Source organism: Aquarana catesbeiana, linkage group LG03 (genome assembly GCF_042186555.1).
Source record: "Aquarana catesbeiana isolate 2022-GZ linkage group LG03, ASM4218655v1, whole genome shotgun sequence".
NCBI classification, from domain to species: Eukaryota; Metazoa; Chordata; class Amphibia; order Anura; family Ranidae; genus Aquarana; species Aquarana catesbeiana.
Genome location: NC_133326.1, coordinates 505,665,489 through 505,737,577, shown reverse-complemented (window position 1 = coordinate 505,737,577; position 72,089 = coordinate 505,665,489). Strand labels below are relative to the sequence as shown.

At 43.4% G+C, this 72,089-nt stretch overlaps 1 long non-coding RNA gene across 1 annotated transcript; it reads left to right on the top strand.

The window, feature by feature from the left end:
- The first annotated feature begins 17,113 nt into the window (after window positions 1-17,113).
- Window positions 17,114-69,413, top strand: LOC141134610 (uncharacterized). The gene is made up of 4 exons (XR_012243234.1): window positions 17,114-17,195; window positions 19,797-19,943; window positions 34,499-34,701; window positions 69,163-69,413. It is a non-coding gene; the product is annotated as an uncharacterized lncRNA (long non-coding RNA).
- The last annotated feature ends 2,676 nt before the right edge of the window (window positions 69,414-72,089 follow it).

The window sequence follows — 72,089 nt, the reverse complement described above, 5'->3', positions numbered from 1 at the left end:
GACCTTCCATAATTGAGGGTCCATCTATTGCGGTAAGGGCACATCCATATATCAATGTTGGTGACGTCACATGGTGGAGTTTATTCTTGAATTATCTACATACAAGCACTTAAATCAAACATCAGTGTTTTGCATTTTGATTTTGTCACTTGGACTGGTCAGTACAGTTTGGATTTTTTGTTATTTTGAGATTTTCAGCGTAACACTTTCTTGTTTTTTAGTTCCACTTGTGGTACAATGTATTTATTTTATATTTTCCTGATTCTCAGCTGTATTATGGAAAGTTTATTAGAAAGTTGGCACAAAACAATTAGTCTGCTAATAATACTCTCAAATAACCTTATTTTCAATGATCTGTAAAACATTTTTGGATATCTTTTCAATACTGCAGGTCTTGCTTTCGGCTGAGTCATTTCATGACAATTATTACTTTACAAATGTTTCTCTTTTAGCAGTCAACCAAAGATGAGGTGTCCAAAATTGCTTCTTGTAAGAAAACCTGTACTTTGCCCATGTAGGGTTTATTTTAATGATGGCTCATCTAGCAACACATACTCACCTTTCTTTAACTCCCCTGGTTAACAAAGAAAAATACTCTGTTCTTCAAGCGAGTGACCGACTGCCCCTTCCTCCCATGTGTTGCAAAATATTGCATTCTGCAGTGCTGCCAGTAATACTGGAAACTTTCTGACAGTAGGAGAGAATGGATTAATGACCTCATCAGTGAGCTGCTTCCATGAAGGGGGTCCTTGATCAAGCTGACTGCTTAACTGCATCAAAGGACAGGAACCTGGCAGTGCTGACTGGCAGCATTGTCTGCATCACAGGACTAGCAAATGAAGACTGCAAATATTTTGGCGGGTAGGATTGTTCACTATATTTACTGTATATATATTCCAATAGTGTATGTACCTGACTTTTAAAGCGGAATTATACTGCATCTGAGCACCACAAACCAAAAATACTATTTAATTCATTTTTAATATTCAAAGCAAACTCACCTATCCATCCATGTCTCCATGCTTTATTTTGCTAATAAATCACTTTGAAAAGCACCCTCTAGCCATCTCGAGTAGGGGTAAATGATTGAAATGATTTATATAGCATTTACTTCTTAAAATCCATCCATTTGCCCTTAGTTCAGACATGTAGGCAGGAGGGTATGCTTAGCTGAGAAAACACCTCCTCCCCTCCTGAAGACTTCTGGGATGTATGCAGGGCTCGAGTCCTGCAGGAACACATGGCAACAAAGTTCCTGTACTTTTTACACAGTAGGAACATCGTTCCCGTTAGCAACCATGTCCTGCAGGGCTGGCCTCAAGTATGCAAGCTGTGGCAGGCAGGCAAGCAGGCAATGTGGCTGTGCGGGAGGGGGAGGACATCAGTGCCAACTGGGGGGCGATTGGGGGGGCTGGTGTCATCCTGGTGTGTCCATTCTCCCCTCCCTCGGTCCTCCTTCCCCAGCGGCCGCTATGCTATACAAGACAATACTGTCATAGGCTGCTAGAACTGCTGTTGTCCTAGCAGCCAATGACATCACCTGTGCTCCCCGCCTTCTTCAGCAAGTTCCTCCACCCAGTTCCTGCCCCCTTCAGCAAGCTCCTCCTTCAAGCTCCGCACCTGCCCCCTGCCTGCAAGGACTTATGGCACACTTTTCTACTTTGTGATGGCTCGCTGATGGGGGAACTCTGATGTTGTCACTCCCATGGGGACACTCTGATAGGGGAACTCTGATGGGGACAATCTGATGGGGGCACTCTGATGGGGACACTCTGATGGGGGCACTCTGATGGGACACTCTGATGGGGCAGTCTGATGGGGACAATCTGATGGGGGAACTTTGATGAGGACACTCTGATGGGGACACCTGCTCTCTGATGGGGCACTCTGATGGGGGAACTCTGATGGGGACTAGGGAGGAGCCCACAGTTCCAGCTGAACGGAAGTTCGAGTCGAACATCGGGTGTTCATTTGCTCGCAAACGAAACGAACATATGGGGCATTCTCGGCAAATTCGAGCACCACGGAATGCCCCATAACGCACTCCCTTTATTAGCTTTGTTGCCCTTCTCTGGACTCTCTCCAACACCAGCACATCCTTCCTGAGGACTGGTGCCCAGAATTGGACAGCATACTCCAGGTGCAGCCAGACCAGAGTCTTATAGAGTGGAAGAATTATCGTTTTATCTCTGGAGTTAATCCCCTTTTTAATGCATATCATTATTCTGTTTGCTTTGCTTGCAGCAGCTTGGCATTGCATGCCATTGCTGAGCCTATCATCTACTAGGACCCCCAGGTCCTTTTCCATCCTAGATTCCCCCAGAGGTTCTTCCCCTAGTGAGTGGATTGCATTCATATTTTTTTCACCCAAATACATTATTTTAAATTGTTCTACATTAAACCTTTTAGTGCCACCTCAATAGTGCCTATCAGTCCAGCTATTAGAGCCCATCAGGGCAGCCTCATCAGCGCATATCAGTAACGGAGAAAAAATACTTTTTTGCTAAATTTTATAACAGAAACTAAGAAAAACTTTTTTTTTTACTTGTAGTCTTTTTTCGTAAAAGATTAAAAACCCAGTGGTGATTAAATACCACCAAAAGAAAGCTATATCTGTCTCAAAAAAGTACAAAAATATCATATGAGTACAGCGTTGCATGACCATGCAATTGGCATTCAAAGTGCAACAGCACTGAAAGCTGAAAATTGGCCTGGGCAGGAAGGGGTGAAAGTACCCAATATTAAGGCGGTTAAGCAGCCATATATTTGCAAAAAACATCAGGGCCTGCAAATGTTATTTTTGTTTTGGAGTAGCCTCCTAGCGTAGGATGCTAGGCAAATTTAGTTTCTGGCTCCTTTTGTAATCAAGGGAGCGTGGTGATTGTTTGTTCTTGTTCTGGTCTGCTCTGCTCTGGGTTTCACAGGCTGGGAGTTTAATTGCTTCCCCCGGCCTCTGGTAGAAGCTTCCAGAACATAGGGAGGAAGACTCAAATGACCACCCTGAATATTTCAAAGCCTTGTGTGTGTAGGGGGGGGGGCTGCCACCCCTTTAAGGCAGACTGTGGACTGTGTACCCGCTCTTGAGTAATGACCTGCACTGATTCATGGTGACTGTGTGTGCTTTTTGGATATACGTGCCAGAGGTGGTTCGGACTAAGACGGCTCTCACAGGGTGTCAGTGTACTTGCCTTTCCCATGTCTTCAGCAGAATCCTTGAGTTGAAGCCTAGAGAAGAGTGTCCTATGTTGCTGTGCGGTGTTTTGGAGTTTCCCATGCCCTAACCCCACTTCTGTTTAAAGTTCTTTAGGCAATATATTCCAAAAAGACATCCCCTAGAGTGAATTGATGGAGCCAGAGTGTATGAACTGATGCTTGTGGTGATGAGCAGCCACTGTACTATTAGGGAAGAACCAGCTATTCCCAGCGGCCCCTGCGGGGGTAGCGCTATGTTAATAAAATTATGGTTTATTTTCTCCTTTGGCTATTTCAGTAAACTAGTACTAAATCTCATACTATATCAGCAATTACATGAACGATCCATGAGTTACATTAATCAACAAAGGTTGAGATCAGATGATTAGGGGCAATCTAAGCCCTTCTTAGCAATTTATGTGTTCGGCCTTCAGTACTGGGATGATTGTACATCATATAAGGTCATCGATAAATGTCACATCAAACCATTATTATTTACAGTGTCACACCAGTACAATTTTTTTTCTACAGCCATTAGTAAACTGTTTTCTGTACCGTAATACCATCAAACCAAAGATGCTTTACGTTTAATTAATAATTATTTAACTGAATAATTGATCCCTTTTATCCCGTAATGTGCCTAGATGTGATGTTCATACATTTTTTTACTGATGAGAAGACAATTTAAGTACAACTTTCACTTACAATCAGCAGCAGATGAAAATAAGTATTTTGGAGGAAATCTATTACCCACTTGAGCCCCGGAAGGTTTTACCGCCTTCATGGCCAGGCCATTTTTTGCGATACGGCACTGCATTGCTTTAACTGACAATTACGCCGTCATGTGCCGCTGTACCCAAATAAAATTGATATCTTTTTTTTTTCCCACAAATAGAGATTTATTTTTTTATTTTTTGCACTATAAACAAAAAAAGACCGAAAATTTGGAAAAAAAAAACGATATTTTTTACTTTCTGCTATAAAACATACCCAATAAAAAAAAATAAAAAAAATCTAATTTCTTCATCAGTTTAGGCCAATATGTATTCTGCTACATATTTTTGGTAAAAAAAAATCCCAATAAGGGTATATTGATTGGTTTGCGCAAAAGGGATATGATTTATGGAATTTTTAGTGGGACTGCGACATTGCAGTGGACAAATCTGACACTAAGTGACACTTTTTGGGACTAGCGACACTAATATAGTGATCAGTTCTAAAAAAAATGCACTGTCGTTGTATAAATGACACTGGCAGGGAAGGGGTTAACATCAGGGGAGATCAAAGGGTTAAATGTGTCCCTAGGGGGTGCTTTCTAACTGTAGGGGGTGTGCTTTGACTAGGGGAAAACAGAGATCCATGTTTCTGCTTAGCAGAAACACAAGATCTCCATTTTGCCCTCTGACAGAATGGTGGTCTGGCTTGTTTACATAGGCATTCTGCCTCTCCTGAGAACGATTGACAGTGTGTCCAATCACAGCGGGAGCGGGTTGTCGGCGGACTGTGCGCGTGCCCCAGACCCTGTGCACGAAATCGCCTACAGGTACGTGATTTCGCACAGGAGGGCTGCCCTGCTGTAGTATATCTGCATGGGGCAGTCCAGAAGTGGTTAAAGTGATTGTAAAGTTTGGGGTTTTTTTTTGTTAAAAATAACAAACATGTTATATATACCTGCTCTGTGTAGTGGTTTCGTACAGAGCAGCCTGGATCCTCCTCTTCTCAGGTCCCTCCCTCCTATTGAGTGCCCAAGCAGCTTGGTGTGGGGGCACCCAAACCGAGCCACAGCTCCCTGTGTCCATTCAGACACAAAGCCATGGCCCGGCCCCACCCCCTTCCTCTCTTCATTGGTTGACTAAGTTTGATTGACAGCAGCAGGAGCCAATGGCGCCGTGCTGCTGTCTCAGCCAATGAGGAGGGGAGTCCTGGGCAGCCAAGACACTCCTGCAACATCACTGGATCTAGATGGGCTCAGGTAAGTATTAGGGGGGCTGAGGGGGCTGCTGCACACAGAAGGCTTTTTATCTTAATGTATAGAATGCATTAAGTTAAAAAAACTTCTGCCTTTACAACCACTTTAAGATCAATGCAATCTTTCATACATTGGCAAAGTCTCATAAATAATCCTTCCACTGGACAATACATAGTAAGGCTTATTTATAAAGATCTTCACTCCAAAAATGTTTGAATATTGTCTGTATTTATTCAATCATGAGAAAAGCAAATTTATTTTTATCTACATGTGGAGTTACTGGAGTGCATAATTGATGTGAATATTCTTACATTTTTTGAGTTAAGATTCTCAACTCTTTTAGTAAATCAGCCCATATAGCTCAGAATTGGTAGTTTTCCGTACAGACAATCAATCAAGAAAGAGGTTGGGTGAAACTGGTGAAAACGTCTCTCTGCATACAGCAGCCTGAAGTCAGTCTTTTTCCAAATCATTTTTTTTTTGTCTATTTTTTTTTAATAGAACGTGGAATGGTTTTATTGTTGCTTGTTCTTAAAAACAGGACCCATACAATAAAAAGATGGTAGTTGTAATTTTTTGTTGCACAATATTAAAGCAATTGTTTATTACATTTTTTTGTAAAGAAAAAAAAAATGTTTTTTACCTTACTTTAACCACTTGCCCACTGGGCACTTAAACCCCCTTCCTAACCAGACCAAATTTCAGCTTTCAGTGCTCTCACTGCACCCATATGAAAATTTTGTCCCTTTTTTCACACAAATGACCCCTTTTTGGAAAGTAGACATTCCAAGATATTTAGTAAGAGGCATGGTGAGTTTTTTCACGTTGTAATTTTTTCCCCATAATTCTTTGCAAAATGATAATTTTTTTTTTCACAAAATTTTTATATTTACAGGTTATTTCTCTCACATGTCATATGCATACTTACAACTACACCCCAAAATACATTCTGCTACTTCTCCTGAGTATAGCGATGCCCTATTTTGGAAAGAAAACACCACAACGTATATTCTATGAGGCACAATGAGTCTTTTGAACATGTCACTTTTTTCCACATATTTTTGGAAAATGTGGAAAGAAAATGAAAACGCATTTTTCTACGCATTTTTTTACATTTTACGGCACAAACAAGCGCTGATGAGGATACACTGAGAGGCTGGCACTGATAAGCACTTACTGATGGCCACTGTATTAGCACTAATGGCCATTTTATTGGCACTGTAAAGCACAGATGTGGCACTGATGTAGCACAGATGTGGCACTGTAGGGCACTGATGTGGCACTGTAGCGCACAAATGGGGCACAGATGTGGCACTGATGGGGCACTGTAGAACACAGAAGTGGCACAGATGAGGCACATATGTGCACTGATGGGGCACAGATGTGCACTGATGGGGCACTTTGGAACACAGAAGTGGCACGGATGGGGCACTGATGGGGCACTGTTGGGCATTGATGTGGCACAGATGTGCAATGATGGGGCACTGACATGGTACTGTAGAACACTGATGTGGCACAGATGTGCACTGATATGGCACTGACGTGGCGCTGTAGAGCACTGATGGGGCACATATGGGGCTCTGCTGGGCACTGATGTGGCACGGAAGGGGCACTGATGTGGCACAGATGGGGCACTGCTGGGCACTGATATGGCACAGATGGGGAACTGATATGGCACAGATGGGGCACTGCTGGGCACTGATGTGGCATGGATGGGGCACTACTGGACACTGATATGGCACAGATGGGGCACTGCTGGTCACTGATATGGTACTGCTGGGCACTGATATGGCACTACTGGGGCACTGATATGACTCTGCTGGGCACTGATATGGCACTGCTGGTCACTGATATGGCACGGATGGGGCACTGCTGGGCACTGATATGGCACGGATGGGGCACTGCTGGGCACTTGCACTAGAAAAAAAACGCAAGCAGCTTTATGCTGCAGCCTCTCCCTACTCTGCTCACACGATCGATGTGAGAAGTGGAGAGAACCCAGACGTGATGCCAGCTTGTTTACATTGATCGCTCTGTCATTGGACGGAGCGATCACGTGGTAAAGGGCCACTGTCATTGGCCCTTTACCGCGATCCGTGACGCGCCAGGTCCCGTGAACCCGGCGAGAACAGACAGCTCTGCGTGCGCACCCCAGGGGGCACGCGGGAGCTCGATTCTGGGAGGATGTCATAGTACGACCTCCCAGAGTTATCCAAACGTGCTGTAGCCCTCATTCGGCTATGGCCCGGTCGGTAAGCGGAAGACCTCTAGCTACTGTATACTGTAACTTTAGCTAGTTCCTTTGGACCAAGTTGATCCCAAACAAACTATTTTCCACACTATTTTTTACACGCTGGGTGCACTGTATAAACTGTATTTAGCCTCAGGTACATACAATATACAACACTGTATTCCGGCAATGGGATGGGAACTTCATAGGCAGCTTTGTATTTTCTGAATAAATATTTATTTAATAAATATAAATATAATTTGATTGTCAGAAGCAGAGAGGCAGGCAGATGACATCACAATCCCCATCTCAGTCAATAAGAGGAAGCCCTGTATTTACTGATGAAATACAAGGCTTCCTGTGAAAGGCTGAGCAGCACTCAGCCCAACTACATTTTTTTCTTGGTGTGGAAAGGAAAGTTTCCACCCGACTTCTGTAACACAATGCTGTATACTGTATGTAGCTGAGGCTACATGCAGTTTATACAGCATGCCCAGTGGGCACATCTGCTAGTGTAGAAAATATTTTTTTCGGGCCAACTTGGCCCAAACAAACTAGTTAAAGGGGTTGTAAAGGTAAAAATTTTTTCACCTTAATGCATTCTATGCATTAAGGTGAAAAAACTTTTGACAGTACCGCCGCCCCCAGCCCCCCCGTTTTACTTACCTGACGCCTCGAATCTTCGCTCCTCGTCCTCGTCAGCTTCATTGCAGCTCAGCCTGGTCGCTGATTGGCTGCAGTGGATGGATTGAAAGCAGCGCAGCCATTGGCTCGCGCTGCTGTCAATCACATCCGATGACGCGGCGCGCCGGGGGGCGGGGCCGAGTGATACAGCGAGCGGCTATAGCCGCCGGCTGTATCACGGGAGCGCGCCCGCAAGCACTCACCACCGTGCGAGGGAGCTCGCATGAAGGTGGTAAATGCTTGCGGGGAGGAGCTGAAACAGCCGCCGAGGGACCCCAGCAGACCAGGTTCGGGGCCACTCTGTGCAGAACGAGCTGCACAGTGAAGGTAAGTATAACATGTTTGTTATTTTAAAAAAAAAAAAAAACATCTTTACAACCCCTTTAAATTGACAGTAATTTCCAAATTTTCTGTAAAGTATCAAAAATGAGACTGGGTCAAGTAAATAGTTGTGGCTGCAAAATGGTGACAAACTACAACACCCAGAATTGTCTTGGCCCCAGTGCCTCCATTGCACTCCCCCAGCTCTCAACCTGGAAGTGATAAGAGCCCTTCCAGGTCCATTGCTTCTGGAGGAGATGAAGAAAAGGATATTGCTCATCTCTCCACCCCTGTTTGCCACCCTCATGCCACTGGTGGACATCCTCGGTTTCTGGTGAGCACAGATCAGCCCAGGACAGCCTTTACAGTCACCCAAAACATTTCTATATGAATGCCCCAAACTTGCTAGATAAAAAGTAAACAAACATGGCACTCACAGAACCATTTTTCCTCAGCATATTTTTATGAGTTTTCATGCAGTACCTCATGCGGTGTTTATATGCTTTTACAAAGCTGATTTACTAAAAGAGTTAAAAATATTCACACCATAAATTGTGTGGATATTAATTTCAATTATCCCGTTGTGCAGATGAAATAAATAAAAAGTGGTTTGATGTCAACGTGAATGGATAATTGTATTAAAGATTTATTTTTTAATATAATTACATATTTTTATCATTTATTGTGTGAACATTCTGAACTTCTTTATTTAATCAGCCTCATTGTCTTCAGAGAGGTAACAAAGAGGACAGCACCAAGTTGTGCTGTCTGACAAATGTGACTGGACTGACTGGCTGAACAAAATTACAACTCTTAATTATAAAGCCAGCAAAGAGAGTTCACAAATACTTCAGCTGTATATTCAACTGTTTGTCACGTTACACAAGTAAGTAAGTATTCCTGTCTTAGTGGAACTTTAAAGTGATTGTAAAGGGTTTTTGTTTTTTATTTTAATAACAAACATGTCATACTTACCTCCTCTGTGCAAGGTTTTGCACAGAGCGACCCCGATCCTCCTCTTCTGGGGTCCCTCAGCGGCGCTCCCAGCTCCTCCTCTTCTGAAATGCCGCCACGGAGAGCCACTTTCCATGGGGGCACTCGTGCGGACGCTCTCCCAAGTTCTGCTGCTGCGTCCATTAACTTGGCCCCACTCCCCAGCTCCCATGTCACTGGATTTGATTGACAGCAGCGTGAGCTAATGGCTCCTGCTGCTATCAATCTATCCAATGAGGACCCAAGACAGCGTCTGGAGCTGCTGTGCTTGTCCCTGTCGCTGGAACGATTGGGTTCAGGTAAGTAAAAGGGGGGCCCTGGGGGGGCTGTTGCACTACAGAAGGTTTTTCCAACCCTTTTAAATGTAGCAGGTCAGGCCGCAATACTCACCTTCAATACAGAGCTGTTTCCCCACAGTATCTTTCACAGTTAAGTACTGCAAAACATAAAATACCACCGAAGGGGAACTCAAGGAGGGGGTGGGAGGCTTTCGAGGAGGACAGCATGCAGCACTGAGTTGGGCTTTAATTCATTGATTACATCAATATTACATTTTATATTATTTGCTATAACAGTTGTTAGTAAGAGCAAGGACAACAACAACAACCTTTAAATCTGATTTTTTTTATTTAAATTGATTTTTTTTTTATTTTCATCAACTGTATTTTAATAAAATGCTTTTGGAGTAAAAATCTATCTAAAGATAGTTTTCTATTTAAAGTACATTAATAATTTTTTTCATTCAGCATGAAATGGAGCTTAGTTATATAGCATTAGCCTGTATATTCTGCAATTTTTACATTTTTGGTAAACTCATTCAATGAATCTAAGCTCTGTAAGCTGAGATAACATGCATTGCATTGATGCATTCACACAATTTCACAGTAAACATAAGATAAACCAAAGTTCAGGGATATTCTCTTATCCCATTGTTATTCAAATCTACTGTATGTACACTACAAACTGTATGATTGAATCAGTTCTGATATCACTGTTTTACTAATCTGACAGCTTATTATTCTAACTAGGAAACCTTCATTTTGTTTGCAAATATTAAAGATTCTAACTACCAGTATGAATAAGTCCTTACATTTAAAGAGCACCTGTCATTTCAGATCCATCATGGAAGCGCCTGTTAGCGGGCATCCGCTCACCTGCTACCACCACGTCCCTAACCTTGTTGTGTCACTGCCCCATCACCAGCCGTCCCATTAAAGTGAATAGGACTGTCGGTGAGTCAACAGCGGGTCAGAGGAGGAGCCGCTGTGGGACATAGATGACAGTTGCTCTTTAAAAATTTGGTTTTAAATCGAGTTGATTCAAATCAAGCCTTTTTACTATTGATTTAAATCATGATTTAAATCGACTTGATTTAAATCAAATCCACCCTGCGGCTAAATAGAGCGAACCTGGAAGGAAGACTGGGAGAAGATAGACCAGCGAGAGCACTGACACTGCAGTGCTGGAGGACATTGTTTGACAGGTGATTCTGCTATAATGTGCTAATATGTGGTGCCATAGCACACTATGGCATAAACCTTTTTGTGACACATGTATTTAAAAAAAAAATACTGGAGTTTAATTCTGCTTTAATAATGAAAAGGGTTAAATAACCAAAATTAAATACAAATAGCTAATAAAGAAGAATCTACAATTCTGTATATAGAGTACAATAATTAAAATATAGTACAACAAGTGTATACACATTGGAAAATTGTAATAAAAATTACAACATGTTCATACTTACTCTATTAGACCAATATACAGTATTACGTCTCAGGATTTCTTTGATGTTTTTTTTTTTTTTTTTTTTTTTTTTTTTTTTTATCATTTACTTGTATTCCCCTGGTCAGACCTAGTATCAGTTTGTAATGCTGTTTCATCTCCTGCCTGAGTTTAATGCTAGGGAAGGGATTGTATGAAAGCAAATAAATCCAGCAGCTCAAGATGAGTCTTGGTTATGAGCCCTGAGCTCAGGCAGTAGACAGGTCAGTCTCTACAATTAACCTTACAGAGTAAAACTAAGCATATATTTCTCATCTGACAGGAAGAGAATACACACAAATAACAGCATATATATGCCTGGTTTCCCCGAAACTGGGCTATTACCAGAAGGTTTAAAAATGGAAAAAGTTGCTTTTGCTGCAATACTCACCTTCTCTCACACTGTCCCTGCAGTAATTAGTTGTCACCACTAGATGTACTGTACTTCATTTCCAGATTAAAAGATAGAAATATAAAACACAGTTGCGCTACCCTATATATAAAAAAAACAACAACAAAAGAAACAGCAACCAGCATCATCAATGATAAAAATTGTGAAAAGTGAAAAAATGCAGCGCTCGACAAGTATATAGCCTGCTAGGCTTGATATACCACGCTTTTTTATCTGATTGTGCGATTACGTCTGTACACAACTTAAGTGATGTCCTGTACGTTTTTTATCTGTTTTTTATCTGAAAAAATCTTTTTATTGGATTTACCTGCTCTATGTAGAGGCCTTTTTTTGTTTTATTTTTTCTCCCATGATCCATGCTGCTGGTGTGACAACTACAAACATCTTCCCTCTGGAGTTCCTACTGGGATTTCTCATCACGGATCCCCTTGGATGTGGATGCTGGTGAGCACTGTTCATCCTGTGGAGGTTCGGTTTGGAGGATCTGCTTTGGAGGATAATTCCATGTATGATTGACCCGCCGCCATACGGCGTGTGTGTCCACGCTTTGGGGTAAGAGTACCCACTCCCCTTATTTGATGTTGGATGCACATCCCAGAGTGTTATGTGTGAAGTAACCCTTATTATATATATTCCTGAATGCTATGTGTCAAGTCACCCACATAATGTTCACCTGACATTTTGGCATATAAGAAGGATCATACTTTCTTCTTTCTTCAGAAAGACTATACTGTTTGCCTTGATGAACTTTTGTGAACATTCTTTTACACCTTGATTATTTCAGCTGAGCATTTTGGTCTGATTAACACTTTATGTGAAGTTTTTAGATGGATTATGCGTCCATGCGATTATATTTGCATAAACATTGTTTCACATGTAAGGAGCGCTTTTTAGCACTTCACTAAATGTAATTATTACTCACGAGTTTTCTTTAGTGAATGTTTTACAGGTGACAGTCAGGAGGGGTAGAGGGGGAAGTGCCAGGGAGGCCGATCCAGGACTGGAGCATCCCAATAAGTACGCTACTTTGAGTGACATTGGTGAAACCAGTCAGGGACCAGCACTGCTGGAGCTGAGGGACTCTCCTAGCTGCCGGGGGAAGAACTCCTCCAGTGAGAGTGGGGGGGCAGCAAAGGGAAAGGAAAGACAGATTCTGGTGGTAGGGGACTCAATTCTTAGAAGGACAGAGAGGGCAATCTGTAACCAAGACCTGAAGCGCCGAACAGTATGTTGTCTACCGGGCGCTCGGGTTCGGCACATCACGGATCTTGTGGACAGATTACTGGGAGGGGCTGGGGAAGACCCGGCTGTCATGGTGCACGTTGGCACCAATGACAAAGTCAGAGGCAGATGGAGTGTCCTAAAGAACGATTTTAGGGACTTAGGAGCTAAATTGAGGAAAAGGACCTCCAAGGTAGTATTCTCAGGAATATTACCGGTACATCGAGCCACACCAGAAAGGAAGAGGGAGATTAGGGAAGTAAACAAGTGGCTGAAGAGCTGGTGTAGTAAGGAGGGGTTTGGGTTCCTGGAGGACTGGGCCGACTTCTCAGTCGGTAACCGGTACTATAGAAGGGACGGACTGCACCTAAATGAGGAGGGTGCAGATCTGCTGGGATTGAAGATGGCCAAAAAGTTAGAGGGGTTTTTAAACTAGGCGATGGGGGGGAGGGTCCAGAGGCAGAGATAGCCAGCGCGGAAGATATTCCAGAGGGTAGTATTGGGGGCATTAGTGGCAGGTTAACCAAAGCACAAAAACACAAGGTGAGTATAGTAACAAGTCCTAATTGCAATCTAAAAACACCCAATACGAGGACAATATGCGACCGGTCTAAACTATGTGTCATGTTCACCAATGCCAGGAGCATGGCAGACAAGATGGGTGAACTAGAGATACTGTTGTACGAGGAGGATTTGGATTTTGTGGGAATTTCAGAGACCTGGTTCAACAGCTCTCGTGATTGGCTGGCAAACATTCAAGGGTATACCCTTTACCGCAAGGATAGGGAGGGTAAAAAAGGGGGAGGGGTATGCCTATATATCAAGAATAATGTACAAGTGAATGTGAGAGATGACATCACTAAGGGAGCTAGGGAGGAGGTGGAATCCTTATGGGTAGAGCTCCAAAGAGATGAAGCTAAGGGGAAAATAATACTGGGAGTATGCTATAGGCCCCCTAACCTGAGGGAGGAAGTGGAGACGGATCTCCTATCACAAATTGGATTAGCAGCAAGGATGGGAAGTGTTATCATAATGGGGGATTTTAATTATCCAGACATAGACTGGGTGGAGGGAACCGCGCATTCATTTAAGGCTCGCCAATTCCTTAATGTCTTGCAGGACAATTTTATGGGTCAGATGGTAGACGCACCAACTAGAAATAAAACATTACTGGATCTACTGATTACCAACAATATAGACCTGATCACGGATGTGGAAATACGGGGCAATTTAGGTAACAGCGATCACAGGTCAATTAGTTTCAGTATAAATCACACAAATAGGAAACATAAAGGGAATACAAAGACACTGAATTTCAAAAGAGCCATCTTCCCTAAACTACAAACCTTGCTAAAAGGCATAAACTGGGATAAAATATTAGGAACAAAGAATACGGAGGCGAGATGGGTTTGCTTTAAGAGCATATTAAATAAGGGCATTAGCCAATGTATCCCATTGGGTAATAAATTTAAAAGAGCGAACAAAAGTCCTGGATGGCTTAACTCCAATGTAAAAATGCATATAAAAGCAAAGCAGAAGGCCTTCAAAAAATACAAGGTTGAGGGATCATCCTCAGCATTCAGACTTTATAAAGAATGCAACAGGAAATGTAAGGGTGCAATTAGGATGGCTAAGATAGAACAAGAAAGACACATAGCGGAGGAGAGCAAAAAAAATCCCAAGAAATTCTTTAAGTATGTAAACAGTAAAAAAGGGAGGACAGACCATATTGGCCCCATAAAGAATGAGGAAAGACATCTGGTTACAAAGGATGAGGAGATGGCAAAGGTATTGAATTTATTCTTCTCCTCAGTCTTCACGAGTGAATCAGGGGGCTTCAGTAACCAAAACTGCAGTGTTTATCCTCATGACACAACACAGGAAGCACCTCCATGGTTAACAGAGGACGGAATTAAAATTAGACTTGAGAAACTTAACATTAATAAATCACCGGGACCAGATGGCTTGCATCCAAGGGTACTTAGGGAACTCAGTCAAGTGATTGCCAGACCGTTGTTCCTCATTTTTACAGATAGTCTACTGACTGGAATGGTACCAGCTGATTGGAGAAAAGCCAATGTAGCACCAATATTTAAAAAGGGCCCAAAATACATCCCTGGGAATTACAGACCAGTTAGCCTAACATCAATAGTATGTAAACTCTTGGAGGGGATGATAAGGGACTATATACAAGATTTTAGTAATAAGAACGGTATCATTAGCAGTAATCAGCATGGATTCATGAAGAATCGTTCTTGCCAAACCAATCTATTAACCTTCTATGAGGAGGTGAGTTGCCATCTAGATAAAGGAAGGCCCGTAGACGTGGTGTATCTGGATTTTGCAAAAGCATTTGACACAGTTCCCCATAAACGTTTACTGTACAAGATAAGGTCCATTGGCATGGACCATAGGGTGAGTACATGGATTGAAAACTGGCTACAAGGGCGAGTTCAGAGGGTGGTGATAAATGGGGAGTACTCGGAATGGGTTCTGTGCTGGGACCAATCCTATTTAATTTGTTCATAAACGATTTAGAGGATGGGATAAACAGTTCAATCTCTGTATTTGCAGACGATACTAAGCTAAGCAGGGCAATAACTTCTCCGCAGGACGTGGAAACCTTGCAAAAAGACCTGAACATATTAATGGGGTGGGCGACTACATGGCAAATGAGGTTCAATGTAGAAAAATGTAAAATAATGCATTTGGGTGGCAAAAATATGAATGCAATCTATACACTGGGGGAAGAACCTCTGGGGGAATCTAGGATGGAAAAGGACCTGGGGGTCCTAGTAGATGATCGGCTCAGCAATGGCGTGCAATGCCAAGCTGCTGCTAACAAAGCAAACAGAATATTGGCATGCATTAAAAGGGGGATCAACTCCAGAGATAAAATGATAATTCTCACGCTCTACAAGACTCTGGTCTTGCCGCACCTAGAGTATGCGGTCCAGTTCTGGGCACCAGTCCTCAGGAAGGATGTACTGGAAATGGAGCGAGTACAAAGAAGGGCAACAAAGCTAATAAAGGGTCTGGAGGATCTTAGTTATGAGGAAAGGTTGCAAGCATTGAACTTATTCTCTCTGGAGAAGAGACGCTTGAGAGGGGATATGATTTAAATTTACAAATACCGGACTGGTGACCCCACAATAGGGTTAAAACTTTTTCGCAGAAGAGAGTTTAACAAGACTCGTGGCCACTCATTAAAATTAGAAGAAAAGAGGTTTAACCTTAAACTACGTAGAGGGTTCTTTACTGTAAGAGCGGCAAGGATGTGGAATTCCCTTCCACAGGCGGTGGTCTCAGCGGGGAGCATTGATAGCTTCAAGAAACTATTAGATAAGCACCTGAATGACCGCAACATACAGAGATATACAATGTAATACTGACACATAATCACACACATAGGTTGGACTTGATGGACTTGTGTATTTTTTCAACCTCACCTACTATATATGTAACTATGTATTTACCTCAAGGATCACCTTGGGCGATTATATATACTTGTCGAGCGCTGCATTTTTTCCATTTTTCCAGATTAAAAGATGCCTAGTGTCATTCATCCCAGAAGACGGAGGACATTCTGTGAGTGCAGGGCATCACGGACCTCCCCCGAGGAGGCATTACCACAACACCCTGCACTGCAATGAATGATGCATCATTTAGAACTGCCCACTGCCAGAGAAAATTTTAAGGGGACCTCACTTGTTACATGACCAGCCTAAGACATCAGGAAAATGCAAGTAAAAAAATATAAAACATAAGACACATGCTGGGGAAAGGCTCCAGCTGGGGAAAGAAGGGTTAATGGGGGGAAGGGGAACGGGGTCAGAAATAAAAATGTAATATAATAACCTCAAATATATGCTCAAGAAAACTATACTTTGCCTTTGAATTGCCTCAGTATTCTCATCGTTCTACCATCTCTTGATAGAAAATGACTTTTTTCTTCCTGAAAGCTGCTTGACGTGACATTTCTGCAGAAAGCTGCATTTTTACACCTTTCTGGTTTTTAAACTAAAAGGTTCTTGTAACTTTAACATAAATGTTTGTGAGTGTTATAAAATTACTTTTTAGGCTTATTCGCTTTACTTTAAGTTCATCCTACAGACTGCTGAGTAGGTGTAGTGGAAAATCTACTTGAATTTCTCAGATAAACAGAATCACTTGCTGTAGCATATATTTGTGATATTTGACTTGTTCACTGGTGCAGTGAAATGCAAATGAAAATAGAGAAATTGTTTCTGTCATTTTAAAATGTAGCATGTAATGGAATAACAAACCAGACTTAGTTCTAAAGAAAATGCAATATTTTATATCTTTCAGCCGACTTCTACCTTCAAAGAAAAGTTCAACATGAATTGAACTGGGATCTTTTAAATCCCCATGAGCTTGAGATCATACAGGTGAGGAGACAGCCACTGTAGCATGCTATAGGCACTGCACCAAATTAGATGTATGTCCAGAATATCAGAGTTTTTTGGGGTTGTGGTTTGGTACTGACAAATGGCTTTAAATTATGGTAATATTTACCCTAGAACATACAGCACTGATTGGGAAATACACTCATTTAGATACAGTGCCTTGCAAAAGTATTCACACCCCTTGGCTTTTTACCTATTTTGTTACATTACAGCCTTTAGTTCAATGTTTTTTTAATCTGAATTATATGTGATGGATCAGAACACAATAGTCTAAGTTGGTAAAGTAAAATTTGAAAAAATATATACATAAAACTATTTTTCAGAAATAAAAAAAATGATAACTGGCATATGCGTATGTATTCACCCCCTTAACTATGAAGCCCAAAAAAAAATTGGGGTGCAACCAATTACCTTTAGAAGTCACATCATTAGTGAAATGTCCACCTGTGTGCAATCTAAGTGTCACATGATCTGTCATTACATATAGACACCTTTTTCAAAGGCCCCAGAGGCTGCAACACCTAAGCAAGAGGTACCACTAACCAAACACTGCCATGAAGACCGAGGAACTCTCCAAACAAGTAAGGGACAATGTTGAGAAGTACAAGTCAGGGTTAGGTTATAAAAAAATATACAAATCTTTGAGGATCCCTAGGAGCAACATCAAATCTATCATAACCAAATGGAAAGAACATGGCACAACAACAAACCTGCCAAGAGACGCCGCACACCAAAACTCACGGACTGGGCAAGGAGGGCATTAATCAGAGAGGCAACACAGAGACCTAAGGTAACCATGGAGGAGCTGCAGAGTTCCACAGCAGAGACTGGAGTATCTGTACATAGGACAACAATAAGCCGTACGCTCCATGAAGTTGGGCTTTATAGCAGAGTGGCCAGAAGAAAGCCATTACTTTCAGCAAAAAACAAAATGGCACATTTTGAGTTTGCGAAAAGGCATGTGGGAGACTCCCAAAATGTATGGAGGAAGGTGCTCTGGTCTGCTGAGACTAAAATTTAACTTTTTGGCCATCAAAGAAAATGCTATGTCTGGCGCAAACCCAACACATCACATCACCCAAAGAACACCATCCCCACAGTGAAACATGGTGGTGGCACCAACATGCTGTGGGGATGTTTTTCAGCAGTCAGGACTGGGAAACTGGTCAGAGTTGAGGGAAAGATGGATGGTGCTAAATACAGGAATATTCTTGAGCAAAACCTGTACCACTCTGTGTGTGATTTGTGGCTAGGATGGAGGTTCACCTTCCAGCAGGACAATGACCAAAAGCACACTGCTAAAGCAACACTTGAGTGGTTTAAGGGGAAACATGTAAATGTGTTGGAATGGCCTAGTCAAAGCCCAGACCTCAATTCAATAGAAAATCTGTGGTCAGACATAAAGATTGCTGTTCACAATTGCAAACCATCCAACTTGAAAAAGCTGGAGCAGTTTTGCAAGGAGGAATGGGCAAAAATCCCAGTGGTAAGATGTGGCGACTTGGAGCTGTGATAGCCGCAAAAGGTGGCTCTACAAAGTATTGACTTTAGGGGGGTGAATAGTTATGCACATTGACTTGTTCTGTTATTTTGTCCTACTTGTTGTTTGCTTCTGTAAATTAAATAATGCAAATCCTCAAACAATCCATGTTAATTCCAGGTTGTGAGGCAACAAAACACGAAAATTGCCGGGGGGGGGTGAATACTTTTGCAAGGCACTGTAGCATTGTCTGTGTAGTACCGCATATGTCCATAAACATTGGCTGATGTGTCAATACACAGACAACATGCTAAAATTCATGGCAATACATGGCTAACCAATGTATATGGGTGACCAATTTGGGCAGCACACCAGCAACTATATCAATACAGAGGCAGCAAATTGGCAATTGTAGCTATAAGTGGGCAACAAATGGGAAATCATAAATCACAATATACTTTCTACAAACATGCAGGGGTGGCACGACCTGAACAACAAAAAAGGCAGATAAAATACATTGGCAAATTCATCGTCCACTCCACCTATCAACGTTTCCATCTCACCTCTCTCTCTCTCTAGCTAAAGATGCTCATTTCTGTAGCCATAGGGAGATACTGGAGGCAGTGAGAGGACATGAGGATACCTCCTACTAAATCACTCTGTCTCATCAGCAATTATTCCCTGCTCTGAACCTCTGCATGACTGGCTATTAGTAGTGACTGATGTTACTACTTTAAGCAGCCTATTGTCAGACCAGGGTTGTAACCATTTTACTCAGAGAGTTTCAACAAGCTTACAAAAAATTCCAAATCTCTAGGTCAAAACTACAGGGTTCCCAGTTATGAAGATGAATTTCATTTTAACATATCTGCAAGTCCACATCTGCAAGTCCATATCTGCAAGTCCTCTGCTGAAATGCAGAATAATTATAGGCCCTTAAGAAAGAACTCCAGGAACAGGATTTTCCTAAAGTCTTAGGGTTTTTTCTCTGTATTAAGATAAAAAAACATTGAATGGTCAGCTCCCTCCTAGTCCTGAGGCCAATCTCGATCCAGCACTGTGCCCAAGAGCAGTGGCGCTGCTCTCTTTCTCTCTCCCTGCAGAACATGGTGGCAGCAGCGGGAGCAATTGGTGGGCCGCTCTCTCGAAATCAAGACTGGATGTCTGCCCCCACAGCAAACGCTTTGCTATGGGGCAAACAGAGAAGAGGAGGAGCTGACAGCGCCAGTTGGGGACCCCTGAAAAGGAGGGTAAGTATAACATGTTTATTATTAAAAAAAAACATTATACCTTTACAATGACTTTAAACAATTTGGATCAGCTTACTAAAACAAATCAAATTATCCTGATGCCACCTCAGTGTGGCCGATGTACTTTATTTTTGTAGCCTATGCTACATAAAAAAAAGAGTGTCCTTCTCCAGTAGGTGCTCCAGCTCTCCACTTTTCCCTGCAGTACTGCCTCATGGACTGCCTGGCACTCATATAATGACATGTGACTTCTCCTGGAGTACTGTGATCCCAGGATGCATTATAATACACCTCCAGAGGTAATGAAAAAGAGGGGGGGAGGTTGGGACTTTGAATGAGGTGCTCATAATGCAGCCCAATCACACTCACAGAGGGGCAAACATATGTATGTTTATTAAGGACCAATGATCAACATGGCATAAAAACGCATTGCATACATTAGACATAAAATAATCGCATATAGACAATAAATCTATGTATATACAACCATGGGACATGGGTAGGTACAATTTTGCATCTTAATTCCCCAAGCAAGATAAAAGTCATGTGAAGTAAAAAACATCTGAAAATTGGTCAATGTGTGTTTGATGCATCAAAGATAGGCCCGACGCTGCGTTTCATGGACTTCAATCCACTCTTCAGGAGCCAGATGCATCTGAATTCTATAAAAATGTATGAAAAACAATATAATTTCATGGGTCTAACAAAATCAGCAGAAAAAGGGGGAAATTTGGGCATAATGGGCCATGCCAAAAAGGTTACTCACATGATAGCCAAAACTGGGACTGTGCGACAAAACAAAGCCAGTTGTAAGCCATGGAGCCTGGCCCGAGAGCTGAGAGGAGGACCTCAACGAGGAATACCAGACTGCACACACCAGCACCCCGCAGTGGAGGGGACTTCTATAATGTAGGAAATATATAAAATGTATCTATGATGATACAAGTAACAAAAAACGAGATGATATAAGCTGCGGATATCACCAAGGTGATTGAAAAAAGCACCCGGAAGATTACCTTGAAGAATGGATGTGATGTTTGAAGCCACATAGATAGGAGAGGATCAGGGTGTGCATAGGTAGTATCAGCACCATCTCTGAATACCATGAAGCAGGGAGTGAGATGCAGCTCCAGCATGGAACGCCAGCAGGCGCGACACAGTGGAGCAAAACCTCGGTGATGCCAGAGTATCTCACCACATGTCAGCCCAGCTGATATACAGGACGTCTGTGTGTGCGACGCCCAACCAAGGAAGTCACATGCACAGTGTCGGGGGTGTGGCACCGATGCACGGTGGAAAGATCCGCCCAGCCAGCCACCCCCAACCCTGTGGAGGGGAGGTAGGAGGGCGGACGCCAGCATGCATTGCAGCTCCCGGGAAACAGGACAGAGGTAATGATGGCTTTGGGCTCACAGAAAATGGGTAACATGACACTCACTGATGTTCAACATAGGAAAGAAGGAAGGAAGTTGAGAAAAGTGCTGGGACACGCAGAGATAAGGTACAGAGATTAAATTTTTTTTAATACAGAAGGGGGAAGCCAAACATTTTAAAAATATGTAAATACCCAGAGGTCTGCTTTTAAATATGTACTAGCATAATGAAACAATATATTTAAAGAATACTAATTAAAAATATATTTTTCTGCTAGACAGGTGTAGCTACTTTCTAAATTTTTTTCTATAGCCTACAAAAAAAGAACATTCCATGTTCTATGGAAGCCCATGCTATGTTCTTAACCACCTCTAGGGATGAGCTTCGAGTTAGAGTCGAACTCATGTTCGACTCAAACATTAGCTGTTCGCAAGTTCGCCGAACAGCGAACAACTAGAGGTGTTCGCGGCAAATTCGAATGCCGCAGAACACCCCTTAAAAGTCTATGGGAGAAATCAAAAGTGCTAATTTTAAAGGCTTATATGCAAGTTATTGTCATAAAAAGTGTTTGGGGACCCGGGTCCTGCCCCAGGGGACATGGATCAATGCAAAAAAAAGTTTTAAAAACCGCCATTTTTTCAGGAGCAGTGATTTTAATAATGCTTAAAGTCAAACAATAAAAGTGTAATATCCCTTTAAATTTCGTAACTGGAGGTGTCTATAGTATGCCTGTAAAGGGGCGCATGTTTTCCGTGTTTAGAACAGTCTGACAGCAAAATTACATTTGGAAGGAAAAAACCCATTTAAAACTACCCGCGGCTATTGCATTGCCGACAATACACATAGAAGTTCATTGATAAAAATGGCATGGGAATTCCCCACAGGGAAACCACAAACCAAAATTAATATTAAGGGGAACCCCGGCCAAAATTTAAAAAAAAAATGACGTGGGGTTCCCCCTAAATTCCATACCAGACCCTTCAGGTCTGGTATGGATTTTAAGGGGAACCCCACGCCAAAAAAAAAAAAAAAAAAAACGGCGTGAGGTCCCCCCAAAAGTCCATACCAGACCCTTATCCGAGCACGCAACCTGGAAGGCCGCAGGAAAAGAGGGGGGGATGAGAGTGCGCCCCCCCCTCCTGAACCATACCAGGCCACATGCCCTCAACATTGGGAGGGTGCTTTGGGGTAGCCCCCCAAAACACCTTGTCCCCATGTTGATGAGACAAGGGCCTCATCCCCACAACCCTGGCCGGTGGTTGTGGGGGTCTGCGGGCGGGGGCTTATCGGAATCTGGAAGCCCCCTTTAACAAGGGGACCCCCAGATCCCGGCCCCCCCCTGTGTGAAATGGTAAGGGGGTACTTACCCCTACCATTTCACTAAAAAACTGTCAAAAATGTTAAAAATGACAAGAGACAGTTTTTGACAATTCCTTTATTTAAATGCTTCTTCTTTCTTCTATCTTCCTTCATCTTCATCTTCTTCTGGTTCTTCTGGCTCTTCTGGTTCTTCTTCCGGCGTTCTTGTCCAGCATCTCCTCCGCGGCGTCTTCTATCTTCTTCTCCTCGGGCCGCTCCGCACCCATGGCATGGGGGGAGGCTCCCGCTCTTCTCTTCATCTTCTTCTTCATCCTCTTCTCTTCTTCCTTCTTCTCTTCTTCTCTTCTTCATTTTCTTCTCCGGGCCGCTCCGCATCCATGCTGGCATGGAGGGAGGCTCCCACTGTGTGACGGCGTCTCCTTGACTGACGGTTCTTAAATAACGGGGGGCAGGGCCACCCGGTGACCCCGCCCCCTCTGACGCACGGGACATGACGGGACTTCCCTGTGGCATTCCCCGTGACGTCACAGGGAAGTCCCGTCAAGTCACCGTGCGTCAGAGGGGGGCGGGGTCACCGGGTGGCCCCGCCCCCCGTTATTTAAGAACCGTCAGACGAGGAGATGCCGTCACACAGAGGGAGCCTCCCTCCATGCTAGCATGGGTGCGGAGCAGCCCGGAGAAGAAAATGAAGAAGAGAAAAAGGAAGAAGAGAAGAGGATGAAGAAGAAGATGAAGAGAAGAGCGGGAGCCTCCCCCCCATGCCATGGGTGCGGAGCGGCCCGAGGAGAAGAAGATAGAAGACGCCGCAGAGGAGATGCTGGACGAGAACGCCGGAGGAAGAACCAGAAGTGCCAGAAGTACCAGAAGAAGAAGAAGATGAAGGAAGATAGAAGAAAGAAGAAGCATTTAAATAAAGGAATTGTCAAAAATTGTCTCTTGTAATTTTTAACATTTTTGACAGTTTTTTAGTGAAATGGTAGGGGTAAGTACCCCTTTACCATTTCACACAGGGGGGGGCCGGGATCTGGGGGTCCCCTTGTTAAAGGGGGCTTCCAGATTCTTATAAGCCCCCCGCCCGCAGACCCCCACAACCACCGGCCAGGGTTGTGGGGATGAGGCCCTTGTCCTTATCAACATGGGGACAAGGTGTTTTGGGGGGCTACACCAAAGCACCCTCCCAATGTTGAGGGCATGTGGCCTGGTACGGTTCAGGAGGGGGGGGCCGCACTCTCATCCCCCCCTCTTTTCCTGCGGCCTTCCAGGTTGCGTGCTTGGATAAGGGTCTGGTATGGACTTTTGGGGGGACCCCACGCCATTTTTTTTTTTTTGGCGCGGGGTTTCCCTTAAAATCCATACCAGACCTGAAGGGTCTGGTATGGAATCTAGGGGGAACCCCACGTCATTTTTTTTTTAAATTTTGGCCGGGGTTCCCCTTAATATCCATACCAGACCTGAAGGGCCTGGTATGGAATTTAGGGGGACTCCCATGTCATTTTTTTTAAATTTTGGTTCGGGATTTCCCTGTGGGGAATTCCCATGCCGTTTTTATCAATGAACTTCTATGTGTATTGTCGGCAATGCAATAGCCGCGGGTAGTTTTAAATGGGTTTTTTCCTTCCAAATGTAATTTTGCTGTCAGACTGTTCTAAACACGGGAAACATGCGCCCCTTTACAGGCATACTATAGACACCCCCCAGGTACGAAATTTAAAGGGATATTACACTTTTATTGTTTGACTTTAAGCATTATTAAAATCACTGCTCCTGAAAAAACGGCCGTTTTTAAAACTTTTTTTTGCATTGATCCATGTCCCCTGGGGCAGGACCCGGGTCCCCAAACACTTTTTATGACAATAACTTGCATATAAGCCTTTAAAATTAGCACTTTTGATTATTCATGTTCGTGTCCCATAGACTTTAACGGTGTTCGCGTGTTCGAGCGAACTTTTTTCCTGTTCGCATGTTCTGGTGCGAACCGAACAGGGGGGTGTTCGGCTCATCCCTAACCACCTCCCACCCGGCCACTGCACATACAGTCCCTGACAAAAGTCTTGTCGCTTGTGTACAAATTGACCTGAAGTGCCGCTAAAATATATTTCTAATCAAGATTTTGTTACAAGAAATGAGTCATTTTAATCCCAACAGCTTTTGTAATAATGTTTCAGTGCAAAACGAAACTGACAAAAAGTATTTTAATATTCACAGCTTGGTAAAGCCCATTGAGTCAATTTTTGCCAAGACATAAGTGTTGTCGCCTTGTTATATGAGCTTCACATGTGACTAATAATGGATCAATTAGGTCTCAGGTGTGTATAAAAAGAACACCAGTACACTAGACCTTCTCAACTGCAACTAGACCTCTGCAAACATGCCTAAGATTCACCCGGAGACTAAAGTGTTGATTATCAAGAGGCTGAAGACCAGATCCACTGCTGATGTGGCAGACACCTTCAATGTGTCTCAGCGTCAAGTTCAGAGGATAAAAAAAAGATTTGAAGAGACTGGAGATGTTTTGGACAAGGCCAGGTCAGGAAAAGTGGCAGAAGGTGGAATTTTCAGATGAATCTTCTGTTGAATTACACCACAGTCGCCGCAAATATTGCAGGAGACCTACTGGAACCCGCACGGAGCCGAGATTTACCCAGAAAACAGTTTGGTGGAGGCAAAATCATGGTCTGGGGTTACATCCAGTATGGGGGTGTGCGAGGGATCTGCAGGGTGGAAGGCAACATCAATAGTCTAAACTACCAAGAAATCTTAGCTACCTCTTATATTCCCAACCATAAAAAAGGCCAAATTTTGCAGCAGGATGGTGCTCCATAGCATACTTCCATCTCCACATCAAAGTTCCTTAAGGCAAAGAAGATCAAGATGCTCCAGGACTGGCCAGTCCAGTCACCAGACATGAACATCATTGAGCATATGTGGTGTAGGATGAAAGATGAAGCATGGAAGACGAAACCAAAGAATATTGATGAACTCTGGGAGGCATCCAAGACTGTTTTCTTTGCTATTCCTTATGACTTCATCAATAAATTGTATGAATCCTTGCCAAACCGCATGGATGCTGTCCTTTAAGCTCATGGAAGTCATACAAGATATTAAATTTGGATCTCACAGCACCACTACTTAATTTGCTGACATATTTTTGGATTTTCAGTAAAGTTGTTCAATTTCTATATAGGCGACAAAAATTTTGTCTTGCCAAAATTTGACCTGTCTATCTTGATTAAGTGATAAATCTTTTTTCAGTGAAGCTAATTTATTTCAGTGCATTAAACATCATTTGGGAGGGCTTTAGCTTTTCATATGAGCTATTTCTAACACCAATTGATTAATTAAAAGTCAGGTTAATAGCAGTATTTCTACAAAATAGAGAAGCGACAAGACTTTTGTCAGGGACTGTATATGGCCAGGTGGGAGTTTCCTCCTTCTGAGTGGATGTTTAGGAACGTCCCTCAGAAGGAGGGGGATCGTGCGCGCGTGTGCCCTTGCAGCTGCACGATCCCGATGCGCTCGTGTCACCCGGACGCGGCGCATCTCCAGTCGGCAGGAGGGCTCTGTGATTGACCCTCCTGATCACATGACGACTGTGTCAAATCACAGCCATCATGTGATGTAAACAGGGAGCTGGTTGCTAGATGATCGGCTTTCCTCTCCTCACATGGAAGTTGTCAGTGAGGAGAGGAGAGGGTATTGCTGCAGCCAGCCGGTGATCAGTGAGTATGAGCTGTTTTTTACAGCTTTTTACACACTGATCACCGGCCCAGTGTCCCCACACAGTGTAGAATCATAGTCCCCAAAATAGTGTCCCCAAAACACTGTCCCCACACATGTCCCCACACACATGTCCCCACACATGTCCTCACACAGAAAAAAACCTGTCCCACATATGTAACAGTAAAATCATATGTCCCAATGATCATCTGCACACATATGTCCGTGATCATCTGCGCACATCTGTACATGATCATCTGTGCACATATGTCCGTGATCACACAAACCAATTATTATACACTTAACTGGATTTTTTTTTACAAAGACATGTAGCAGAATAAATTTTCGCTTAAATTTATGACAAAATTTGATTTTATTGAATTTCTTTTAAAACAGAAAGTAGAAAATATTGTTGTTTTTTTTTAATTTCCGCTCTTTTTTCGCTTACAGTGGGGATGGAAAGTATTCAGACCCCCTTAAATTTTTCACTCTTGTTATATTGCAGCCATTTGCTAAAATCATTTAAGTTCATTTTTTTTCCTCATTAATGTACACACAGCGCCCCATATTGACAGAAAAACACAGAATTGTTGACATTTTTGCAGATTTATTAAAAAAGAAAAAACGGAAATATCACATGGTCCTAAGTATTCAGACCCTTTGCTGTAACACTCATATATTTAACTCAGGTGCTGTCCATTTCTTCTGATCATCCTTGAGATGGTTCTACACCTTCATTTGAGTCCAGCTGTGCTTGATTAAAATGATTGGACTTGATTAAGAAAGCCACACACCTGTCTATATAAGACCTTACAGCTCACAGTGCATGTCAGAGCAAGTGAGAATCATGAGGTCAAAGGAACTGCCTGATGAGCTCAGAGATAGAATTGTGGCAAGGCACAGATCTGGCCAAGGTTACAAAAAAATTTCTGCTGCACTTAACGGTCCTAAGAGCACAGTGGCCTCCATAATCCTTAAATGGAAGACGTTTGGGATGACCAGAACCCTTCCTAGAGCTGGCCGTCTGGCCAAACCGAGCTTTTGGGGGAGAGGAGCCTTGGTGAGAGAGGTAAAGAAGAACCCAAAGGTCACTGTAGCTGAGCTCCAGAGATGCAGTCGGGAGATGGGAGAAAGTTGTAGAAAGTCAACCATCACTGCAGCCCTCCACCAGTCGGGGCTTTATAGCAGAGTGGCCCGATGGAAGCCTCTCCTCAGTGCAAGACACATGAAAGCCCGCATGGAGTTTGCTAAAAAAACACCTGAAGGACTCCAAGATGGTGAGAAATAAGATTCTTTGGTCTGATAAGACCAAGATAGAACTTGTTGACCTTAATTCTAAATGGTATGTGTGGAGAAAACCAGGCACTGCTCATCACCTGTCCAATACAGTCCCAGCAGTGAAGCATGGTGGTGGCAGCATCATGCTGTGGGGGTGTTTTTCAGCTGCAGGGACAGGACGACTGGTTGCAATCGAGGGAAAGATGAATGTGGCCAAGTACAGGGATATCCTGGACAAAAATCTTCTCCAGAGTGCTCAAGACCTCAGACTGGACCGAAGGTTTACCTTCCAACAAGACAATGGCCCTAAGCACCCAGCTAAAATAACAAAGGAGTGGCTTCACAACAACTCCATGACTGTTCTTGAATGGCCCAGCCAGAGCCCTGACTTAAACCCAATTGAGCATCTCTGGAGAGACCTAAAAATGGCTGTCCACCAACGTTTACCATCTAACCTGGCAGAACTGGAGAGGATCTGCAAGGAGGAATGGCAGAGGATACCCAAATCCAGGTGTGAAAAACTTGTTGCATCTTTCCCAAAAAGACTCATTGCCGTATTAGATCAAAAGGGTGCTTCTACTAAATACTGAGCAAAGGGTCTGAATACTTAGGATCATGTGATATTTCAGTTTTTCTTTTTTAATAAATCTGCAAAAATGTCAACAATTCTGTGTTTTTCTGTCAATATGGGGTGCTTAAATGATGAACTTAAATGATTTTAGCAAATGGCTGCAATATAACAAAGAGTGAAAAATTTAAGGGGGTCTGAATACTTTCTGTCCCTACTGTATATCGCAAAAAATAAAAAACTGATTTGTGAATAAACACCACCAAAATAAGGCTCTATTTTTGTGAACAAAATGATAAAAATGTCATATGGGTACAGTGTTGCATGACCGCGCAATTCTTATTGAAAGTGCAAGAGCGCTGAAAGCTGAAAATTGGCCTGGGAAGGAAGGGGGTGAAAGCACCCAGTATTGGTGGGTATATAAGTGGTTAAAATTCTTTAAGAAAAAAAAGTCTAAAAACACAGAGACAAAATTTGTAATATGCAACATTCAATCATAAATGGAAGCAAAATCATAAACACACATAGAATGTGCCTGGCAACCTCAGCCTTTTGTAATTTAAATTCACATTTCCTTGGTAGAGAAATATTTTTAGCAAATTATGTAGCTTTCAGTGTTACAATACCAGACTGTGCAAAACCTTTTGTTTTTACTATTAACCTGTGTGAAAAACATTGCTGTTATCCACAGAAAATCTGAGCCTATGTTCCGTATAACGTTTTCGAAATATTTCTCTTTTTTTTTTTATTCTTTATTTATTTCCACGGTTCAAGAAAGGTCTCATATAAAAGAGAATAAAGGGGTAAAGGGTAATTACAAATGTTTTAATACATTTTTTTTGGTTATTGGGTTTGCATTGTAAATGTATGTGTGGGCGTTTTGTCATACCGGCCTAGACTAATTAGGAAGGCCGAAAATTCTAAACCTCAAAAAAAGACTGGGCAATGATGTTGGTGCCACTGACAGAGTGATGGGAAGTAAGTATAGCTCTGCCCTACAATTAGTTTTTGTATTTCGATTTAATAAAGTACATTTTAAATGTACAGTACTGTGCAAAAGTTTTAGGCAGGTGTCAAAAATGCTGTAAATTAACAATGGTTTCAGAAACAGAAGTGTTAATAGCTTATTTTTACCAATTAACAAAAATGAAAGTAAATGAACAAAAAAGGGATCCAAATCAAATTAACATTTGGTGTGACCACCCTTTGACTTCAAAACAGCATTGATTTTTCTGGGTTCACTTGCACACAGTTATTGAAGGAACTTGGCAGGCAGGTTGTTCCAGACATCTTGGAAAACTAACTGCATCTGTGGATGTGGGTTGCCTTATATGCTTCTGTCTCTTCATATAATCCCAAACAGACTCAATGATGTTGAAATCAGGCCTTTGTGGGGGCAAAACCATCACTTCCAGGACTCTTTGTTCTTCTTTACACTGAAGATAGTTCTTTCTAAAGCTGGAAATAGACAGATCATAATTCGACCAGTTCAGCAGAGACTGAATAAATTTCATCAGTGTGTGGCTGGCTGCAGCCATTGATCAGTGTACTCTGACAATGGAGAGCCCCCCTGTCAGAATACAATGTTCCAGTAGGGGGATTCCTTTATCCACCTCATTTGTGTGGATAGAGGAATCTGTTTGTTTTTTTCGCTCAGCCCCTCTATGGCCAGTTTTGCTCTATAATAAATAATTTTGGCTATGCATGCACTTTAAATATTGCATAAAAATTATTTTATATTCATCAATTGTAGTCAGCAGGTGACTATTTTCATGCTAGATCAAAGGAGAAGTATAGTTTTAGAGCTAGTCTGTTGGAAAGACTTAATTTAGGTACCACATCCCTTATTGCAAGAATAACATAGAAGGAGAAAAATTTGGACTTTTAAAGCGCACACATATACAAAATTTAGAAAAACAGAAAATATTTATTTAATTAAAAATACATATGTGAAAAAGGAGTAACACCACAGTACATCAGTAACAAATAACAACAGAAGTAAATTGTCTCTCTATATGTTTCGCCATTCACGGCTTCTTCAGGAGATCTATTACAATAAACTCTGTGTATATAGACTGATCACTATAATAGAAAAATATACAAATCAATAAACCCAATTTGGGAAAAAAGGAACATACAAAAACAAAACAGCAAACAACAATCCATGGAGATTTTAGTTTCATAGCCTGATAAACAATGAACAATAAGCATGTTCTAACCACGGCACCAACCTTCAAAATTTCAAAAATACAGTCATCAATAGTTGAGGAAGGGCAAGCAGGGCCATTTGGGAGCATCATAGAGGAGGGTAATAAACAGGGAAGAACAGAAAGTCCATCTGAATTGAAGGTAAAGATGCAAAAAACAAGGGTATAAATGAGTATTTAAACATTTGGACAGAAAAAAAAAAGGGAGAAGGTTGCAAAAGCATACTCCCTAATAATAGCCTACCTCAATTAATTTTTGAGCCAGTCAAAATCCTCATCTGTGATAGGCAGAACACTCAATTTCCCAACAGTCAGTGTTCAGCCTATCATGGATATCCTCTCATCCTCGTTCGTGCTATGAGGATGAGCGGACGTCCGTCCACTCTTTGTCCACTCTTGAAGATTTTTTTAGAGTGGATTAGGCTTTTTCGATCCTTCTGTTTAACTCTCCGATAGGCTTTATTTAGGCACCTCTTGGTATATCCTCTATTTAGAAGACAAATTTGAAGTGCCTTCCTGCTCATAGTCCCCATCCACACTACAGTTTCTCCTTAGTCTCAAATACTGACTGTATGGTATGCTCAGGATTAAAGAGTCAAGATGCAAACTGGTGGCATGTAGTTCATGCTATGAGGATGAGTGGACGTCCGTGATAGGCTGAACACTGACTGCTGGGAAATTGAGTGTTCTGCCTATCACAGACAAGGAGGAGGCACGCCTTTTGAACACTGGAATGGCCGCCGTATGTTTTTATGACATGCTGATCAATGCAATGGTGGCTGCAGATCGGCACACGGAGGCTGCAGATCGCCACACAGAGGCATTCACAGGACACCGAGAGAATGCAGATTGGCACAGGTAGACTGCACAGGACACAGGGAGGCATGCACTGGACACAGGGAGGCATACACAGGACACAGGGAGGCATACACAGGACACAGGAAGGCATGCAGCTGCAGATGGGCAATGTTGACCCTTTTTCCACTTACAGCTGCATTTCTCACTCTCAGCTTATACTCGGGTCAATAAGTTTTCCCAGTTTTTTGTGGTAAATTAGGGGCCTCGGCTTATATTTGGATCAACCTATACTCGAGTATATACGGTAATAAGACGTACAGGTTGTCCACTCTTAGAGATTTTTTTAGAGTGGATTAGGCTTTTTCGATCCTTCTGTTTAACTCTCCGATAGGCTTTATTTAGGTACATCTTGGTATATCCTCTATTTAGAAGACGAATTTGAAGTGCCTTCCCGCTCATAGTCCCCATCCACACTACAGTTTCTCCTTAGTCTCAAATACTGACTGTATAGTATGCTCAGGATTAAAGAGTCAAGATGCAAACTGGTGGCATGTAGAATAGTATTGCAGGCTAGTGGTTTCCGATAGAGGGATTAACCAAGAATACCATCTGGGTTTGTAAAAATTGTGATAGCTAAAAAAATCAATAGACTTTTGGTCACAAGATAAGGTAAATTTCAAGTTGTAAGTATTTGATTCCAACTTCTTTAGGAAATGCTTTAGTTCATCCCTCATTAATAGCCAGATGACAAAAATGTCATCTATGAATCTTCTCCACAATAACACCCTTCAAAATCAGCAGAGAATTCATCCGAGGAAAAGATCTCACGCTCCCATCCCCCCCAGGTACAGGTTGGCATACGATGGGGCACATTTGGTCCCCATCGCAAGCCCCTGCACCTGGAGGCAGTGGGAGCGGTCAAAGACAAAGATATTGTTGGAGAGAATAAAAAGCAGGAGGTCCAAAACAAAGTTGTTGTAAGCCTTAGTTTGAGGTCCTCGTTCTGATAGGAAGCCATTGACAACTTAAACCCCCAACTTGTGAGGGATCGAGTTGTAGGGGGCCTCCACATCAATTGCAACAAGCCAAGCTTTCTTTGGGATGGATAAACCATCCAAGGAATGCAGAGGATCTGCCGTATCCTGAATGTAGGAGCTTTTTGACTTTACATGTGTTCTTAAGTAATCGTCAACTAGCTTACTAGCTGGCTCAGTCAAACAGCCATTGCCAGATACTATAGGACGCCCTGGTGGAAACTGGGCGTTCTTATGTATCTTTGGCAAGGCATATAGAGTTGGCAGTCTGGGAGTTTTTACAGACTTTTTATAGTTCTTTAGATCCATCACAACTATGTTGCCTCCTTTATCAGAAGGCTTAATGATCAACTGTTCATTATTCCTCAGAGACATTAAAGCTTGACATTGGACAGACTCAAGATTAGAATCAGCCTTAGATCGTTTCCACTTAGTGCTTAAGATTTCTTTAGTTACTTGCTGGGTGAAAACCCAAATGTTTGGATTCCCCTGCATGATGGGGAAGCAACGCGATTTGGGTTTATATAAAGATGGCAGGGGAAAAAATCTGTCAGACTGAGAGTCAATGGACAACAGGGAATCAAGACCTGGGTCCTCAAGGGGATCATCCAGAGGATTGCTCCTCCCATAATTCCATAAGTTCATTTATGGCTTGAAATTCATTAATAGTTTTATCTTTCCAAATTTCTTCAGAAAGGTTTTTGCTGGTGGAAGCTGAATGTTCCTTGTCATAAATGACTTTAAACATCAACTTCCGAGCGAATAGATTGATATCCTTAATGATTTCAAAGGAATCAACCTCCTGCTCTGGGCAGAATGATAGACCAAGGCTGAGAACCCTGATCTGATCATCCGTCAAAGTGCAAGATGATAGGTTGATTACCTGGAAGCCACTTTGCTTGTTAGCTTGGAAAGGACTGGTGCAGTGGGAGCCTGCTTGGACTCCAGAGGAGGCTGTAGTGAAAAGATTGGGGCATTGAGCAGTTCCCCAAGGGGGGTCTGTGGTAAGTCCCCCGAAGGTGGAGATAGGTTAAGCTGGCTTACCTGTGAGGTAGCCCCATTTAAGCGAGAAATAGCATGGAGGAAATATTGCTCCCAGCACCAGAAACTGTGGGTATAGGGGCAGATGAAGCAGATTTACTCTGTGAACGAAGACCTGCTCGTATAGTGTCAGGTGGAAGTCGTTTAGAAGCCAATGACTTTTGTGCAGATCAATCCTGTTTACGTTTTTGCGAGCCTTGTTTTGAACCTGTTTGTTGTTTCCTGCTAGATCAGCAGCTCCTTGGAGACTTTTTCTAAAAGTGTTGCCCTAACAATAGACAGCTACTCCTAAAAATGGGCAGCCATTTTCACCCAATGCAAGACAAGGCAATAAGCCGTGCTCCCTATCCTACCAGTTCACACCACCACACTGCTGTGGTGTGTTCTGAAAAAAGTATGGCACGCAGGACTTTTTTAACCACAATGTGTTGTGAATTAAAGTGGTTGTAAACTCTGTTACACAACTTGTACCTAGAGGTAAGCCTATAAGGCTCACCTGTAAGTACTGTAAATATCTCCTAAACTTGCACAGTTTAGGAGATATTCACTATATGCGCTGCTGCCGACGTCATTGGTGCATGCGCACTGAAGAAATCGCCTGCTTGTGCCGTTTCTTCAGTACACGTGCCATGACTAGCGGCACACACGTGCATGCGCAGGAGTGACGTCATCGCAGCTCTGGCCAATCACAGCGCCGGAGCCCGTGAACCCAAAAGAAAGATGCCGACCATGGGAGCGGAGTTCGGGCGGTTCTGCAGGGCATCATTCTAAGGTAAGTATTTCATAATGAGCTAGTATGTGATGCATACTAGCTCATTATTCCTTTATCTTGCAGGTTTTTTTTTCTGAGGTTTACAACCTCTTTAATTAATGTCATTTTGTGACATATTAATAAAGTTTGCACAAAAAAGGTAAATAGTGCAATGCACTGTTTACAGCACATCGTCAATGCTGCCTTCACACCACACACCATCGGTTGTGTTTTAACACTTGTATTAAATGTTTGTAAATATTTTATAAAATGACCAAAAGTATTAAAAAAAAATAGACCAAAACATGCAACACTATTTTTTTTCCCTTTTTAATCCTTATTTAAAAAAAAAAAAAAAAATTCCAACGGTGTAGTTTCCTCTTTACGAAAAATATTTCTATGTAGGTGTGAGGAGAAATGCAAATGAGCTGTAACTGACATGCCTTCTTTTTTTTTTATAAACAAAGCCATAACGGCAATCACATGGTCAGAGATGAAAGCTACCAGCTGTAAAAGAAGTTTGGATCAACGTACCCTCTGAAATTGAAGACAGACAAGGGTTAAAGCACCTGGAGCAAACCCACACAGGCGAAAACACAAAACAAAACAAGTACTCCAGCACTACAAAGAAAATGCCCTAACTATTAAGCTGGTGTAAACCAGTAAAAAGGTAAAAACAGACATTAAGAAATGGAAAAGTAACATTTGATTGGCTGCTTTTGACAATACAGATGCTTTCCTTCCTTCCAGTTTTTACAACTCAGCCCAGAGGGTGACCTAACAGCTGATATATCTCACATTAATTTGCTGTCACTTTGCTTTACTAAAGTGGAACAGGATGTGTGATGTGATCCTAGTATTACATGTTCAAGATAAGAAATCACTGGCAGTTTTACAGCCTATGTTACGGTAGGAATCTGTTTTATTCAGCAATAATTTGAAAAAGATTCATTATTCGGCGATAAGCTGGCAAGAAACTTACCATGCCTGAATAATTGCTTAGCTAAATCCTGTAGCGGAATGCAAGATTCTGTAGATTAACCCAGTGGTAAAATGAATTGCCCAGACATTCAATAACTACCACTGCACAGTGTACGCCTGCCAGCCAATTAGCTTTTACTCTTTATGACACTAATCCTGCTTTCAAACTGGTCATAGACTGCTGCTTATAATAAGTAAGGTAGCTTATAAGAGAGCCTTTAAGGCCCCATTCCTATAGGCTTCCAAATTAGGTCCCCTTTCAGTTTTTCAGGCTGACCTAATCAAAAGCTCCATGCAGATCTATGAGCAGGCAGACCTAAAATATACTTGTGTCGTTTACATCCGCCTACCTCCTAGTCCATCCAGGTCTGGTTTAAAAAAGTTTAAAGAGACTGCATCCATTTAATCAGACACAAATGTGATGGATTGGAGGTAGCTAATAAAAAATGAGCAGAAGTCCATTTACATCCTGAAGCCCATTTAACCAACACGTCTGTTTTTTTGGGAGCAGTGATTTTAATGATGCTTAAAGTGAAAAAAAGTGAAATATTCCTTTAAATATTGGACCTGGGGGGTGTCTATAGTATGCCTGTAAAGTGGCGTTTCCCGTGCTTAGAACAGTCCCTGCACAAAATGACATTTTTAAAGGAATAAAAGCCATTTAAAACTGCTTGTGGCTTTAATGTAATGTCGGGTTCCGGCAATATGGATGAAAATCAGTGAGACAAACGGCATGGGTACCCCCCCCCCCCCAGTCTATTACCAGATCCTTTGGGTCTTGTATGGATATTAAAAAAATCTAAATTAAAAAAAGGAAAGGCGTGGAGCCCCCAGGCCCTTTGTACTCTGAACAGCAGTATACAGGCGGTGCAAACAAGACAGGGACTGTAGGTTTGTTGTTAAGTAGAATCTGTTTGTAATTTTGAACCAGTACATTTTTAAAGTGTAGCTCCAGTCAAAAAATCTGTTTTTAAGCTTTTTGGAAAACATAGGGAAGGGTTATCACCCCTGTGACATTTGTTTTGCTGTCTGTGCACCTCTTCAGAAGATTTCACCTCACTATCTGTCCCAATGACAAATGTTTTTTGACAATTTGGGGTTTTTAGTGAAACAAGGACTGGTGATAAAGCATCAGTGGAGAGGAGACACGTTTTTCCCATATTAACTCTTACGGGAGAGAATTTCCCTTCCTAGGGGTAGATTTCATCTCACTTCCTGTTGTTTCCTTCCGTTTGCAAGTAGGAGTCATTTGTAAGTTGGATGTTTGAAAGTAGGGGCCTGCCCTATATACTCTGCAGAAATTGCGGCCTTAGGTGTTGGTGTTGCCACAACACTGTAAGTCCTCACAGTTACTCTTGGTGGGCGCAGAAACGGGCCCTGCTGTGAAATATTAGATCAAGAATTGTAATTACATGCACCTGTTGAACAGGGGCAGAAAAAATGTGTCGTTGGTGGTGGTGGTGGTGTTGCCACAACACTGTAAGTCCTCACAGTTACTCTTGGTGGGCACAGAAACAGGCCCTGCTGTGAAATATTAGATCAAGAATTGTAATTACATGTCCCTGTTGAACAGGGTCAGAAAAATTGGGCCTTTGGTGGTGGTGGTGCTGATGCCACAACACTGTAAGTCCTCACAGTTACTCTTGGTGAGAGCTGGAAGGGGCCCTGCTGTGAAATATTACAGTGTAGATCAAGAATTGTAATTACATGCACCTGTTGAACAGGGGCAGAAAAATTGGGCCTTTGGTGGTGGTGGTGTTGCCACAACACTGTAAGTCCTCACAGTTACTCTTAGTGGGCGCAGAAACGGGCCCTGCTGTGAAATATTAGATCAAGAATTGTAATTACATGTCCCTGTTGAACAGGGGCAGAAAAATTGGGCCTTAGGCATTGGTGCCACAACACTGCAACCCCTCACAGATACTCTAGTTGGAGCGCAGGAATGAGTCCTCCTGCAAAATATTGCATCAAAATTTGTAATTAAACGCCCCTGTTAAACAGGGGCTGAAAAATTGGGCCTTAGGCACTGGTGCTGGTGCCACAACACTGCAACCCCTCAAAGATACTCTAGTTGGAGCGCAGGAAGGAGCCCTGCTGCAAAGTATTGCTTCAAAAATTGTAATTACACGCCCCTGTTAAACAAGGGCTGAAAAATTGGGCCTTAGGCACTAGGGATGAGCTTCGAGTTTGAGTCAAACTCATGTTCGACTCGAACATCGGCTGTTCGCAAGTTCGCCGAACAGCGAACAATTTGTTCGCGGCAAATTCGAATGCTGCGGAACACCCTTTAAAAGTCTATGGGAGAAATCAAAAGTGCTAATTTTAAAGGCTTATATGCAAGTTATTGTCATAAAAAGTGTTTGGGGACCTGGGTCCTGCCCCAGGGGACATGGATCAATGCAAAAAAAAGTTTTAAAAACGGCAGTTTTTTCGGGAGCAGTGATTTTAATAATGCTTAAAGTCAAACAATAAAAGTGTAATATCCCTTTAAATTTCGTAGCTGGGGGGTGTCTATAGTATGCCTGTAAAGGGGCGCATGTTTCACCTGTTTAGAACAGTCTGACAGCAAAATGACATTTCAAAGGAAAAAAGTCATTTAAAACTACTCGCGGCTATTGCATTGCCGGTCCGACAATACACATAGAAGTTCATTGATAAAAACGGCATGGGAATTCCCCACAGGGGAACCCCGAACCAAAATTAAAAAAAAAAAAATGACGTGGGGGTCCCCCTAAATCCATACCAGGCCCTTCATGTCTGGTATGGATATTAAGGGGAACCCCGGCCAAAATAAAAAAAAAAAAAAATGATGTGGGGGTCCCCCTAAATTCCGTACCAGACCCTTATCTGAGCATGCAACCTGGCAGGCCGCAGGAAAAGAGGGGGGGACGAGAGAGTGCCCCCCCTCCTGAACCGTACCAGGCCACATGCCCTCCACATTGGGAGGGTGCTTTGGGGTAGCCCCCAAAACACCTTGTCCCCATGTTCATGAGGACAAGGGCCTCATCCCCACAACCCTGGCCGGTGGTTGTGGGGGTCTGCGGGCAGGGGGCTTATCGGAATCTGGAAGCCCCCTTTAACAAGGGGACCCCCAGATCCCGGCCCCCCCTTTGTGAAATGGTAAGGGGGTACAAAAGTACTACCCCAAAGCACCCTCCCAATGTTGAGGGCATGTGGCCTGGTACGGTTCAGGAGGGGGGGCGCTCTCTCGTTCCCCCCTCTTTTCCTGCGGCCTGCCAGGTTGCGTGCTCGGATAAGGGTCTGGTATGGTTTTTTGGGGGGACCCCACGCCGTTTTTTTTTTTTTTAATTTGCACGGGGTTCCCCTTAATATCCATACCAGACCTGAAGGGTCTGGTATGGAATTTAGGGGGACCCCCACGTCATTTTTTTTAAAAATTCTGGTTCGGGGTTCCCCTGTAGGGAATTCCCATGCCGTTTTTATCAATGAACTTTTATGTGTATTGTCAGACCGGCAATGCAATAGCCGCGAGTAGTTTTAAATGACTTTTTTCCTTTGAAATGTCATTTTGCTGTCAGACTGTTCTAAACACGGGAAACATGCGCCCCTTTACAGGCATACTATAGACACCCCCCAGCTACGAAATTTAAAGGGATATTACACTTTTATTGTTTGACTTTAAGCATTATTAAAATCACTGCTCCTGAAAAAACGGCCGTTTTTAAAACTTTTTTTTGCATTGATCCATGTCCCCTGGGGCAGGACCCAGGTCCCCGAACACTTTTTATGACAATAACTTGCATATAAGCCTTTAAAATTAGCACTTTTGATTATTCATGTTCGTGTCCTATAGACTTTAACGGTGTTCGCGTGTTCAAACAAACTTTTTTCCTGTTCGCATGTTCTGGGGGGTGTACAGGGGGGTGTTCAGCTCATCCCTATTAGGCACTTGTGCTGGTGCCACAACACTGCAACCCCTCACAGATACTCTAGTTGGAGCGCAGGAATGAGCCCTGCTGCAAACTATTGCATCAAAAAATTGTAATTACACGCCCCTGTTAAACAGGGGCTGAAAAATTGGGCCTTAGGCACTGGTGCTGGTGCCACAACAGTGCAACCCCTCACAAATACTCTAGTTGAGGGCAGCAACGAACCCTCCTTGCAAAATATTGCATCAAAAATTGTAATTACACACCCCTGTTAAACAGGGGCTGAAAAATTGGGCCTTAGCCACTGGTGGCGATGTCCAGAACCAAAAATATTCTTACAAGCTATCAGCATGATCATTGAGGAGGAAGAGGATAGTCACTCAGCATAACAGGATAGTCACTCAGCATCAGCATAGGCAGTCTTGAAGGGATCTGACATTTCAAAAAAAATGATTTGGTTACATCAGCATCAGGTGCTTGGTAGCTGGTGGTGATCCAAAACTGATTCATTTTTAAGAAGGTCAGTCGACCGACAGAGTCGGTGGACAAGCGCACCCTGTGATCGGTTACAAAGCCTCCAGCAGCACTGAATGTGCGTTCCGAAAGAACGCTGGATGCAGGACAGTCCAGTAGCTCAATTGCATACTGTGCAAGCTCTGGCCAGTGATCCATCCTCAGGACCCAGTAACCCAGAGGAATTTCGGTGGGAAAGATGTCCAAGTCAGATCTTGCCCCTAGGTATTCCTGCACCATGTAAAACAGACGCCGGTGATGGTTCCTGTAACCAATCATACCTTGGGGCTGCGGACTAAAAAATTGTCTGAACGCATCGATCAGACGGCCACCTTCTCCACCGCTCCTTCTTTGCCTGACCGAGGCCTCAGCAACACGTTGTCCAGGAACAGGAGTTTGTAACCAGTCTCTGGGAACACGTTGCACAGACCTTTCCGCAAGGCCTCGCAACCTTACCCTTGTAATGTGGATCAAGGAGGGTTGCCAGCCAGTATTGATCCCTCTCCTTGATACCACAAATACGAGGATCCTTCTGCAGGGTTTGCAGGATCAGGGAGGCCATGCAGCATAGGTTTGCAGAGGGAGTCCTCTTGGTCAGTAAGGACGACATGATCCGCAGCCACCTCCTCCCAGCCACGTACAGGTCCATGGGTTTCTTGGGACTGTAAATGATCCCTTAAAGACTGTTGCTGATGCTGAGTGCCAGGCTCCACCTCCATGCTGACACAATCCTCCTCTTCCTCCTCCTCCTCGTCCTCTTCCTGTGTGATCGGCGGGCATGCAGGAACACTGTCTGGATAAAGGGGGCCTTGAGAGCTAAGGAAGTCCCCCTCTTCCTGCCTCTGTTCTGCCTCCAGTGCCCTGTCCATTATTCCACGCAGGTGGACAAGGGGGGCAGTGTCACTGATGCATGCACTGTCACTGCTCACCATCCTCGTGGCCTCCTCAAATGGTGACAGGACAGTCCCCTTAGCCTGTCCTGGTACCATAGTCGCACAGGTACTCATTGATGGCCCTCTGCTGCATGTGCAGCTGCTGCAGCATGGCCAACATTGAGTTCCACCTGGTGGGCATGTCACAGATTAGGCGGTTCTTGGGCAGGTTAAATTCATTTTGGAGGTTAGCCAGCCGAGCACTGGCATTATATGACCTGCGGAAATGCACACAGACTTTCCTGGTCTGCCTCAGGACATCCTGTAAGCCCAGGTACCTGTCCAAGAACCGCTGCACCACCAAGTTAAGGACGTGACACATGGGTCAGTTGTCCCTGTTGGAGGGCAGAGAGGAGGTTGGTGCCATTGTCGAAAACCACCATACCTGTCTTAAGCTGGCGTGGGGTCAACCACCTCTGAACCTGCCCCTGCAGAGCTGACAGAATCTCTGCCCCAGTGTGGCTCCTGTCCCCCAAGCACACCAGCTCAAGCACCGCATGGCATCTTTTGGCTTGCGTGCTTGCATAGCCCCTTGAACGCCTACGGAGCACCGCTGGTTCCGAAGACAAATCAGCACAGGAAGAGGCGATGGAGGAAGAAGAAGAGGAGGGGGTGGAGGAGAGAGGTGTGGCAAAATCACCACTAGTAGTATTTTGGAGGCATGGTGGTGGAACAACCTCCAACACTACTGCACCCTTTTCTGCATCCTTCCCAGCTGCCAGAAGAGTCACCCAGTGCGCGGTGAAAGATAGGTAACGTCCCTGTCCATGCCTGCTGGACCATGAGTCAGTAATATGCACCATACCACTGACCACCCTGTCCAGCGAGGCCAAGACAGAAACAGGCCCTGCTGTGAAATATTAGATCAAGAATTGTAATTACATGTCCCTGTTGAACAGGGTCAGAAAAATTGGGCCTTTGGTGGTGGTGGTGCTGATGCCACAACACTGTAAGTCCTCACAGTTACTCTTGGTGAGAGCTGGAAGGGGCCCTGCTGTGAAATATTACAGTGTAGATCAAGAATTGTAATTACATGCACCTGTTGAACAGGGGCAGAAAAATTGGGCCTTTGGTGGTGGTGGTGTTGCCACAACACTGTAAGTCCTCACAGTTACTCTTAGTGGGCGCAGAAACGGGCCCTGCTGTGAAATATTAGATCAAGAATTGTAATTACATGTCCCTGTTGAACAGGGGCAGAAAAATTGGGCCTTAGGCATTGGTGCCACAACACTGCAACCCCTCACAGATACTCTAGTTGGAGCGCAGGAATGAGTCCTCCTGCAAAATATTGCATCAAAATTTGTAATTAAACGCCCCTGTTAAACAGGGGCTGAAAAATTGGGCCTTAGGCACTGGTGCTGGTGCCACAACACTGCAACCCCTCAAAGATACTCTAGTTGGAGCGCAGGAAGGAGCCCTGCTGCAAAGTATTGCTTCAAAAATTGTAATTACACGCCCCTGTTAAACAAGGGCTGAAAAATTGGGCCTTAGGCACTAGGGATGAGCTTCGAGTTTGAGTCAAACTCATGTTCGACTCGAACATCGGCTGTTCGCAAGTTCGCCGAACAGCGAACAATTTGTTCGCGGCAAATTCGAATGCTGCGGAACACCCTTTAAAAGTCTATGGGAGAAATCAAAAGTGCTAATTTTAAAGGCTTATATGCAAGTTATTGTCATAAAAAGTGTTTGGGGACCTGGGTCCTGCCCCAGGGGACATGGATCAATGCAAAAAAAAGTTTTAAAAACGGCAGTTTTTTCGGGAGCAGTGATTTTAATAATGCTTAAAGTCAAACAATAAAAGTGTAATATCCCTTTAAATTTCGTAGCTGGGGGGTGTCTATAGTATGCCTGTAAAGGGGCGCATGTTTCACCTGTTTAGAACAGTCTGACAGCAAAATGACATTTCAAAGGAAAAAAGTCATTTAAAACTACTCGCGGCTATTGCATTGCCGGTCCGACAATACACATAGAAGTTCATTGATAAAAACGGCATGGGAATTCCCCACAGGGGAACCCCGAACCAAAATTAAAAAAAAAAAAATGACGTGGGGGTCCCCCTAAATCCATACCAGGCCCTTCATGTCTGGTATGGATATTAAGGGGAACCCCGGCCAAAATAAAAAAAAAAAAAATGATGTGGGGGTCCCCCTAAATTCCGTACCAGACCCTTATCTGAGCATGCAACCTGGCAGGCCGCAGGAAAAGAGGGGGGGACGAGAGAGTGCCCCCCCTCCTGAACCGTACCAGGCCACATGCCCTCCACATTGGGAGGGTGCTTTGGGGTAGCCCCCAAAACACCTTGTCCCCATGTTCATGAGGACAAGGGCCTCATCCCCACAACCCTGGCCGGTGGTTGTGGGGGTCTGCGGGCAGGGGGCTTATCGGAATCTGGAAGCCCCCTTTAACAAGGGGACCCCCAGATCCCGGCCCCCCCTTTGTGAAATGGTAAGGGGGTACAAAAGTACTACCCCAAAGCACCCTCCCAATGTTGAGGGCATGTGGCCTGGTACGGTTCAGGAGGGGGGGCGCTCTCTCGTTCCCCCCTCTTTTCCTGCGGCCTGCCAGGTTGCGTGCTCGGATAAGGGTCTGGTATGGTTTTTTGGGGGGACCCCACGCCGTTTTTTTTTTTTTTAATTTGCACGGGGTTCCCCTTAATATCCATACCAGACCTGAAGGGTCTGGTATGGAATTTAGGGGGACCCCCACGTCATTTTTTTTAAAAATTCTGGTTCGGGGTTCCCCTGTAGGGAATTCCCATGCCGTTTTTATCAATGAACTTTTATGTGTATTGTCAGACCGGCAATGCAATAGCCGCGAGTAGTTTTAAATGACTTTTTTCCTTTGAAATGTCATTTTGCTGTCAGACTGTTCTAAACACGGGAAACATGCGCCCCTTTACAGGCATACTATAGACACCCCCCAGCTACGAAATTTAAAGGGATATTACACTTTTATTGTTTGACTTTAAGCATTATTAAAATCACTGCTCCTGAAAAAACGGCCGTTTTTAAAACTTTTTTTTGCATTGATCCATGTCCCCTGGGGCAGGACCCAGGTCCCCGAACACTTTTTATGACAATAACTTGCATATAAGCCTTTAAAATTAGCACTTTTGATTATTCATGTTCGTGTCCTATAGACTTTAACGGTGTTCGCGTGTTCAAACAAACTTTTTTCCTGTTCGCATGTTCTGGGGGGTGTACAGGGGGGTGTTCAGCTCATCCCTATTAGGCACTTGTGCTGGTGCCACAACACTGCAACCCCTCACAGATACTCTAGTTGGAGCGCAGGAATGAGCCCTGCTGCAAACTATTGCATCAAAAAATTGTAATTACACGCCCCTGTTAAACAGGGGCTGAAAAATTGGGCCTTAGGCACTGGTGCTGGTGCCACAACAGTGCAACCCCTCACAAATACTCTAGTTGAGGGCAGCAACGAACCCTCCTTGCAAAATATTGCATCAAAAATTGTAATTACACACCCCTGTTAAACAGGGGCTGAAAAATTGGGCCTTAGCCACTGGTGGCGATGTCCAGAACCAAAAATATTCTTACAAGCTATCAGCATGATCATTGAGGAGGAAGAGGATAGTCACTCAGCATAACAGGATAGTCACTCAGCATCAGCATAGGCAGTCTTGAAGGGATCTGACATTTCAAAAAAAATGATTTGGTTACATCAGCATCAGGTGCTTGGTAGCTGGTGGTGATCCAAAACTGATTCATTTTTAAGAAGGTCAGTCGACCGACAGAGTCGGTGGACAAGCGCACCCTGTGATCGGTTACAAAGCCTCCAGCAGCACTGAATGTGCGTTCCGAAAGAACGCTGGATGCAGGACAGTCCAGTAGCTCAATTGCATACTGTGCAAGCTCTGGCCAGTGATCCATCCTCAGGACCCAGTAACCCAGAGGAATTTCGGTGGGAAAGATGTCCAAGTCAGATCTTGCCCCTAGGTATTCCTGCACCATGTAAAACAGACGCCGGTGATGGTTCCTGTAACCAATCATACCTTGGGGCTGCGGACTAAAAAATTGTCTGAACGCATCGATCAGACGGCCACCTTCTCCACCGCTCCTTCTTTGCCTGACCGAGGCCTCAGCAACACGTTGTCCAGGAACAGGAGTTTGTAACCAGTCTCTGGGAACACGTTGCACAGACCTTTCCGCAAGGCCTCGCAACCTTACCCTTGTAATGTGGATCAAGGAGGGTTGCCAGCCAGTATTGATCCCTCTCCTTGATACCACAAATACGAGGATCCTTCTGCAGGGTTTGCAGGATCAGGGAGGCCATGCAGCATAGGTTTGCAGAGGGAGTCCTCTTGGTCAGTAAGGACGACATGATCCGCAGCCACCTCCTCCCAGCCACGTACAGGTCCATGGGTTTCTTGGGACTGTAAATGATCCCTTAAAGACTGTTGCTGATGCTGAGTGCCAGGCTCCACCTCCATGCTGACACAATCCTCCTCTTCCTCCTCCTCCTCGTCCTCTTCCTGTGTGATCGGCGGGCATGCAGGAACACTGTCTGGATAAAGGGGGCCTTGAGAGCTAAGGAAGTCCCCCTCTTCCTGCCTCTGTTCTGCCTCCAGTGCCCTGTCCATTATTCCACGCAGGTGGACAAGGGGGGCAGTGTCACTGATGCATGCACTGTCACTGCTCACCATCCTCGTGGCCTCCTCAAATGGTGACAGGACAGTCCCCTTAGCCTGTCCTGGTACCATAGTCGCACAGGTACTCATTGATGGCCCTCTGCTGCATGTGCAGCTGCTGCAGCATGGCCAACATTGAGTTCCACCTGGTGGGCATGTCACAGATTAGGCGGTTCTTGGGCAGGTTAAATTCATTTTGGAGGTTAGCCAGCCGAGCACTGGCATTATATGACCTGCGGAAATGCACACAGACTTTCCTGGTCTGCCTCAGGACATCCTGTAAGCCCAGGTACCTGTCCAAGAACCGCTGCACCACCAAGTTAAGGACGTGACACATGGGTCAGTTGTCCCTGTTGGAGGGCAGAGAGGAGGTTGGTGCCATTGTCGAAAACCACCATACCTGTCTTAAGCTGGCGTGGGGTCAACCACCTCTGAACCTGCCCCTGCAGAGCTGACAGAATCTCTGCCCCAGTGTGGCTCCTGTCCCCCAAGCACACCAGCTCAAGCACCGCATGGCATCTTTTGGCTTGCGTGCTTGCATAGCCCCTTGAACGCCTACGGAGCACCGCTGGTTCCGAAGACAAATCAGCACAGGAAGAGGCGATGGAGGAAGAAGAAGAGGAGGGGGTGGAGGAGAGAGGTGTGGCAAAATCACCACTAGTAGTATTTTGGAGGCATGGTGGTGGAACAACCTCCAACACTACTGCACCCTTTTCTGCATCCTTCCCAGCTGCCAGAAGAGTCACCCAGTGCGCGGTGAAAGATAGGTAACGTCCCTGTCCATGCCTGCTGGACCATGAGTCAGTAATATGCACCATACCACTGACCACCCTGTCCAGCGAGGCCAAGACATTGCCTTCCACATGCCGGTGGAGAGCCGAAATCGCCTTCCATGAGAAAAAGTGGCGTTTGGGAACCTGCCACTGAGGAACCGCACATGCCACAAACTCACGGAAGGGGGCAGAGTCTACCAACTGAAAAGGCAACAGTTGAAGTGCTAGCAGATTAGCCAAGCTAGCATTCAACTGCTGCGCATGTGGATGGCTGGGAGCGAACTTCTTTTGGCAGTGCAGCAGCTGGGGCAGGGAAATTTTCCTGGTACAATCTGACGTCGGTGTACCGATAGCACATTGCCCCCAAGTACTTGGCTGTGACACACCTAATTCTACACCTTCATTCCTCTCAGTGCAGGTCTCAGAGAGGATTGAAGGTATAGTGGGCTTGGAGATCCTAGCTGATGAGGAGCAAGGAGAGGTCCTCTTTGTTCTTTGGTGTGTGTCTTTTAGGTACGCTTGCCAACAAACTGCATGGCAGGTCGACATATCTCTGGTCAAGCATGTGGTGCCCAAGCAGGTGATGTTTTGGCCACGCGAGATACGCTTGAGACATATGTTGCAAATAGCAGCGGTGGGATCTGATGCACTCATCTCAAAAAAGGCCACACCAAAGAACTTTTGCAATAACGCGCAGAGACAGCAGCGCCTGCACATGCGGAGCTCTGAGGTGTGATGCAGTCGGTGTGCTGCCCTTAAGCTGGCCCCTGGAGGGCATCCTGCCTCGTTGGTGATGTGCCTCCTCCTCCTCTCTCCTATCAGGCACCCACGTGGAGTCAGTGACCTCATCATCCCCTCCCTCATCACTGGAGCAAAGCTGGCAGTATGCTGCAGCTGGGGGAACATGACTGCCAGATTGCTGTCCTTCTTGGGCACCCCCTCTCTCTGGGCTCACATTACTGCCTTCCTCTAGCTGGGTACCATCATCGGAGCCTTCAAAATGCTGGGCATCCTCCTGGAGCATGTACCCAACACTGTGGTCAAACAGTTCGGGGGACTCCGCAGAAGGACATGGTGTGGCTAGGGAAGGAGTGACTGATGCCATTGAGCTGAGGCAAGAGGCCGCGTTGGCAGCTGCTTTGCCAGACAAAGTACCCTGAGCCTGGGTGAGAGAGGATGAGGAGGATGAGGACGGCTTGGTCATCCACTCTACCAAGTCTTCCACATGTTGCGGCTCAACACAGCCAGCTGCTGAAAAAAAGGACAAGCGTGTCCTGTGGCAACGTGCTGATGAGGATGCATCATCTCCATGACCAGCACTGTTGCCTATAGACACAGAGCCTGCTTGCCCTCTTTTATTGGCTTGTGACTGTCTGCCTCTCCTTGTTGGCCTTCCAGACATACTAATGGCCTGCAGTGAGATGTAGCTGAACAAAGCTGGGATGTATATATAGATATACTGATACTGCGTCTAGCAGAATCAACTGCCTGCCTGTAGTATTATTAGTATGAGAACACCAGCAATTGTCTTCAGGTAGCTTTAGGTGCACACTGTGCAGAGGACGCACTACACTAACTTGTAAATACTGTAGCTGCCTGCCTGTGGTATTAATAGGATCAGAAGAACACCACCAATTGTCTTCAGGTAGCTTTAGGTGCACACTGTGCAGAGGATACAGTACACTAACTGTAAATACTGTTGCTGCCTGTCTGTTGTATTAATAGGAGCAGAACAACAGCAATTGTTTTCAGGTAGCTTTAGGTGCACTCTGTGCAGAGGACGCACTACACTAACTTATAAATACTGTAGCTGCCTGCCTGTGGTATTAATATAGGATCAGAAGAACACCACCAATTTTATTCAGGTAGCTTTAGGTGCACACTGTGCAGAGGACACAGTACACTAACTGTAAATACTGTAGCTGCCTGCCTGTGGTATTAATAGGAGCAGAACAACAAAAATTGTCTCCAGGTAGCTTTAGGTGCACACTGTGCAGAGGACGCACTACACTAACTGTAAATACTGTAGCTGCCTGCCTGTGGTATTAACCACTTGCCGACCACCTAACGCACATATACGGCGGCAGAATGGCACGGGCAGGCAGAATCACGTACCCATACGTGATCTGCCTCCCGCGGGCGGGGGGTCCGATCGGACCCCCCCCCCCGGTGCCAGCGGCGGTCGGCATTTGACTGGGAGCGTCGGGAGGCGAGGGGGAGACCATCCGATCGTGGCCCCCCCTCGCGATCGCTCCCAGCCAATCGGAATCCTCCCCTGCCTGTGTGTAGTTTCACACAGGCAGAGGATGTGATGTCATCTCTCCTCGGCTCGGCAGTTTCCGTTCCAGCGCCGAGGAGAGAAGACATGTAAGTGCACAACACACACACAAACACAGTAGAACATGCCAGGCATACATTACACCCCCGATCGCCCCCCGATCCCCCCCAATCACCCCCCCCTGTCACAAACTGACAGCAAGCAGTATTTTTTTTTTTTTTCTGATTACTGCATGGTGTCAGTTTGTGACAGTTACAGTGTTAGGGCAGTAAGTATTACCCCCTTTAGGTCTAGGGTAACCCCCTAACCCCCCCCAATAAAGTTTTAACCCCTTGATCACCCCCTGTCACCAGTGTCACTAAGCGATCATTTTTCTGATCGCTGTATTAGTGTCGCTGGTGACGCTAGTTAGGGAGGTAAATATTTAGGTTCGCCGTCAGCGTTTTATAGCGACAGGGACCCCCAGATACTATCTAATAAATGTTTTAACCCCTTGATTGCCCCCTAGTTAACCCTTTCACCACTGATCACCGTATAACTGGTACGGGTGACGCTGGTTAGTTCATTTATTTTTTATAGTGTCAGGGCACCCGCCGTTTATTACCGAATAAAGGTTTAGCCCCCTGATCGCCCGGCGGTGATATGCGTCGCCCCAGGCAGCATCAGATTAGCGCCAGTACTGCTAACACCCACGCACGCAGCATACGCCTCCCTTAGTGGTATAGTATCTGTACGGATCAATATCTGATCCGATCAGATCTATACTAGCGTCCCCAGCAGTTTAGGGTTCCCAAAAACGCAGTGTTAGCGGGATCAGCCCAGATACCCGCTAGCACCTGCGTTTTTCCCCTCTGCCCGGCCCAGCCCACCCAAGTGCAGTATCGATCGATCACTGTCACTTACAAAACACTAAACGCATAACTTCAGCGTTCGCAGAGTCAGGCCTGATCCCTGCGATCGCTAACAGTTTTCTTGGTAGCGTTTTGGTGAACTGGCAAGCACCAGCCCCAGGCAGCGTCAGGTTAGCGCCAGTACCGCTAACACCCACGCACGCAGCGTACACCTCCCTTAGTGGTATAGTATCTGAACGGATCAATATCTGATCCGATCAGATCTATACTAGCGTCCCCAGCAGTTTAGGGTTCCCAAACACGCAGTGTTAGCGGGATCAGCCCAGATACCTGCTAGCACCTGCGTTTTGCCCCTCCGCCCGGCCCAGCCCACCCAAGTGCAGTATCGATCGATCACTGTCACTTACAAAACACTAAACGCATAACTGCAGCGTTCGCAGAGTCAGGCCTGATCCCTGCGATCGCTAACAGTTTTTTTGGTAGCGTTTTGGTGAACTGGCAAGCACCAGCCCCAGGCAGCGTCAGGTTAGCGCCAGTACCGCTAACACCCACGCACGCACCGTACACCTCCCTTAGTGGTATAGTATCTGATCGGATCAATATCTGATCTGATCAGATCTATACTAGCGTCCCCAGCAGTTTAGGGTTCCCACAAACGCAGTGTTAGCGGGATCAGCCCAGATACCTGCTAGCACCTGCGTTTTGCCCCTCCGCCCGGCCCAGCCCAGCCCACCCAAGTGCAGTATCGATCGATCACTGACACTTACAAAACACTAAACGCATAACTGCAGCGTTCGCAGAGTCAGGCCTGATCCCAGCGATCACTAACAGTTTTTTTTGTAGCGTTTTGGTGAACTGGCAAGCACCAGCGGCCTAGTACACCCCGGTCGTAGTCAAACCAGCACTGCAGTAACACTTGGTGACGTGGCGAGTCCCATAAGTGCAGTTCAAGCTGGTGAGGTGGCAAGCACAAGTAGTGTCCCGCTGCCACCAAAAAGACAAACACAGGCCCGTCGTGCCCATAGTGCCCTTCCTGCTGCATTCGCCAATCCTAATTGGGAACCCACCGCTTCTGCAGCGCCCGTACTTCCCCCATTCACATCCCCAACCAAATGCAGTCGACTGCATGAGAGGCATTTTCTTTATGTCCTCCCGAGTACCCCTACCCAGCGAACCCCCCCCAAAAAAGATGTTGTGTCTGCAGCAAGCGCGGATATAGGCGTGACACCCGCTATTATTGTCCCTCCTGTCCTGACAATCCTGGTCTTTGCATTGGTGAATGTTTTGAACGCTACCATTCACTAGTTGAGTATTAGCGTAGGGTACAGCATTGCACAGACTAGGCACACTTTCACAGGGTCTCCCAAGATGCCATCGCATTTTGAGAGACCCGAACCTGGAACCGGTTACAGTTATAAAAGTTAGTTACAAAAAAAAGTGTAAAAAAAAAAAAAAAACACATACAAAAATATAAAATAAAAAAAAAATAGTTGTCGTTTTATTGTTCTCACTCTCTCTATTCACTCTCTATTGTTCTGCTCTTTTTTACTGTATTCTATTCTGCAATGTTTTATTGTTGTTATGTTTTATCATGTTTGCTTTTCAGATATGCAATTTTTTATACCTTACCGTTTACTGTGCTTTATTGTTAACCATTTTTTTGTCTTCAGGTACGCCATTCACGACTTTGAGTGGTTATACCAGAATGATGCCTGCAGGTTTAGGTATCATCTTGGTATCATTCTTTACAGCCAGCGATCGGCTTTCATGTAAAAGCAATCCTAGCAGCTAATTAGCCTCTAGACTGCTTTTACAAGCAGTAGGAGGGAATGCCCCCCCCCCCAATGTCGTCCGTGTTTTTCTCTGGCTCTCCTGTCTCAACAGGGAACCTGAGAATGCAGCCGATGATTTAGCCAGCTGACCATAGAGCTGATCAGAGACCAGAGTGGCTCCAAACATCTCTATGGCCTAAGAAACCGGAAGCTACGAGCATTTTATGACTTAGATTTCGCCAGATGTAAACAGCGCCATTGGGAGATTGGGAAAGCATTTTATCACACCGATCTTGGTGTGGTCAGATGCTTTGAGGGCAGAGGAGAAATCTAGGGTCTAATAGACCCCAATTTTTGCAAAAAAGAGTACCTGTCACTACCTATTGCTATGATAGGGGATATTTACATTCCCTGAGATAACAATAAAAATGATTTAAAAAAAAAAAAAATGAAAGGAACAGTTTAAAAATAAGATAAAAAAATAATAATAATAAAGAAAAAAAAAAAAAAAAAAAAAAAAAAAAAAAAGCACCCCTGTCCCCCCTGCTCTCGCGCTAAGGCGAACGCAAGCGTCGGTCTGGCGTCAAATGTAAACAGCAATTGCACCATGCATGTGAGGTATCACCGCGAACGTCAGATCGAGGGCAGTAATTTTAGCAGTAGACCTCCTCTGTAAATCTAAAGTGGTAACCTGTAAAGGCTTTTAAAGGCTTTTAAAAATGTATTTAGTTTGTCGCCACTGCACGTTTGTGCGCAATTTTAAAGCATGTCATGTTTGGTATCCATGTATTCGGCCTAAGATCATCTTTTTTATTTCATCAAACATTTGGGCAATATAGTGTGTTTTAGTGCATTAAAATTTAAAAAAGTGTGTTTTTTCCCCAAAAAATGCGTTTGAAAAATCGCTGCGCAAATACTGTGTGAAAAAAAAAAATGAAACACCCACCATTTTAATCTGTAGGGCATTTGCTTTAAAAAAATATATAATGTTTGGGGGTTCAAAGTAATTTTCTTGCAAAAAAAAATTATTTTTTTATGTAATCAAAAAGTGTCAGAAAGGGCTTTGTCTTCAAGTGGTTAGAAGAGTGGGTGATGTGTGACATAAGCTTCTAGATGTTGTGCATAAAATGCCAGGACAGTTCAAAACCCCCCAAATGACCCCATTTTGGAAAGTAGACACCCCAAGCTATTTGCTGAGAGGCATGTCGAGTCCATGGAGTATTTTATATTGTGACACAAGTTGCAGGAAAGAGACAACTTTTTATTTTTTTTATTTTTTTTTGCGCAAAGTTGTCACTAAATGATATATTGCTCAAACATGCCATGGGAATATGTAAAATTACACCCCAAAATACATTCTGTTGCTTCTCCTGAGTACGGGGATACCACATGTGTGAGACTTTTTGGGAGCCTAGCCGCGTACGGGACCCTGAAAACCAAGCACTGCCTTCAGGCTTTCTAAGGCCGTAAATTTTTGATTTCACTCTTCACTGCCTATCACAGTTTCGGAGGCCATGGAATGCCCAGGTGGCAAAAAACCCCCCCAAATGACCCCATTTTGGAAAGTAGACACCCCAAGCTATTTGCTGAGAGGTATAGTGAGTATTTTGCAGACCTCACTTTTTGTCACAAAGTTTTGAAAATTGAAAAAAGAAAAAAAAAAATTTTTTTCTCGTCTTTCTTTATTTTCAAAAACAAATGAGAGCTGCAAAATACTCACCATGCCTCTCAGCAAATAGCTTGGGGTGTCTACTTTCCAAAATGGGGTCATTTGGGGGGGGTTTGTGCCACCTGGGCATTCCATGGCCTCCAAAACTGTGATAGGTAGTGAGGAGTAAAATCAAAAATTTACGCCCTTAGAAATCCTGAAGGCGGTGATTGGTTTTCCGGGTCCCGTACGCGGCTAGGCTCCCAAAAAGTCCCACACATGTGGTATCCCCGTACTCAGGAGAAGCAGCTAAATGTATTTTGGGGTGCAATTCCACATATGCCCATGGCCTGTGTGAGCAATATATCATTTAGTGACAACTTTGTGCAAAAAAAAAAAAAAAAAAAAATTTGTCACTTTCCCGCAACTTGTGTCAAAAAACACTGTGCAGAGGACGCACTACATTAACTGTAAATACTGTAGCCAATAGGACTAATAGAATCAGAAGAACACCAGCAATTTTCTTCAGGTAGCTGTAAATACTGTAAAAACACCTGCCTGCCTGTCAGTAGGAAGAAAATAACATCTAGCTAAACTGAATACAGTATATATATATATATATATATATATATATATATATATATATATATATATATATATACACACACACACACACATATATATATATATATATATATATATATATATATATATATATATATACAACACCTAGAATGTATATATATATATATATATATATATATATATATATATACACACAATACACTGTAAGTGCAGCTAACTGACTCGCCTGCCTACTCTATCTAACTTAAATCAAATGACACTGTCTCTCTGTCTATCTCTCTCTCTCTCAACGCCGGAACATACTACACAGGGCCGCCGTGCAGGCGGCCTTATATAGTGTGGGGCGTGTACAAAACCCCCTGAGCCAATTACGGCTCTCTATACAGTGGCGCTGTGATTGGCCAAGCATGCAGGTCATAGTGCATGCTTGGCCAATCATCAGCCAGCAATGCACTGCGATGCCGCAGTGAATTATGGGCCGTGACGCACCACCTGAATTTGGCGCGAACAGCCCATATCGTTTGTAATTCGACGAACGGGCGAACATACGATGTTCGAGTCGAACATGGGTTCAACTCGAACGCGAAGCTCATCCCTAATGATAACATAGCATATAACATGCAATAGTGCCAACACCAAAAGAAACTCTATTTAAAACATTGGTTATATGATTAACCCTAAATGTCCAAGGGATAATAAAATCCTATCTGTGAAAAACAGCACCATAAAAAACTCAGAAAATAACAATGTGAACTTAAATGTCAACCAAAATAAAAATCAGCAGTTCATCAAAAAATGATATGTGTGTTAGCAAAAATAGCCATAATGGTCCCACATAAGTGATGTGCAAAATTGCTGTACAAGTTGCCAAGGACTCCAAAGTGACCGCAGTGCTCAGCAGATCAGGTGACTCTTGTGCTTCCCTTAAGGGTCCCCACTCACCAGCTCCTATTACCCCTACAGGGGTAAATGGCATATATAGATAACCGAGGGTTAGATGTCAATGGGTAGGTCCTCCTGCAGATTCACCGATAGCCTAGCGTGGTATCCCTTAATGGCTCATCCGGTCAATCCTCCAGATCAGGATATCCAAACTAATCTCCTATTCAGGAATTTCCAATCACAGTTTCCAGCAAGTGTTCAGTGAAATCCCAGGGATAAATCCTCATAAAGAAGAGATAGGGCTCCCATAGTGTAGTATAAGGATTATTTATTAAAAAGTCAGATTAAAAACCAAACAACGAACTTCCCAGCAAGTGGGTAAATCCTAAAAACTACTACGAACTAGGTCAGTTCAGTGTGTACAGGGAAAGGTTCACAGCGTGCGCTCCAACTGCGTTCCAAGCTCCCCGCTATCGTACCGGAAATAGCGTGAGTGCGTAGCTCCGCCTTACTCATTTCCTCATTGACGTTCTCAAAGGCAGCGCCATCTTACTACACCTTATGACCTATAAGGCGAGCGGCCGTGCGGGTTCCTGCCCCTCAAGAAATGTTTTTATTAGCAACCTCCGTTGCCATAGAGGACGGGTTCCCCCATGTAAACCTTAAAATAAGAGTAGCAATATCGCACACATACTGGCGGCATATGCCCAATATTAACTACTACAAACCACTGCATCTCTGCTTGCCCCTACAATCATAATGACAGACATGAATTATAAAGCGACATTGACTAAATATCTGGCATACAGTCAAGGTAAAAAACACATGATATAATTAACCTTAATAACGGGTAATCTCCATAATTTAATAGGAGCCATCCCTATCCTAAATGTAATGAATTGCCCAGTTATTTGAATGCTGTCCCAAGTGGTCAGCCAGGTATTACAGTCCTTGACTGAAAAAAATTAATAACCGAGCAAACCCAGTTATTACCTAGTAAACCATACACCTGTTAAAAAATGGATAATGCTAGACACAAAATTGCCACTAGCAATACATGACAGTGTCAAAGCCCTAGAGCAACGAGATAAAAAATAAATAATAAATAAAAATAAAATATATCCCAGAGCTTCATAACAAGGGGAACTATAATATGTGTCACAACAGAACTATTTATTAGCTAAACATATTAGATCTAATATGTTAGTTTAGATCTATCTATTTTCCCTCTAGTGTTCCTTATTATAGGGCACAGTTTATGTAACCCTTCATGGGTATCATTTATCTGTAGTATTGTTTCGATAGTTATTTTTTATCTACTGGGTTTCACCTCAGGGATCATCATACATGCTCCATTTACTGGCTATGCTTGTGTGACACTTTGTGTTCACAATGCCTGACCTATATGGGTGGCTTAGATCTAATATGCTTAGCTAATAAATAGTTCCGTTGTGACACATATTATAGTTCCCCTTGTTATGGAGCTCTGGGATATATTTTATTTTTATTTATTATTTATTTTTTATTTGGTTGCTCTAGAGCTTTGACACTGTCATGTATTGCTAGTGGCAATTTTGTGCCTAGCATTATCCATTTTTTAACAGGTGTATGGTTTACTAGGTAATATCTGGGTTTGCTTGGTTATTCATTTTTTCTGTTGAGGGCTGTAATACCTGGCTGACCACTTGAGACAACATTCAAATAACTGGGCAATTCATTACATTTAGGATAGGGATGGCTCCTATTAAATTATGGGGATTACCCGTTATTAAGGTTAATTATATCATGTGTTTTTTACCTTGACTGTATGCCAGATATTTAGTCAATGACACTTTATAAAATTCATGTCTGTCACTATGATTGTAGGAGTGTGCGGAGATGCAGTGGTTTATAGCAGTTAATATTGGGAATATGCCGCCAGTATGTGTGCGATATTGCTACTTTTATTTTAAGGTTTACATGGGGGGAACCCGCACTCTATGGCAGCGGAGGTTGCTAATAAAAACATTTCTTGAGGGGGAGGAACCCGCACGGCCGCTTGCCTTATAAGTCGTGAGGTGTAGTAAGATGGCGCTGCCTTTGAGAAGGTCAATGACGAAACGCGTAAGGTGGAGCTATGCACTATTTCCGGTATGGTAGCAGGGAGCTTGGAACGCATTTGGAGCGCAGGCTGCGAACCGGACCCTGCACACACTGAATCGACCTAGTTCGTAGTAGTTTTTAGGATTTACCCACTTGTTGGGAAGTTCGTTGTTTGGTTTTTAATCCAAATTTTTAATAAATAATCCGTATACTACACTATGGGAGCCCTATCTCTTCTTTATGAGGGATTTATCCCTGGGATTTCACTGAACACTTGCTGGAAACTGATGGGAAATTCCTGAATAAGAGATTGGTTTGGATATCCTGATCTGGAGGATTGACCAGATGAGCCATTAAGGGATACCACGCTAGGCTATCGGTGAATCTGCAGGAGGATCTACCAAGGGACATCTAACCCCCGGGCACTGTGGTCACTTTGGAGTCCTTGGCAACTTGTACAGCAATTTTGCACATCACTTATGATGAACATCACTTTTGATGAACTGCTGGTTTTTATACTTTATGCATATATATATATATATATATATATATATATATATATATATATATATATATATATATATAAAATGTATAATATTTTTGGTTGATATTTAAGTTCACATTGTTATTTTCTGAGTTTTTTATGGTGCTGTTTTTCACAGATGGGATTTTATTATCCCTTGGACATTTCGGGTTAATCATATATCCAATGTTTTAAGTAGAGTTTCTTTTGGTGTGGGCACTATTGCACTTTATACGCTATGTTATCATATGTGATTCTAACTACAATTAATATCACTTGTAGGGCACATTAATTTTTTGGTGGTACACCACTGTTGAATGTATAGAGAGTGGTTAAATTATTATCCCTCTCTAATATAGGGTAGCACCACTCACCCCATTTCTTTTTATTAGGATTAAATTGACATGAGCAGGAGCCAATGACTCCTGCTGTCCTCAGCCTGTGAGACCAGGAAGATGGGAGAGAAGACTTGCAGCCGGGCACAACGCTGGATCACTAAGGGTTTAGGTAAGAGTTAAGGAGGGGGAGTAGCAGGCAGTGCAATTTTTTTACCCTAAGGTAGAGAATGCATTAAGATAAAAAGCCTTAATGTTTACAACCACTTTAAGATATCCCCTTAATAACAAAGGTCCAAACAAAGCTTAACACCCCAAACCTAGTTTTGTAAGTTTGGTATGAGTTGATAAAACTATACATATGTTTGCACCTGTGGTGTTATGTATCCTGGTAAATTATACCTTGTTTTTTTTTCTGGGTAAAATTGGGCCTTTATTACCATATAACCATTTTTTAAAATGATCATTAAAGGTATCTCATCGAAATAGTAAAAATGTTATTGTTTTGAAATATAACTGTATATTTATTGCCATTAATATAATCCACCACCAAACCCCCCCCCCCCCAAATAAATATTTCTACTCAGGCAATTGCAATGGCAATTGCAGCGATACCACATATGTGTATGTTATTTGTTGTTTGTACCTGTAGTAGGGAACACTTTTTCTAAAGCCGGTCATGGTTCTGCAGGGACTGGCTGAGATTCAAATCATCTATTGGCAGGCTGATTGTACCCACGTTGATCAATTGATCAGATTTTTCATGCGATTATTGCTAGTGGCTATAGCAGCTAGCAACAATCACTGTGTGTCCTTCCGGCAGGAACAGCTCTGCATGCCCCCCACCGGGAGAACACAATGGCTCCAACAGGGGGGATTCCCCCATCAACATTGACTGTGTGAATGAGGGAGATAAGGGATTTTCTTTCCTTCCACCCGTGGTTGCAGGAAAGAAAATCGCACCACCTATGGCAGGCTTAAGACACACTGATCCTGACTTTTGACCATGACTTGACCCTAGCCCTGATACTGACCTAGATCAAACTCTGATCTAACCATTATATCTTTAATTTATTTTGTTTGTTTATTCTTTACTCAGACATGTGTATTTTTTCTCCATTCAAGATGAGAAAGACTACCGGGGTGGGCTGTACAGTTTCTGATCACTATGATAGCCAATCGCAGGCTATTACAGTGATCATGTGATGGAGAGACTGTTCTTCGGACTCCAAATTGCTAGTACAGGATCTGGAGCTGCCCGTGACAGCTTGTTTTCTGTGCTTGGAGCACGCCATGCAACACACTCCCAGCACAAACACAGGTACAGTATGCATTTATATAAACATGTTATACTTACCTGCTCTGTGTAGTGGATTTGCACAGACCAGCCTAGATCCTCCTCTTCTCGGGTCCCTCTTTGGTTCTCCTGGCCCCTCCCTCCTGCCAAGTGCCCCCACAGCAAGCAGCTTGATATGGGGGCACCCGAACCGAGTTACAGCTCCCTGTGTCCATTCAGACACAGTTGTGACCCGACCCCGACCCTTCTCTCTCCTGATTGGCTGACTGACTTTGACAGCAGCGGGAGCCAATATTGTCACTGCCATGTCTCAGCCAATCAGGACTGAGAGTCTCAGATGGCCACTCGTGGACATCGCTGGACAGAGATAAGGCTGAGGTAAGTATTAGGGGACTGAGGGGGGCTGCTGCACACAGAAGGCTTTTTATCTTAATTCATAACTTTACAACTCCTTTAAGATTCTGACTTTACAACTCCTTTAAGCTCTGTAAAAAGTTTTGTTTGTTAGGATTAGCCTAATAAATAATACATCTTGAACGCTATCTACTGGCTATAAAAATAAATATAAAATATTTATTAACTATACTTTATACTAACCTTACTAAAATAAAAATTAATGAAAAAAATATTTTTTTAGTCATGAACAAAATAAATAAAGAAGACATTAAAGAAGATAGAATGCATTAAAAAAGACTAAAAATTAAAGTGTCATATACAAGAGTTATTGTGAACACAAAACCACATCATAAACCACCACATCAGAATAATACATATAAAATATATAGTATAAATGACTCCGTCCATAATAAAACTACAGTCACTGTGATCTTTGGTAAAAAAATGCTTCTTACTTTACCTCATCAATACACATATCTGCTTTTCAGATGCCTAGACCCCACTGTATACGAGTTCTATATGCGTTGTTTGAAATAGTGTAAACCACCAGCAAGGCAATAAAGCACCCAAGGAAAGACAAGAAACTCCATAATGTAGTACTAAATTTACTCTATTTACTATTCACACCAGATGCAGTTCCGTGTGCTTTTTTTCTGCACAAAATGCATCCACAGTGTTTTCCATGTATTCCAATAGCTCTAGTTCACACCATGCAGTCAGTTTCCGATCAGTTTCCAGGCAGTTTCTGCACCAGAAACTAACCGGAAACTGACTGCATGGTGTGAACTAGAGCCATTGGAGTACATGGAAAACACTGTGCATGCATTTTTAGTCCAGAAAAAAAGCGCACGGAACTGCATCTGGAGTGAACTGGCTCTAAAGTAGAGGTACTCACAAATAAGTGTAAATTAAAAGCACATCCGGCAAAAATGCTTCACTCCAGCTGGTGAGTGATCGTGATGATGATGTCACCATTGAAGCACCGCTCTACGTGTTTCGTCACAACTACTGTCAAGAGGCATTGCCTGGCCTGATTACATTTGAGAGCACATATGAGTGACATCTATATGACTGGTGGTTTACACCATGGTCCATATACAAAAACTTCAAAACTTCCCCCTGCTGTCCAAAGCACAGATCGGATGGTGAAGTTCAAACAAGCTCATCCAGGCTAGCTGAAACAGATCAGAAAACAGAAGGTGGAAACCCCACACACCAGAACCCAGCCACTATATAAAGAGATAAAGTTACGGATTCAGCCTGAACTCCTTCTGGCTATACTCATCTACATATTTTGACCCGCCTACAAGGCTTAATTATAGAGTTGTTTTTACCTTCTCTTTTCCGATCTGGTGGATTACACCATTTAAACAAGCAAATGTAAACTTCTTATACTGAGGGTCTAGACATCTAGTAAGAAGATCTGTGTATTGATGTGATGGAGGAAGACGCAAATTTTTATTCAAGATCAAAACAATTGCAGTTTTATTATGAACTTGAATCATTTATATTCAGAGAAATACCAAGAAACAAAATTGGGAGTTTTGAGGTGCAAAAAATCATATCAAATTGATATTACAAATTTCATAATTTTATTTAAACATACATGGTTAAAAAATGAATAAAGTTGAAAACCAGAACAGGAAAAGTCATGCGGTCACAATACAAAAGTTGGTTGTTTCATGTACATGTTTCGCCACTTCTGGAGCTTTTGTAGGACCTTTATACAATGTCACCCAAACATGATCAAGGTTCCAAAGGACCCTCGTTATTTCATGTGTACAATGTACTGTCTGTATCCTTGTATCAGTGAGTGCAGCAGCCTGTTTTTTACCTCGGTGCAGCTGCCTCTTTTCACATTTGATTGCTATACTTTATTTGAGTTATATACTCATGTTTGCTTTCTTTCACTGAGGAATTTTGTGACCCTTAGCGCAGATTTTTTTTTATGTTATATTGTTATGATGTCACTGCTACTTGGCAAGGTGATAACTGGGCTTGCAGAGGCATTTGGTGTTCACAAAGTGAATTTACATCCTTTGTGGCTATTAAGGAATATATGTAACTGAAAGTTTTGAGCCTGGAGCTTTAAATTGTCACCAGCACAGGAATTGAGCCCAAAATCTTCCAGTGGGGACACTTGTTTTGGTGATAGATGTTCAAGAGGGGATTTACCTCACTTTGAAAAAGATTTTCTCATACTTCTTGCTGTGTCTACAGGACAAGAAGTGAATGGAAATTTACCCATGGGTTACAGATGGCAAACATTTTGTAATGCATAATAAGTTTTTGTGCAAAGAGATAACTGGCTGCTCATTCATTTTGTTTACTTTAACTGTACATAGAATACACATAAAATATATTTTTACATCAAAGATTTCATGTAGTAATGTCAATTTTTACTCCAATAATGCTGCAAAGCATGTCTCAAGTCTGACCTCTAGCAGTTTTATTCCCAGGTATTTCTAAATCCATACTCAGTTAGAAATTGCTATTTTCTGATCCTATACCTACATAAGCATCAGCTGCAGTCTAGCATAGCTCAAGTATTCATCTCTATGTCCTCCAGATTTCACAGACATTTCTAGAGAGTATTAAAGAATATCAGAGGATTTAAAAGTTTAAGCAGCTCAAATTCTACCAGGTGCTCTTTTCTATTTCTGTAAATATTATTCCTTGTAAGGAATATTTTTCTTTGGTTACTTACAGTCTAGTACTTTGAAGATGTCTGCCTGCACATCCAAGACCATTTCTGCAACAGTGTACATGGACATAGGGAAGACAAATAGTGGGGGAGATTTACTAAAACTGGTGTACATAGAATCTGGTGCAGTTGTGTATAGTAATCAGCTTCTAGGTTTTATTGTCAATGCTTAAGACCCCTTTCACACTGGGTGCGTTGCAGGCACTACAGCGCTAAAAATAGCGCCTGCAAAGCACCCTGAAACAGCCGCTGCTGTCTCTCCAATGTGAAAGCCCCGAGGGCTTTCACACTGGAGTGGTGCGCTGGCAGGACGGTGAAAAAAGTCCTGCTAGCAGCAGCTTTGGAGCAGTGTATACACCGCTCCTTCACCGCTCATGCCCATTGAAATCAATGGGGCAGCACGGCTATACCGCTGGCATAGTGCTGCTGCAGCTGCGCTTTGCGGGCAGTTTTAACCCTTTTACAGCCATTAGCAGGGGTTAAAACCGCCCCGCTAGTGGGCGAATAGCACCACTAAAATGACGGTAAAGTGGCGCTAAATATAGTGCCGCTTTACCGCCGACGCCGCCCCCACCCCAGTGTGAAAGGGGCCTTAGTGAACAAGTTGAAGTTAGAAGCTGATAGGGAAAAAGGAAAGACTGTGATATTTAGACTTTTAACCCCTGATTGTTTGTATATATATATATATATATATATATATATATATACACAGTATCTCACAAAAGTGAGTACACCCCTCACATTTTTGTAAACATTTTATTATATCTTTTCATGTGACAACACTGAAGAAATGACACTTTGTTACAATGTAAAGTAGTGAGTGAACAGCTTGTATAACAGTGTAAATTTCTTGTCCCCTCAAAATAACTCAACACATAGCCATTAATGTCTGAACCGCTGGCAATTAAAGTGAGTACACCCCTAAGTGAAAATGTCCAATTTGGCCCCAATTAGCCATTTTGCCTCCACGGTGTCAGTGTCATATCCCGAGGTTATCTTTGGGAAATAGACGTATGAGTGATGCCAGCATTGTTGCAGAGGTTGAAGGGGTTGGGGGTCAACCTGTCAGTGCATCAAATTGGTCTGCATGGTTGTCGTCCCAGAGCAAAGCTTCTTCTAAAGATGGAGCACAAGAAAGCCCGCAAACAGTTTACTGAAGACAAGCAGAATAAGGCCATGAATTATTGGAACCATGTCCTGTGGTCTGATGAAACCAAGGTAAACTTATTTGGTTCAGATGGTGTCAAGCATGTGTGGTGGCAACCAGGTGAGGAGTACAAAGACAAGTCTGTCTTGCCTACAGTCAAGCATGGTGATGGGAGTGTCATGGTCTGGGGCTGCATGAGTGCTGCCGGCACTGGGGAGCTACAGTTCAATGAGGGAACCATGAATGCCAACATGTACTGTCACATACTGAAGCGGAGCATGATCCCCTCCCTTTGGAGACTGGGCTGGCACACAGAGGCTGCAATGGCGGGCACACAGAGGCTGCAAAAGTGGGCACACAGAGGCAGCAATGGTGGGCACACAGAGGCTGCAATGGACGGCACACAGAGGCTGCAATTGTGGGCACACAGAGGCTGCAATGGTGGGCACACAGAGGCTGTAATTGTGGGCACACAGAGGATGCAATTGTGGGCACACGGAGGCTGCAATGGCTGGCACACAGAGGCTGCAATGGTAGGCACACAGAGGCTGCAATTGTGGGCACACAGAGGCTGCAATGGCTGGCACACAGAGGCTGCAATGATGGGCACACAGAGACTGCAATGGTGGGCACACAGAGGCTGCATTGGTGGGCATGGTGAGGCTGCATTGATGGGCACAGTGAGGCTGCATTGATGGGCACAGCAAGGCTGCATTGATGGGCACAGTCAGGCTGCAATTATGGGCACAGTGAGGCTGCAATCATGGGCACAGTGAGGTTGCAATCATGGGCACAGTGAGGCTGCATTGATGGACACCATAAAGCTGCATTTGATGGGCATCATAAAGCTGCATTTGATGGGCACAGTGAGGCTGTAATGATGGGCACAGTGTGGCTGAAATGATGGGCAGAGCCAGGCTGCATTGATGGGCAAAGTGAGGCTGCATTTGATGGGCACTGATGAGGCTGCATTGATCTCCTGTACCATGTTTGCAGTCTCTGGCCATCTCTTGTACTATGTCTGCAAGCCTCTGACTATCTTTAGTATGATGTCCTCAGTGTCTAACCATCTCCTGTACCATGCCCGCAGCCTCTGACACCTACTGTATCATGTCTCCAGCCTCTGACATCTGCTGTATCATGCTTGCAGCCTCTGACCATCTCTCGTATTATGTCCGCAACATCTGACCATCTCTTGTATCACGTCCACAACCTCTGAGCATCTCTTGTATCATGTCCTCAGTCTCTAGCCATCTCTTGTATCATGTCCACAGTCTCTACCTATCTCTTGTATCATGTCCTCATTCTCTAGCCATCTCTTGTATCATGTCCACGGTCTCTAGGCATCTCTTATGGCATGTCCTCAGTCTCTAACCATCTCTTGTACTATGTTCGCAACCTCTGACCATCTCTTATATCATGTCTGCAGTCTCTGAGGGGGAGTCTTGAGAGGAGTCAAGAGTAGGAGTGCCGCCAGGATGGGGGTCAAGGGAGAAGTAAAACATGTGGACTGTGGAGAGGAGACTATAGGATAAAACCAGAGTCACCAACCTGGAGCCGTATAACTGAGCCCTGCATGGTGTACCTGAGAGGAGGTCAGTGACAGCGCCACCAGGCAAGTCTGAAGTGGGAGTGAATACAATAATATAAGGGGAACTGATATAAAGGTTTCCCCCTTATATCAGTAACCCCCCCATTCTTTCTGTGGAAGGTGGTCTCTGGAAACCAGAGTACCCCCATGTTCCTGGGGCGCAACTTGATGATGGACCAATTTTACCACTTTTAACTGGAATTTGCTTATATATATATATATATATATATATATGTTTATATATATATATATATATATATATATATATATATATATATATAGCCCTATGTGCTTTTATATCTGCCATATATATATACTATATTTATATATATATATATATATATATATATATATATATATATATATATATATATATATATATATATATAAAATACGCTCTTCAAATGCTTTAAAATGCATGGTTTTCCCTTTCACGAACAAGGAAATAAATAATGACATTATGATGGTTTTGATGTTGGGCTGGTATAATAAGGCTATGGGGCTGGTATGACATTTTTTCCAGGGCTGGTTTTTATTTCCAGTCTGGTCTTGGTGGTCGGCCAAGAAAACTTAATGAAGCAGATGAAAGACACATCATACTTATTTGTCTTCAACGTCGGAAGATGTCCAGCAGTGCCATCGGCACAGAACTGGTGGAAACTGGTGGGAGCCAATTATACCCATCTACTGTCTAGAGAAGTCTGGTCAGAAGTGGTCTTCATGGAAGAATTGCGGCCAAAAAGCCATACCTCTGATGTGGAAACAAGGCTAAGTGACTCAACTATACATGAAAACATAGGAACTGGAGTGCAGAAAAATGGCAGCAGGTGCTCTGGACTAATGAGTCAAAATTTGAAAAAATTCGACTGTAGTAGGAGGCAGTTTATTCGCTGGACTGGAGAGTGTCTGCACAGAAAGAGACAGAAAGAGACAGAAAGATCTGAGGCAGCTTACATCCACAGAAGATCTGTGGTTAGGCCTCCAATATGTTTGGATGAACATACCTGCTGAATTCCTTCAAAAACTGTGTGCAAGTCTACCTCCAAGAATTTATGCTGTTTTAAAGGCAAAGGGTGGTCACACCAAATATTGATTTGATTTGCATTTCTCTTCTGTTCATTTACTTTTTATTTTGTTAATTGATAAAAATAAACTATTAACATTTCTATTTCTGAAAACATTCTTAAACTACAGCATTATTTCACACCTGCGGAAAACTTTTGCATATTACTGTACATTACTAAAAGTATATGTGAATACTTACCTTGTAAAACAACCCATTCCATGTAAAATAGAAATGCAAGGCAAACATTTGTGTATGTGTATAAAAAAAAAACATTATAAATATCTTTTTCTATAAGTGATCTCATAACCTCTGTTCTCATTTACATACGGGGCATGGATAGGTGGGGCGTGTCAATAGGAGGCAGAGAAACAGCAGTACACTGGTCTTCTCAGTGAAGAACTGTGCAAGGGAGCATGTCAGCACAAGTATTGGCCATTGGGGGACAAACAGATTGTGCTCCCAGCACAGCCAGAAAACTGACCTCACTAGGATAGATGTGCTACCATGTCTAGCGTGGTCAATTTGAGATTGGAAATCAGGGGGACTGGCAGATCACCAGGAATTTCCTGCAAAGGAAGCAATGCAAAGAGAATAAGGACACTTTTTAACACAACAACATTGTGCAACATATATAAAGATTGAACAAGTCAAAAAATTGGTGGACTATGTGGGCACATAATGAGAGGGCGAATCAATAAAAAGGTATACATTTTATTACAGCATAATTAAAAAACTTATAAACAACATATAAACAACACCCTGTATAGACACAGTTACCAGTTACCCAATAATGCAGTTACAGAGGGCTGGATCTAGGGTACAAAAATTGATTTGATAATGTATCAAAGTGAGAGAAGAATTTCTGATCCAGCAATGCCTCCAAAAACTTGCTCGTCGATGCATTATGTGCCCACAAAGTCCACCAATTTTTTGACTTGTTCACTTATATATATATATATATATATATATATATATATATTGGATGTTGGTATGGTGAGGGTCTTCTTCCCTTCCATTATATCCAAAAATAATAATGCGCTAACCCAAAGTGTAAAAAGCAGCCAACACAACAATCAGACAAATTGTGAATAAATAACGTAAATAAAGTGTGGCGCTAAAAGAATATTGTTCATTATTGGGCAAGACCCACCAGAATGAGAATCTGGAGGTTAAATTTTGCACAATAAGGTGTTTAGTGAAACAGGACTTCTCCTGTATATAGTCTTAACTGTTATAATAAGATATGTGTATCTGTGAGATGATCACTTCTATGATTACGTCTATGAGATGTCTATTTATATAAAAAAAAAAAATACATGCATTAAAATCAAATGTATACGGCTCAAAAAATGTGAACAAACAAATAATACGTTCATGGAAAGATCTATAAATCTCTTCCTATATTAAATATCTAATTACCCATAACAGGAAACATGGTAGTGCATAAACCCTAAGTTAATATGTGCGACTCAGAAACAGAAGAAAATAGAAAGACATTTGTGCTAATAATGTTGCCACCACAATTTAAGATTAAAAATATGTTCAAAGGTAAAATAAAAGTCCATAGAGAGTTTATACGACATATATCTAAAGACTTGGCTAAATATGACTTCTACTGGAATTAATTGTGTGGGACCCCTGAATCCAGGAATGGCTTCTGTATGGTATGATGATCAGACTTGTAATGTAGATAGGGACAGGTAAAAATACCCTTACCGGCAGTGGTGGACTCACCAGCCAGCGGCTTGGGAGTCAACCGGGCTTACTGTAGAGCAGGAAATGATGAATGCAGCACTGTGTCCACAGCAGACGGGAAGAATGAACGGTGGAAGCACTCACCAAACGACCTCCTCCAATCTCACTGGCTCCCGAACTCTATGGTGTAGGATTAAACCGCTCATCAATAATCAATCTCCATGAAGTGGATGTAGGCCGTCAAATGGAAGGATTAAAGAGAAGACTTCCCCATAGTGTGAATCAGTTTTCCAAAGCTTTAATAAAAAGTTTTGAAATAAAAAGCACTCTGGCTCATAAAGACAGGAATGGAGACCAGGTACAAGGTAAGTATAAAATAAGCGCTTAATTCGATTGTGGCAAGACAGGCATAACAAACCCGACGCGTTTCGTCCACGAGGACTTCAACTGGGGTATATTCCCTTCCATTATTGTGCAACAGATACATATCAGGAGTGTGAAATGTTGTGTTGAGGTAACATACACTTTAACTTAGTTGTAATGAAGTATGTCCCATGATATGCAGGTTGCTGGAATTTAAATAAATCTTCACTGAAGGTATGGCCCAACCTCTTTCTGCTGCTGAACCTTTGGTGCTGTGGGGGTTAACAGCTTTGGGTCTCTCATCTTAACTGCAGTACAGATGATCCGAAGGGGTCACATCCCTTCTGCACCCTCCTCTGTTGAGAAAAGTTCTTTCACTGATTACAATGCCTGTAACAAGATCTGTGAATGGAGGAGTGAATCCTGTGATTGTTTAGACTCTCCCCCATTCACAGATTGCTAGTGAAGACCCAGAGATCCAAAGTTGTTAACCTCCACTGCAAGGGAAGTTCAGCAGCAGGAAGAGGACAAGACAGCCCTGCAGATGCAAATTGAGGGACATTATTCATTAAAGGTACTAAAAAGTATAAGTGCTAAAACTGTAGAGAAGAAAAGATATTTAACTAAAGTCAGCTTTAAAGTTATTGGCAGGGTCTCTTGATATTCTATTGTAGAGTGATAGAGAGACATTTATGATCTTTTTATTTTCTGGGGTGAAAATGTGAATTTTTTTATATACTTAGAATCCTAAAAAATTGTCAACCAAGTGAAAATTTCCCTCTAATTTAGATGATGACAGTTTTTGCACAGTTGCAGAATTACAGAATGCGGTAACAAGTTGGTGAGCGGGTTTAAAATGTTGTTCCCAAATGCCGTTGAAGAGATTATTATTTTGTATCATCACTTATTTATAACTAATATACATTTGCCAGAGCAGCACAACCGTCTGTGAGAGATAATTAGATAATATATAATAGCAAGTTCCCAGTAAAAGGTACAGAGGATCTCATCAATGTATCATGCAGCTCAGAAATAATAATACTGTATGGTAGAGAAAGAACATTTGCATAAATTAAGATAAAATACTAGGGGAGTGCATTGCATGTGATACTGTAGGAGAAAGGAAACATTATCTTTAAAATAAGCAGAGCCACAGGCATTGCAGCCAGACAGGTTTGGTGCAGATCCAAAGGAAATAAGTGACACAGGTTCAGTTAAAGGGGACTTGTCATCTCAGTGTGCAATCTAATACTTTCTTCAAAGTCCATGCATTCCCTTTTCTCATACGCAACTTTTTTCTGTGCCCCATGGGAGATCCATATGATCTGCACTATACATACTTAGAGATTTATGTTCACCTTAAAGAGACCCTGTCACCATGCCATTTATTAAAGTAATGTATGATTTTTACCTCCCTAATGTAGACATGTAAAAGTCCTGAAACTGCTATTGGGTGCTGCCATCTTGGATGTGATATTGGCAGCCCCAGCAGACTCAATTGAAACTACATAGTAGTCTCTTTCACTCCTCCCCTGGTAGCTACATAAAAGGTTATGTAGAGAGTAGCTAGGTCAGCCCAGAGAGTAATTAGATACTCCTTGAAGAGAAGATGGCTATATTTTAGCAAGAAGGGAGGGACTGTGCCAGGGAATTAATTCATCCTCAGGTATTCATCTATATTTAGGGAGGTGATGGAAGGGGTGAAAGGATAGGGACAGTACACATAGTAATTAGACACTCCTGAAAGAGGAGGGACTATGATGTGCAAGGAGGAAGGAGGCTGTACTGGGGAATTGACACTTTCTTAAGGGTCAATTCCCTAGCGAGCTCAGAGGCACGTTGCATTCCACGGCACGGCCATATAACAAGGGGGACAAGGGGCATCCCTGACGTGTGCCTCTAGAGAGGGGGAACAGATCGGAGACCCTGCCATTGAACAAGATCCTGGCTACTGGAGCTTGATATAAGAGCTGGAGCCCTTTGCTGTAATTTGGATCAAAAATACGCAGGTATTCCCATAAATAGATCCACAAGTCAAATGCCTTGGTCATGTGCATTCAATAAAAATTGTTTATGAAAAGGAAAAACATTGCAAATAAGCATTAAAAAAATTATAGGAACATTAGGGTCTCCTTCTGAAAATTCTAGTTGCCTGACTTTCCCTTGCCTGAACACCTTTTAGGTACCTGGATCATGATGCAGCAAGAAAAGTCAAAACTCTGCAAACTTGTTTCAGATCAGTGGCTCAGAATATTGAAGTCGGAAGATGAGCAGGGCTGCCAAGAAGTAAGTACTTTCAGAAGGAGGCCCAAACATGCTAATTAACAGATACACTACAGTCAAAATTATAAATCAAACCAGGAGACATAGATTAAGTACAGCCTACCTGCACAGTTTGTATGTTTTTTTTTTATGCAGACATTGTTGTAATGTTTAAAGCTCCCCAGTACCTTTTGAGGATCTGAGAACCCCTGCTTGCGATGCAGGGCAGAAATTCCAAAACAAACCCACAGCCTAGAGCCTTATGTAAAAAAAATATCAGTACTAAACAGTTTCTCAGCCACAAATTAGATTTAACCCCACTTGGAAAGTTTAAAGGTAATTGGTGGTTCAAACAAGCAGAGAGGCATGCTTTAGGAAACACACTCCCAGTGAGGTGCTCCCTGGGTTTTTTTTTGTTTCTGTTATAAAATTTTGTAAATAAGTAAGTTTTCTCCTTCACTGATGGGCACTGATGAAGCAGCACTGATGAGGGAGCACTGATGATGAGGCACTGATATGCAGCACTGATCGGCACTGATAGGCGGCACAGATGGGTGGCACTGATGGGCAATAATGGGCAGCACTGATGGTCACTGATAGGCAGCACTGATGAGGAGGCACTGACAGGCATTACTGATGGCACTGATTGACATCCCTAATTGGCACTGATTTGCAGCCCTGATGGGCACTGATTGGCATCCCTGGTGAGCACAGGTTGGTATCCTTGGTGGGCATGGGTTGGCATCCCTGGTGGGCATCCTTGATGGGTCTGCACTGGTAATCGATGCATTGATTATCAGCGCAGACCCCCCTGTCAGGAGATATAAAAAAGGAAAAGAAAGGCGCCTCTAAGTGCAGTATGCAAAATGTAAGTGCACAAAGGGTTAAAAGGACTTACAAGATTGTTGAAAAAACATGATAAAATCAGGAGTCCTCATCTGTGGCATGTGTCCATCCTCAGCATGGTGGTAGAGAGCAGTGTAGAGCCATCCAGCAGCTGTAAAGTGTTCTCATGCGTGCTGAAAAGAGGAGGCAGCAGGGAAGCCTGTATTCACTGCTGGACACACAAGGCTGATGGTGTCAGTGTAGAGAAGGGGGCAGTAACGCATTTTGGATCAGGTGGCATGAGGTCTGACGAAGGAGCCGCACATGCTCCGAAACGCGTCACCCCGCCCCTTCTCTACACTGACACCATCAGCCTTGCGTGTCATACCGTGAATGCAGGCTTCCCTGCTGCCTCCTCTTTCCAACATGCATGAGAATGCTATACAGCTGCTGGATGGCTCTACACTGCTCTCTACCACCATGCTGAGGATGGACACATGCCACAGATGAGGACTCCTGATTTTATCATGTTTTTTAACACTCAACAATCTTGTAAGTGCTTTTATCCCTTTGTGCACTTTATTAAATTTTGCATACTGCACTTAGAGGCGCCTTTCTTTTCCTTTTTTATATCTTCAGAGTTGCTTCTCCTCTAACCAAAGTGCTGCCAGAAGTGCCACCTCATCACTATCATCCCTCTGACCAGCTACCCACCTCCACCAGAGCGCCCTTATCTCCTCTCTGTTTTATACCCCCTGTCAGGAGAGCCACTGATCGGCTCTCCTCTACCTGCGCCTTGTCAGTGTGAATAGAGGAAAAGCCGATAAATGGCACTTCCTGCTTATGATGTGACCAGCTGTGATTGGAGACAGCTGATCACATGGTAAAGAGCCTATGTCATAGGCTGTTTACTGAGATAGGAGATGTAGTGTGTCAGAGACACACACCGCCATGCTGCGTTCCCCTCGGGGGCGTGCGCGAGCGGCTTATCTTCCTGAACATCATATGACGCCCAGTCAGGATAACTGATCCCCTGTCCAGCTGTCATTCTGCTATAGGCTGGGCAGGATGTGGTTAAAGGATAAACTATACTATAATATCCTCTAACCTCCAACTCCCCCCCCTTCCCTTCTCCCTCCCCATTCGTTCTTTACTCAATAGATATAGCTTCAGATAAGCAGGAAACACCATTCAAGAATTATGACCTATAGTCGGCACACTTGTCCTCTTCTGAGCTGATTATTCTGTTCAGTCCTGCTCCAGTAAAGCTTTGCAAAAGAAGAGGGTAGGGGGAAAGAGAGGTGCCAATCCGCCAGTAATGTAATACATTTTTATTGTGTAACAAAATGTAAATCCAACAAAAAGATGCACTCACAAACGTTTGTAAGGAATAAGCATGTAAAACTTCAGAGCAATCATTAGTGGGGAATCCGTGCATGGCTGGAGCCACCGCGATGAAAGATCTGCTACAGGGATCTGTGCAGAGTTCAGTGTGAGCAGCTTCAAAGTCTCCACGAGGAAGAAAAACAGTCAGAAGAGCTGTCAGATGCATGTGAAGACAGAGCCAATCAGGAACACATTTCAGAGGTTAGGTACCACCTCCTTTATCAGCTGGTTGGCTGGTTGATGATCAAAGGCTGATGAAGGAGGCAGTACCTACCCTTCAAAACATGTTCCTGATTGGCTCCATCGCCACTACAATTACCAGTTAAAGTAGCGCAGGGCTGAATAGCAAAAAATGGCCTGTCATGAAGGAGGTAAAACCTTCCAGAGCTCACCTCTGTGTTGACTTTTAAGCAATTTATACCTTGACATTTATTTTGCTGTTAACAGACACATTTTGAAATACATCATGACTGCAGCTGCATTGATTTTTCAGTTATATTTAATTCAGAGGCATAACTAGAACTTTCAGGGCCCCGGTGCAAGCATAAAAGGCCCCCCTGACCCCCAGCTGGGCCCCCCCACGGTGGCGGAATGCCAGGGTCCAGTCACAAGTGCAACTTTTGAGACCCTGGTAGT